General features: G+C 48.5%; 1 protein-coding gene across 2 annotated transcripts; it reads right to left on the reverse strand.

Moving 5' to 3' along the window:
- Window positions 1-20,692: 20,692 nt before the first annotated feature.
- On the reverse strand, window positions 20,693-46,717 carry TRIM29 (tripartite motif containing 29). 2 transcript variants are annotated; one of them, XM_044997381.1, is made up of 9 exons: window positions 45,528-46,717; window positions 37,948-38,043; window positions 36,063-36,296; window positions 35,441-35,639; window positions 31,912-31,995; window positions 28,944-29,009; window positions 27,549-27,650; window positions 26,267-26,343; window positions 20,693-22,439 (listed from the first exon to the last, which is right to left on the reverse strand). In XM_044997381.1, the coding sequence occupies exons 1-9, from the start codon at window positions 46,383-46,385 to the stop codon at window positions 22,377-22,379; spliced, it is 1,779 nt and encodes a 592-aa protein (XP_044853316.1). In that variant the 5' UTR covers window positions 46,386-46,717; the 3' UTR covers window positions 20,693-22,376. The 2 variants fall into 2 exon arrangements, with proteins under 2 accessions (XP_044853316.1, XP_044853315.1); XM_044997380.1 differs by having other exon boundaries at window positions 28,920-29,009.
- Window positions 46,718-71,279: the final 24,562 nt, after the last annotated feature.

A 71,279-nucleotide genomic window follows, 5' to 3' on the forward strand; every position in this document is an offset into this window, starting at 1 on the left:
ATGATCCATTGGCTGCATCAGCAGCACAGGAATGATGGAGCCTTGTGCCGCGGCTGTTCCTTAATGCCACTCAGAACTATGGTGGCTGATTGACACATATAAAGTGCTACCAACCTGTTGATCCCTCCCCATCCTCAAGCAAATCCACAGACTCCCACCTCACTGTCAAAGCCCCCCTTGCCTTTTCTCTAGTGTGCTCTCCCTTTCTGCGTACCTCTCCTCATCTAGCAGGAGTCTCTTTTCTGCCTTTTCCCATGTTCTTGCTTCTGTGGGCAAAAGGGCCTTATTTTCTGCAGCTCCTGCTATCTGGAAAAGAAGTCTTCATCTCTCCATTTTCCCCAAAATGTCCTTGAGTTGCTGGCACTATAGAGCTTATGACACACAGTAAGGCACTTGTGATTCCATCCAGCAGAAGGCAGCGATACAGTGGCCAACTTATTACAGTTTATCAAAGAGAAGGTCAAGAGGTGACTTGATCACGGTTCACAGATACCTACCAGAAAGAAAACTTCTGATGATAGAGGGCTATTAACCTAACAGACAAAGGAAGAACAAGATACAATGGCTAGAAGCTGAAGCTAGAGAAATTCAGGCTTGATATAAGGTACAAATATTGAATAATGAGTAACCATTGCAATAACTGACCGAGGGACAGGGTGGATTCTCCATCACTTGAAGTCAAGATTGGATGTCTTTCTAAAGCCTGGTCTACACGTATAATTTAGTTCAACATAGTTACATCCTTTGGATATGAAAAATTCACATCCCAAGCATTGTAGCTATGCCAACCCAACCTTCAGCGTAAACATGGCTAGGTTGATGGAAGAATGCTTCTGTCGATCTAGATATTGCCACTTGGGGACGTAGATAACTTACCGTGATGGAAAACCCCCTTCCATTGCTGTAGGAAGTATCTGCACTACAGTGCTACAGTAGCATAGCTGGGCCACTGTAGTGCCTGCCCATGGTGTAGCCATGGCCTTAAAAAGAGCTCTAGCTCTACCACAAGATATGGGCTTAATGCAGGTATTATTGGGTGAAATTCTTTGGAACGTGTTATTCAGGAGGTCAGACAAGATGGTCATAATGGTCCCTTCCGGTCTTAAAATCTATGAATTATAGCGTGAGAATGCACAGTCTGTTCTGCAAATCTTTCTTGCCTCAGTACCACTCGGAGCACCAGGGTCTTCATGCTGCTCAGATTCTGGGCAGCACCACTGAGAATCTCGTGGCTCTAGTCAGCATGCCAATTAGCACAGCTGAAAGAGTTTGACATGAACTCCACAAATCCCAGGATTACCATAGGTAGCTAAATGTTTGTATAGTGCTTCGGAAAACAGAGAACACTGTCTTTAAGTACTTAGGTATTATTATTGTCATCAGCTCTCAAAGGCCTCTTTGGTTGGAATTCAAGCTGTGTTCATGCACAAGGACGTCTTTTGAACCATCAGGAAACCAACTGTCAAAGCTTTACGTGACCTTTTCTGGGCCTTCTCTGGATGCCGAGGAACATTCTGAGGTCTCCGTGCTTTAGGGGACGTGAGATTCAACCTTTGTTTGCTAAGAACATTCACATGAGGCAAACAAGCAATCGTTACTTAGAGGACTCCTAGTCCCGGTTCCAGTGAGGCTGATACGAGTGTGCATGGCCCCATCCCACTTGATTACTCACTTGGCAAGTTCTGAACGAGATTTGACCCACCGAGAAAGCTCAACCTGAACCCATTCCAACCCCCACAAACTGGCCAACTTGGAAGTGCTAATACCTGTCCTCTTGGTATCATTTAGAATACACTTGGCCATGCTCTGGAGCTTCTAGCAGTGGTCTGGTGAAGATGGGCTCTCTCCTTACTTCTGTCGCTGTGTGAGCCGAGGCAAGTCACTCCCCCTTCCCAGGCCTCAGATCTGTGGATGGGAGGTGAAGTCAAGTGCTTAGCAGGATTCGAAAAAGGATGGGACATTTGCACGGAGAATGAGACCATCTGGAGTTACGCTAAATGGGATTATTCTTTTTAAAGATAGTTTGGAAGGGCTATATAACCCCACCTGCTTTTGAGAGTATATGCCGACCTCTGTGGGAGGAATAGGAGTATCTTCTTCCTGTCTACATGCATGTTCCTCATTGCCATAGCATCTGAGCCCCTCACAATCATTAGTGGATGGGCCCTCATGATACCACTGTATGAGAGGGAAGGATTAATCTCTCATTTTTACTGGGGGGAACTGAGCACAGTGTAGATCAAGTGACTTGGCCAAGATCACAGAGGCAGTCTGTGGCAGAGTGAGGAATCAAAGCCTGGTCTCCCCAGTTACAGGCTTAACCACTAAAATCATTCTTTCTCCTTGTGGGCAGGTTATTCAATGTATTGCCCATTTTGAGGGGTGTGGGGGTTGCACCTTCCTCTGATGCATCTGGCGTGAGACATTGTCAGAGACAGGAAACCTGTCACTCCAGAGGTCAGCCTGCTGTCTTTCTTCCTCTGCTCCTCATCAGTGCCATCCTCAGACCTACTTAGCATGGTCATCTCCTCCTTCCACCGCTCTTGCAAGTTGGCCACCTGGGTTGGAAGCGGCTTTGAAGGCGGAGTTCACCCATGTGTTGCCAGCAGCCCGCGCCGCTTGAAGCGGGTGCCTGCTGCCAGGCTGGAGGAGGAATCCTCCTCCTATTTCACTTGCCATGGCTGCAGCAGCAGCGTGAGAGGCAGGGGATGAACCGGGAGCCATGGAGACGTTTCACCATTAAGTGGTGTAATTTAGTCTCGGCTTGGTGTTTTGATTTTGCCCAGCTGAGTCTATGTGCATTTAGATTAATCCTGTTAGCTGGCAGGAGCAGGGCTGCCTGCCGTTTATCAAGTGTGCTTGTGTGATTTCTTATTTGATATGCAGCTGCCACGGAGAAGGACTTTGCTGCCTCGCTTCTGTCTCTAGCTAGGCCTTCTAGACAGACCATGCTTGGAACCTGGGGGAGGGAGGGGATCCCTGGCTTTTTGTTGCATTCCTTGAGATTGTCTGAAATGCGAAGAAGGGGCCGGCTCCTCAGAGATTTCTAGGTCTCTCTGGGTATAATGTCTTGTCTTGTGACCATTGCCGTCTACCATACTATTAATATAACTCACTGGTGTGTGTGTGTGTGTGTGTGTGTGTGTGTGTGTACGTGTACTACTACACTCTACTGGCTGGAATTGGAACATATCAGCTATATGTAATAGACCCCATACCGCTAACAGTAAATGAAGATTCTCCTTTAGCACAAGTGGTAGGGGTGCTTTTAAAACAGGAAGTTTTGAGTTCTATCCCATCTGCCACCATTAATGTCTGAGTGGCCACGCTACACAGCAGAATCATGAAGTCCTAAGTGGCCAAAGATTGGTTACGGGATCGAATAGATCTCTCTTTTCAGGTGTGTCACAGGTTCCTTCTCAGGAACTTTATCCTAGATTTATGGGGGGTAAGGTCTGAGATTCTAAATCCAGGGGTGGTGAGGAGGGAAACAAGGTTGTGTTTTGACTGTAGGAAATGATGTAAAAGTGGTCAGTCTGATTCAATCAATGTGAGTTTTGCCTGAGTCAGGACTGAAAATCAAAGCTGCATCCTCTATCTTTTTTAACTAATGCACAATGAGCCAGTGAGACTTCTTGCCACTAGATGTCATTGAGCAAGGAGCCTAGCAGGGCTGTAGTTAAGGAGGGCAGAAAACCCTGGTAGAGTCTGATCCTGGGACAGAACTCACGGTAATAGCTGGTTTTCAGGATTATTCACCGAGTCCTCTGAGGCTGGTCCAATCTTAGCAGGAGCTGGCAGATCAGGAACATTCAGTCCCAGTGCTGCTGCCATTAGAACTGGCTGAATATATTTTTTTCAAAAAAAAAGTTTGTCAGAAAATGGCCCTTTTTTTCCAAATGAATCTTTTTGCAGAAAATTTATATTTTTGTTGAAATTTTTCTTCCTCCCATCCCAATATTGGGGCTTTCAAAATACAAAGCACTTTTGGTTTTTGATAAAACTGCCAAACTTCCACAAAATAAATGGATGCATGGAAAATACTTCCTATATCCCAACCAGCTTTACTTACCACAAGCCTCACTGGCATTATACCTGCGGGTTAATGGATCCTGCCTTTATAACTGAGAATTCATACTGTATCCTGAAAGAAACACCCCAGAGTCCTCACCCCTAACACCACCATCTCAGTCCTGCCAGAGTTCTCATTCTGATCAACAGCTGGTCTTTTAGCCAGTATGATTTTGCTAATGTAAATCCGCTGCTCATGACAAGTGAGGATGGATGAAGTCGATTCATCAACACATGCTCCTTGGCTTCTGTTGTATGCATCATTGTGAAAATCAGGCCCGTCGTCTCATGGGAGAGGAAACTGCAGTCTATCTATATCCTGGCATTCACTATGCCCATTGTGCTCACCAACTGACTGGCAAACACACTGAGACCTTGGTGGAAGGGACATTCTAACACATGGAGCAATCAATGTGAGGACTTCCTGAATCAGGACTGCAGGCGAGGGCCATGTCTTCTACTTTTCACATCATACATATCTAGCCAGTGGAACTCCTTGCAACTACATATTGTTGAGGCCAAAATTCTAGTGCTTTTCAAAATAGGATTAGACATTTATATAAAGAATGAGAACACTCACAGTTATGTTAGGAAGCATGATCCGATGGTTAGGGCACTAGTTGACGACTTTGGTTCAAATCCCTGCTCTGCCACAATCTTTCTGTGTGACCAGGAGCAAATCACTTAGCTTCTCTGTGCTTTTCTTGCCATCTATAAAATGTGGACAATAGCACTGCCCTGCCTCGGGGTAGGCTGCCTCCCAAGCACCCCTTGTGGCCAGAGGTTATTCTGCAGCTCCCACCTCTGCAGTGCTTCTCAAACAAACTCGCCACTGTCCCGACCCAGAGGAAACCAAAACATCCCTCCTGCCTTCCTGGAGTCCAATTTATTCACGCTTCAAGTACACAGTAGCCCTCCAGGCCCCGACCCCAGTTCAGTGTCTCTCTCCCCTTACTTGGGGGGTTCCCAGCCCTTTCCCCTAAATCTGGACCCACTTCAAAGTCTCAGAAAGAGCTAATGTTGCTTGCTGCAACCTCTGTTTCATGCAGATCACCCACCTGTCTGCAGCCACCTGCTGCTGTTTATAGAGAATCGGCTCCTCCCACAGGGGTGCCCCCTTTAGAAATCAGGGTTGGCTAGCCCCAGACCCTCCACCCAGGAAGGGGAAAGCCCCTCAGGTACAGTACCTTAGATATCTAGTTGTTAGGATTTTAAAAAAGAGGAGGGGTATAACATAAGAACGGCCACATCTAGCCCAGTATCCTGTCTTCCAACAGTGGCCAATGCCAGATTCTTTGGAGGGAATGAACAGAACAGGGCCATTGTTGAGTGATATATCCCCTGTCGTCCAATCCCAGCAGTCAAAGGCTTAGGAACACCTAGAGCATGAGGACGCACCCCTGACCATCTTGACTGAAATAGCCATTTGATGACCCTGTCCTCCATGAGCTTAGCTAATTCTTTCTGGAACCCAGATTTGGCCTTCACAACATCCCCCGGCAACGAGTTCCACAGGCTGGGCATTGTGTGAAGAAGTGCTTCCTTATGCTTGTGTTAAACCTGCTGCCTATCTATGTCATCGGGTGACCCCTAGTTCTTGTGTTATGTGAAGGTGTACATAACACGTCGCTATTCACTTTCTCCACACCAGTCATGATTTTATAGACCTCTATCCTCTATCCCTCCTCAGTCATCTCTTTTCTAAACTGAACAGTCCCAGTCTTTTTAATCTCTTCTCATGGGGAAGCTGTTCCACACCCTTAATCAATCCTCATAAATCCTCATCTTTCATGGCATAAGCCAACCACTAACTGATGGGTGTCAGGAAGACGCTCCCATTATGGACAGGTTATTCCATAATTGTCCACTGTGTTTCTTGCATCTTCCTTTTAAATATCTGTTACTATTCACTGTGAGACGAGAGACTGGCCTGGAGGGATCCATTGGCCTCATCCAGTCTGGCATCTCCTTTGTCCTTGTATCCCCTGATTCCCCATTCAAATTTGGCATTTTCCCTTTGTTAATGGGGACTGATTATTGTGGAACAGAATCCATCTCATATCTATTTGGAAAATCTGATACATGCAAAGGCTTGGCTGATGGCTTTTTTGATTTTTTTTTAAATTATTTTTAATAAAATTGGAAGTCATCAAAGAAAATGAACCTTGCTCAGTGGTATTCAGGCCTCAGTGACTAGGCTGAGATGGCATCTGATAAATGAGAGGTAAGAAGAGTTACAGGAAATTTGCTTCTGTTTCTTGGAAGCACATGACTGAGCGAGGTTAATAATCTGATTCATTAGTTTATATCTTGTGAACTAAATGTGAATCTTGAGTCAGCACTGTATATCCTCCCACCTGGAGGTTACCACTTCCAGCCCAGACAGTTTGCCAGTTGGCCAACGAGTGCCATCCTATGGCTGATCAGTGATCGATCTGAAATTAATTTGATTAGATTTTGCCCCATTCCCAGTATCTGTATTAAAAAAAAAATCTCACGACAGTTGTCGGTAGCTAGCCTCCTTGTTGGCCACCAGCGGAGAGGTCATGCATTGAAGAGGCAGGGAGGGGGCCAATGTACCACCTCTCTTCTAGAGATGGAGGCATCCTGGCAGGAGTGAAATTTGCCGTGTTCTGTAGCTAACGCATCACCATTTAAGGCTACCAGTTGCCAGCACTAAATGGAGATGGATTTCACTGTATGTTACCATAATGGGTAGAGCCTTGTTATTCTGACTCTTACTGTGTTACTCTTAGGGTGTGTCCATCCTGTCCAGAGATGGGCAGGGAAAGAGCTTAACCCTCTGTCTCTGGCTAAAGGAAGGACCCAAAGCTGCCTTCCCTGAGAACAGGGATCTGCCGGGTAGCAGAGCTGGGCCAGCCATGAGGAACTGATTGGGATTGTCAGAGGAGTCTAAGGGAGTTAGATACATACCCCTGAAACCAATGAGTCAGGCACTTAACTCCCTTAGGCACCTCTGAAGACCCCGGTCTGCATCCCTCCTAGCATATGCAAAGGCGAGTTTGCAGAGGGGAGCTGGGATGGACTCCGGGCAGGGAGAGTTGTGTGGGAGGGGAGTGGACAGCTTCCTCTTCAGAACTTGGCTGGAGGAGGCCATCGTTGGACCCCTGCCCTGGACACTGTCTGGGAGGCCCTGTTGCATTGAGGCCCTGAATGAGGCAGGCCATTCTTACATGTGCTCTCCTGGCTTACAATGAAGCTCATCACAAAAATTAAAGTCCCCCTTGGTACTTGTTCAGACTAGTGCAACTCTGCACCAGTGCACCATAGCACTGGGGAAAAGCCCTAATGCACTGCTGTCAAACCATGCTTGCACCAGCCCTGCTTATCCCCCAGTAACTGGAGTCATTAGTGCATCTCCTCTGGGGATTTCCACAATGCAGCTTAAAGCTGGTGTAGGCGAGACTTTAGAGGGGTTAAAGCCTCTGCTGCTTCCTTGTGGGAGTGGGGGGTTGAACAGTAATAAAAATCAGAGATTTTGTAACAGCAGTGACGTGGATAGACCCCTCCATGTTAGATCACTGGAGCTTGCCATGCCGGACTTCACTCATGCAAGTAACACAGATCTCATCTCTCCTGCTCAGAGCCCCAGGAAAACGGATGCTAAACAAGCTCCTCTTGCCGGTGCATGCAGCAATACAACGGCAGCCCGTCCTTCACTGCGCAGGAGCCCAGCTGCAGGCCTTTGAGCTGGGAAACCTTCACACTGCCACCCCCGCAGCCAGTTCCATGCAGGTAGTGACATGCCTCCAGCACCCACAACGTTAGCCAGTTGCGTATCTCAGCAGGGATGGCCGCTGATGTATTTTAATTAGAGAGAGAGTGAATTACATCAGGCTACAAGAGCCCCTGACTCCTACTTGACGGCCTGGGAAAATGGAAAGACTAGCATTTTCAATTTAAGGTTTAGTTAGATAATGCTATTGGTGCCAGTAGATTACAGAGTGGATATTAAATCCTGCCGGATTTGCAAGAGCAGAATACCAGTGGAATCTATAAGTAGGTGGGAAAATCCAGAGCCAGGGAGCGATCGTCCTCTGGAGGTCCTGAGAGGCAAGAAAGAATCAGAAGTGAAGCTTTTCTGTGAAGGATGCTCCAGGTCAGGGCACACACACACAGGCCTGTGGCCTTTAAAGGTTCCCTCTGGAGACACCTTGGGGCCTCAGACAGTAGCTGGCTCAACATGCCTGAAAGAAGCAGTGTCAGAGAAGATGGGGGCATGCCTAGATGTTGGAAGGGGGACTCAGGAGTCAGGACTCTACAGTGCTATCTCCCAGCTCAGGGAGGGGAATTTGAGCTAGATGTTAAAACAGAAGGCTAGGAAGGAGGATTCCTGGGTTCTTTGCCCAGGTGGGAGGAGATTGTGATTTTGTGGTTAAAACCAGGGGAAATGGGAGCCCAGGCTCTTGGGTTCTATCTCCCAGCTCTGGGAGGGGAGTGTGATTTAGTGGTTGCAGCAAGAGAACAGGACTCAGGCTAATAGGACCCAACTGATTTTTTTTGTGCACCTCTTTTTGGTTTTGCTTTCCATTAATGTTCTAACAAGCCAGTGAACTGGCAGGAATTTTTGCTGTAAACGTGATAAAATAGTCAGAGCCAAATTTCATACTTGTGTTATTGTATTGGGCCCAGAAAGGTGATTTTAAGAGTTTGGCTTATCCAGGCAGGGTACAGAGACATACGGCATGACTTCTGTCTGTACAGCACCCAATAATAGCATCCCAGCACCTGTTCACCCAATCCACATGGCTTTAATCACGGATATCCAGTCCTTGCAGAGACAGATGCTAACAGCCCAGGACAGTAGGTGGGAAATGTTATGCGCAGGGCCGGATCTAGGCATCAGCACTCCAAGCATGTACTTGGGGCGGCACTTTCCAAGGGGAGGCACTCTGGCTCCATTTTCTTTTCTTTTTTTTTTTTTTGCTTGGGGCGCAAAAAGCCAGGAGCTGGCTCTGAGCGGAGATGAGCTGCAGCGGTGGAGGGCCACAGGAAGTAACCCTGGGGGTGGGGGGGACATAGGAACCGCTTCCCCCGCCAGCTCACCTCCGCCTCCTCCCCCGAGCGTGCCACCACTCTGCTTCTCCCCTCCGGGGGTAGGACGGGAAATGCGATGTGCCCGGGGAAGGAGGCGGGGCTGGGGATTTGGGGAAGGGGTTGGAATGGGGTGGGGAAGGGGCAGAGTTGGGGTGGGGCCGGGGGGAAATTTTTTTGCTTGGGGTGCAAAATTTTTTTGCTTGCCAGCCCTGGTTGTGCAAATCATTTAAGATAACAATTGGATAACAAGAACATGCAGAGTTGTAACCGTGAATGCAAACAAAGAGTTTTGGAAGGGATAAACCTCCTCCCGTTTCAGGATTTAAACCAATCTCTAGCTATCAGGGATTAGAAAGAGACCTTCATGGAGGGGGTGCGGGGGAGAGAGAGAGAGATGATCCCACATCTGTCTTGTCTTGTGCCTTCCTCTGAAGCATCTGATGATGGGCAATTTTGGAGACAGGATGCTGGACTAGATGGACCACAAGTGACCCAGTCTGACAGTTCCGAACTTTCTGGGACTAGTGAAAATTCTCTCTCCATAGGAAACTGGCAAATGGAGAGAGGTGCAACAACCTGAATAAATTATGCATTGTGCATTGTACATCTAGTCCATTTTTGGTCTGGCCTCAGTAGGGTGACCAGATGTCCCATTTTTAAAGGGACAGTCCCATTTTTGGGGACTTTTTCTTATTTAGACACCTATTACCCCCCACCCCCTGTCCCGTTTTTTCACAGTTGCTATCAATGCCCAGATGCTTCAGGACAAGGGCAGCTTTAGTGCAAGGTCATGGGTGCAATTGCACACACAGGGTCACCGCGCCCAGCCAGTTTGCTCAGGCTTGGCCCAGCCGCCCCTCCTTTGTGACATCATGGCAGAGGGGCAGCCAGGCCTAAGCTGAGTTTGCACTGAGACCCTGTGCATCACATTGCAATGACCTGAGCAGGAAGCCAGGCCCAGCTCCGCAGGACAGGAGCTGTGGCTGCAGGTGAGCACAAGGCAGGCTTGCCCAAACCCCAGGGCCTCCTGTCTGCACTCATTGAATCGGGAGGCTACATCTTCCCCTGTTTCCGGGGAAAATGCAGGAAACCCTTATGGGATAACCTAACTTCAAGGAAAGTTTGTGCCTGACCCCTGCATTAGAGGTTGGTTGCTACTCTGAAAAAACAGGGTTTCTATCACTTCCAGAATTCTTGGTGTGAAATCCTGGCCCTGTTGATGTCAATGGCAAAATATCCATTGACCAGTGGAGCCAGGATTTCACCCTTGGTTGTTTTTAATCCTTACTATTATAACTCTGGATATGTTTGCTAGCAATATCCAATCCTGCTTTGAATCCTGCTGAGCTCTTCACCTCAGTAATATTTCACAGCGACGAGTTCCATGCTAGAAATTCCATGCCTTGGTTTCCCCTTAGTAAATGCAGATAATATTTGCCTACCTCCCAGGATGGAAGTGGTGAAAATTAATATTTGCAAAGCACTTTAAGATCACTCTGACGACAGGTGCTGGAGAAAGGCAAAAGGTTGTCACTTATTATTCTAATGTACTGGTTGGTTGGTTTGACAGTTCATGGAGACTATTTATGGACTATATACATGATTGATGAGGTTATATAGGATTATTAGTTTTAAGTAGGATAAAACGTGCAAATTAATTACCACAATTATCCCCGAATATTTTATATGGTTCAAACTTTCACTCATGGGTTAGGAGAAATATTAACCTTTAAGCTCTTTTCCAGCAGTGCTTCCTTCTATTTGGAAACTAAGGTTAATTGAGAGCTGTTTAAAACATCCTGTTAAAGGAAGGAGTTGGAGTGGTAAAGGAATGTTTATTTCTAGTACTCACTTGTTCTACAGTAGCACAGAGAGGCCCCATCTGAGATGAGGGGCCCATTATGCTAGGCACCATAATACATGGGATGCTCAGAAAATTCAGAGTAAAAACTAAATGTTCATTCTCTGACCAGGATGGGAGAGAAGGAGAGAGAGAGAGAGAGAGAGAGAAGATGGCCAAGCCTTCTGAGTCTTAAGGAAAAGTCAATTTGCATGTGGATGTCACCTGGGGACTGGTGAATTTCCATAGGTTTGAACCCCAAGAGGGTGCTGTGCTGGGGAAGGAAACAGGGGTTTTCTGGCCACTGAGAATTAGCAGATATCTCCCAACTCAACTTGCATCCCTCTGCGGATGATTCCAGGTCAAGGACTCCACGGGGCAGGGAGGTGGGTCTCCTGAAAAGCTGTGGCACGGGAGCTGCTTCATAGAGTGAGGTTGACAGCACTGTGGAGTGTGAGACTTCTAGCCTTGGGAGGGCGTCTGAGAGGGGCAGGGGATGGCTGAGCAGTGGGAGAGAGCTCGTTATGTTCAGGTGAGGGAGGAGGAGCTAGGCCTGGGAGAGAAAACAAATCCAAGCTCTGTCTTTCCCGAAGTCTGGCCCAAGAAGGTGAGGTCGCACGGGACTAATTTCCAGCAAGGTCTGATGATAGGCCTTGAAAATCAGTGTGTTTTGATGCATGGGTGAAGGACAAAGAATGGAATTAACAGACTCCTGGGATGCAGAGTAGGTGGCGACGTCCTACAGGGAGTCCAAGAGCTATTGCATGGACTCATAAACCAAAGGGATCCCAGTCAAATCACAGGAGAGCTGAGCACCTCCAGCTTCCATTGTGGGTGCTCAGCATCTGGCCCTGCTAGCAATGACATCTCCACAGATGTGGATGCAATACACAGGCTGTCCTGTCTTCCAGGCCTGGATTTCTACCTCCTGCCTATGTTTGTTCTTCCTGTGCTTAGAGAACATTAAGCACATGACTATTCACAGCTGTTTCCTGGGAAATTTTGCAAATGGCTGAAAAAAAGCCAATGTCTCACTGTCAAAGGTATCACCATTATCAATCTCCTCAACCTAGTGAGGTGACCGAAGCACTAGAATGGTCATCAAGTATCAGAGGGGTAGCTGTGTTAGTCTGGATCTGTAAAAAACAACAAAGAGTCCTGTGGCACCTTATAGAGTAACAGACGTATTGGAGCATAAGCTTTCGTGGGTGAATACCCACTTCGTCAGACACATGTAGTGGAAATTTCCAGAGGCAGGTATAAATATGCAGGCAAGAATCAGTCTAGAGATAACGAGGTTAGTTCAATCAGGGAGGATGAGGCCCTCTTCTAGCAGTTGAGATGTGAACACCAAGGGAGGAGAAATGGCTTTTGTAGTTGGCAAGCCATTCACAGTCTTTGTTTAATCCTGAGCTGATGGTGTCAAATTCGCAAACAAACTGAAGTTCAGCAGTTTCTCTTTGGAGTCTGGTCCTGAAGGTTTTTTTTGCTGCAGGGTGGCTACCTTTAAATCTGCTATTGTGTGTCCAGAGAGGCTGAAGTGTTCTCCTACAGGTTTTTGTATATTGCCATTCCTAATATCTGACTTGTGTCCATTTATCCTTTTACGTAGGGACTGTCCAGTTTGGCCGATGTACATAGCAGAGGGGCATTGCTGGCACATGATGGTGTATAGAATGGTCATGTGATCAGAATTATTTCAGTAGCACCCGGAGCCACAGTCATGCGCCATTGTGCTGGGCATTGTACAAACACAGATCGAAAAGACAGTCTCTGCCCCCAAGAGCTTACAATCTAAGTATAAGACAAGAGGGAGAAGATGGATACAGGCAGGCACCTGGGGGACCACAAAGAAACAAGGAGAAGTAGCTCAGTATGATCTCTTAGGACAGGTCCATACTCACCGCGCGGGTCGACACGGTGAGTTTGACTTCACGGAGTTCGAACTATCGAGTCTGATCTAGACGCGATAGTTCGAACTCCGGAAGCGCCGTGGTCGACTCCGGTACTCCACCACTGCAAACGGCGGTGGTGGAGTCGACGGGGGAGCCGCGGAGTTCAACCCCGCCGCATCTGGACGGGTGAGTAGTTCGAATTAGGGTACTTCAAATTCAGCTACGCTATTCCTGTAGCTGAATTTACGTACCCTAATTCGAACCCCCTTTTTAGTGTGGACCAGGCCTTAGTGAGAGTACTAAACCAAGAGCCAGGAAACCTGAGTTCCGTTCTCAGCCTTTCCACACACTTGAGGTAAGTCGCTGCTACAGCATTTCTACCCTGTACAATAGGGCTAATATTTCCCCTTATCTCCTGCCATGTTATGTGGATGAAGTTCTAAATGTCTGTGAGGTACTCAAACACTTGGGTAAAAGGGTGTGTCATATCACTAGCTACCTAGTGTACTGACTTCCTATGTGTCTAACTTGCCACCAAATAACCTCAGGCCCCAGTACTGAAAGCACTTACGGACGTGCTTAGTTTTTTCTCATGCACTTGGCTTCAATGGGATCACTTGCTATGAGTAAAGCTAAGCAAGTGCATAAATGTTTGCAGGCTCAAGGCCCTAGACTGTAAACTCGGTCAGGGCAGTGATGTCTTGCTAATGGCCTGATTCAGCTCCTGCTGAAGTTAATGGACCCCCTTCCATCAACTTCGACACCTGTGTTATCAGTAATGTGGTTTTAGGTTCTGTGTTAATGATCGGTGGGGGTGGAGGTTATTTTTCAGCATCCTAAACCCAGGAGTTTCCAATGATTTGAATAAGCTCTTGCTGAGGATTTAAAGGTTGAGGTGCATATTGAAACAGCACCTCTGGGTCTTCCGAAGGTCTCCAGTCACTATTTGTAACCCTCAAGTAGTTTTACCAGGAGGCTGTATTTCACTCTTGCTAATTTGCAAATTCAACTTCTACTTTCATCTGTTATTTCTTTTATGCAAAAAGTGGTAAATTTATGTGGCAAAAAATACTGCAAGAACAGAAAGGTTCACATGCAATTAGATTTTATTAGCCTTGTTTATGTCTCTCAAGAATTGTTCATTTTAAAACTTTATAGTCAGTATGTAAGAAAGATAAAATGGTGGCCTGACTTGCTCTGGTAAGAGGTGCCAAGGATTTAAATGGACTGAAAGGGATTAATAAAAAGCCCATCCTTTGGGGGAGTGTAGGGGACATTGAGTCACATCCAGCTAGTGTAAACTGGCCTCAAGGGAGCAATGCTGATTTACGCTAGCAGAGGATCAGGCCCAACATTATCCTGATCTCCTACCCAGTGGTGCACATCGAGAATAGTTCCGTTTCAGTCACGGGAATGACAACAACACACAACCAAGCATAAGTATGAATAAACTCAAGCCCATTATGATGCAAACATATGTTAGTGTGGATTGAGGGTCAAATCCTGCATTGCTGAGTACCCTCAAATGCCATGAAAGTCCATTCACAAGACAAACATTTCAGTGCTGCTCTGGGGTCATCCTGACCTTCCTGAACAGGGCTGTAAAAGCCCAAATTTAGCCACTGGAGAGGTGAGGTATTGTCCAAATGTCCCCTACAAGAACACTAGGCTACGTCTGTGCTAGGAACGCTTCACCTGTCTAGGAAGTTTGGAATACTGTGCTGGCAAAGCGCTTCTAGCGCATATCAACATTGCAATCCGAGGTGTGATGGCAGCATAGCCGGGCATACCTGCCTTAGCCCAGCTAAAAATAGCAGTGCAATCATGGGGACGCAGGCTTCAGCACAGGCTAGCAGGGTGTGTATGTACCTAGAACCCCCAGTGTGCTTGTACAGCCCATGCTGCCCTATACAAGAACTAGGGGCTACCAAATGAAATTAATAGGCAGCAGATTTAAAACAAACAAAAGGCAGTACCTCTCCACACAATGCAGTCAACCTGTGGAACTCCTTGACAGAGGATGTTGTGAAGGCCAAGACTATAACAGGGTTCAAAAAAGAACTAGATAAGTTCATGAAGGATAAGTCCATCGATAGCTATTAGCCAGGATGGGCAGGGATGGTGTCACTAGCCTCTGTTTGCCAGAAGCTGGGAATGGGCCACAGGGGATGGATCACTTTGTGATTACCAGCTCTGTTCATTCCCTCTGAAGCACCTGGCATTGGCCACTGTCAGTAGACAGGATACTGGGCTAGATGGATATTTGGTCTGACCCAGTATGGCCGTTCTTATGTTCTTATCTACACGGCTGGTTTTAGCCCAGCTAGTGTGGGTAAAGCTAGCCAGCTATGCCTACCCAAACTGCAACCCTACTATGGATTGCAGAGTAGACGTACTCCTCGTATAGACACAGCTGTGCCAGCTAAGATGCATGTTGTAGCAGGATAGTAAAACTACCACCCAGGCACTAAACAAGCTGTGCCAGTAAAAGCACAGCTTTGCCGGTATAACTGTGTCTACACTAGGGACTTCTGCCAGCACAGCCATCTTGGGCAGGGGTTTCACCCCCTTATCTGACAGAGCTAAGTCAGCAGAAGCCTTAGCTTTACATAGTATTGCAGTGTTCAAAAACCATGAGTCCAGCCCCAGGAAACTGTGGCTTAAAACCCATGCGATTTAATCATAATAATTAATAGGTTCTTTTTATTTCTTTCAGCACTTTCAGTGGGCACAGGTCACATTTTCCAGCTCCCCTTGGCAAGGAAGAGGGCTAGAAATTATTTTTAAAGGAAGCTCAACTTCTCATTTGAACATGTTTCCAGGACCTGGTGCTTCAGGTAAAGCATCAAATAGTGCAAGAGATGACAAAGCTGATTACAGGGAAAAAAGACAAAGAGCAAAGGTTAGACACCCAGGGAGTGCCCACTTCAGCCCACTCTGTCCACTCCACCCCACCTCAGCAATGCCCCTTCTGGAATAATAGCAGTTGGCTGTACTGCCATGTCTGGGAGTGGGGGATTGTGCGTCTGGCTCCAATGAGGCATCTCATCCTGTCCAGTGTGATCTCTCAGCCAGTGACACTTGTGCTGCGACACAGGCCAGATGGAGAGTCCCATTCAGTTGTATGAACGGTAGTCATGCCTTGCAGCGGGGGGGCATGGGGAGATGGCAAGGAGGGGATAGGCTGCAGCGGGGTGGCAGGCTTTTCCTGGCATCCCAAGGGGCATGCAGAGGAGCCTTAACTCCACCTGATCTGGTTTTCCAATGGCTGGATTCAGGCTCTGACACTTGCATTCAGGAAGGATACAAAGGCCAGCGTGTGGGCTGCAGCCTTCACTCCACCTGAGCTCCCTTGGACTGTGAGAGAGGAGGAGTCTGCCTTCAGGTCTCAGCTTCACCGTTCAGACCCGGTGAGGCTCATACGTTGTTTGTATTGCAGTAGCGCCCAGGAGCCCCCGTCATGGCCCGGGCCCCATTGTGCTGGGTGCTATACAAACAAGACAGTCCCTGTCCCAAAGAACAGAGTATAAGACAAAAGACAAGCGATGGATACAGATGGACAGGGGAGCACAAGGAAACAATGGCACGGCAGTGGTCCGCATGATAGGCAGCTCATCCACCCCTTTCTGAAGAGCGGCTGCCACCTTTGACTCTCAAGTGCCACTTTCCTAGGTCTAGTCCGGTTCCCCTCTTTGGGCAACAGGCTTTTGCCGTGTAATTCCTGGGTATCGTGTGGCGAAACGCGTGCAACGTGCTTGAACATACAACCCTGCCTATGTCCGTTCAGCCCTGCAACACCGGAGCTGTAGCCTCCTTTGAGGAGAAGATGACCCACAGTACCACACTGCCATCTAGATCTCAGCCTGAGCAGGTAAAAGAGACGACTGAGGCATGAAGCTCTTCGTCTGCGCTCCCTGCCAGCAGCAGTCGTGCGGCTAATTCACCAAGCGCCGTGTCGAAATGAACTATCTCGAAGGGTTAATGCTGATCCATCGTGGGAAGATAATCCCCAGAAGGGCCCAGCACCAGGGATGTGCAGCACAGAAGGTGCTATAACTGAACGGCAGTTTAATGCTGACACCTATTGGACGCTCGTGTCTTACAAACCTGGAATTCCCCCAGTGCTACGGGAATTGATGTGTGGGAAAGGCAGCAATGTCTGTTCCCCTTAGAGGTGGAGGTGTCTGAAAGTTCCTCCCTGCTGCTCCGGGACATTCCCCTTCCCTGGCATTGGCACATCGGGGAGCAGTGACAAGAGGGCCCGGTGCTCTGTCATCTTGCCCCTTTTGTTGTCCCTCGGGCCAGCGCTAAGTGCTGGTGCCGCAAACCAGAATGGTAGCGGTTCACACTGAGGTGGCAGGGATGTAAATCGACTGCTCATGGTGCAGGGCAAGGGAGAGCCAGAGCTATTGTCCGCAGATGAGTCTTTACTGCTAAGCTGCTGAGGAGAACCCCCCCCCCCACTCTTGCCAAGACTCTAGCTCCGGAGTCTCCTGGGTTTCGTAGGGAGCTCAGCAGAATAATTCCCAGGCGGGAAGAGCTGGCGCTGAGTTGTGAATAATAACTGGGTCTGCCTTGAAAGTCTCAACCAATGGGACCTTTTGGCAGAGCTGGAAAGAGCCCTCTCGGCTTGTCCTCCTCCACGCAACCCTTATTCTGAATCTTTCCATCTATTCCTTCCTCCAACAGCCAAGCTGCAGGGCCCTCAGCACCAGCTCCATCGCCCTCCCGCTGCTGGCTGGCCATGAGATGCTCATCACCATGGCTATATTCTCCTTGTAGTTTGTTTCCTTTCTCTCCCTTAGAATCCAAACCAAGGAAAAGCTACATGAGGGGAGCCCCTGGGCAGTGGTGATCTGGCTTTAAAATAGTCTGGAGTTAATCAGCCAATGTCTGGAAGCACCCAAAAGCATGCTGGCCTGCCACCCCAGCGGCTACTGCCGTCCTGCACCCTCTGACATCAAGTGTCCTTGACCTGAGCAGCTGCTTTCACTATATATTAGGTGTGGAAGAGGGATGTGATTTGGGGCCTGCACGTCTTATGTTGCACAGGGTCTGGCAAAATTTAAGGCCAGGCCTGCACCTGTTCTCGCTGGGACTGGAAGCACTGAAAATCTTTGTACTTGTCCGATTTCCAACCTGGTTCTGCAGCTCCTAGAGGGGCCAGGTGGTGAACTGGCCCTCAAACTTTTTGAGGGGGTCTCATAATGCTTGGGAGCAAACATCGAAGCATGAATCCAGGTCTGAACTTCCCCAAAGCTCAGGGCTGTGCAGATCCAGCTTTGGTTGGAGCTTGTCTCTTTCTATGAGGCTCTGTCCCAGTGTCACAGAGCTGGGTGTCAGGCAGGGCTGTGAGCATGGAGCATACACCCGGGTGGGAGGTTCATTATTTTGTCTCTCAGGGCTGGCTCTGACTATACTCTCTAAGCCGGGAGTACATAGTCCAGCAGCTGTAAGGTTGATTATTTGATCCCCATGCTACTGCGCTAGCTCTGTGGCTGGCCTGGCATTGAGGTTCATTCCCAGGAGCCGAGGTTCATTATTTTCTCCCGGAGTCACAGAGAGGGGAGTGCGGGCTGAGGCTGTAACTTCCTTGCCTCGTGCTTAGGAGCTGGAACGGAGAGGTTTTCAGGAATTTCAGGACCGGAAGAAGATTCCCTGTGGTTGCTTTTTAATCACAGTAATAACAGTAATGGATGCAGCGAGTGGAATTGATGGGGAAGAGCTGAGATGTGTGTGCTCACAAACACACGTGGGATAAATGAGCAGGATTTATTGGCTTCTTCACTTAAGTGGTGCTGGCTTCATTCTGCTGGAGAGCAAAAGAGACCCTCAGTGTGGAAAAGGTACCCATCAGGTATCCTATGGCATGAAATGAGCCAGCCACCCTCTGGAAAGAGATGCATCTTAGGAGGTTATTATGGCGGCAGTCACCACAGTACCTGGGCACCTCACAATAACCTTCTGAGATAGGGCAGGGCTGTTATCCCCATTGTACAGGCACGGAGACTAGATGACTTGACCAAGCTCACACAGGAAGCCTGTGGCTGAGCATGGTATTGAATCTAGGTCTTCTGATGTCTAGGCAAGTACCCTAAACACTGGACCATCTTTCCTCTTGAGCACAATGAGAGCTTCACCCTGTTCTGACCAGCCTTTGGCCCTGAAGACATAACGTTCTCATTCTAGTGCCATTACTTTGTTTTCCCACTACATTTAACTTAGGATCAAGCCCCTTTCACTTGTTCTGGTGATGTTCGATCCTTCCTATCGGACGAGAGCTGCTTCCAGGGAAGAAGGTTTTGTAAAGCTACGTTAGTGTGGGGGACCTGTCGGTAGATAGAACCGGCTTATAATGTACCAGCCTGTTACAGAGACCTGGGCCCAGGCCATGGGTGAAATAACATCCTCAGCTCAGCCCCCTTATATCATAAAACTGCTACACTCTGGTCTTTTTTGTTTGTTTGTTTCATTGGCAGCTTTTGCCAAATCTTTCCTTCAGTGGGAATTGCACGTGCTCAGGATTTGGCCCGAGGTGCAAGCTGTGAAGGACACTAGCAGAGTTTTGTGGGGCCCTAGGAATGGGTATTAGAGGGAAGGAGCTGTGTGAGTGGGATGTGACTGGGCTAGCTGGGAGGGGCTAGCTTCAGACCCAGGGCGAGGTGCATTAGCGGAGCTGTGTGTGAGAGGGCCTGGGCCAGCTAGGAATTCTGCACATCTGGATTTCTATGCACTGGCAGAGGGCGCGGAGTTAGAAGAATGGGATTTGTTATACGTCAGGGGATGTTACGGGGCCGGGAGGAGGGGCACATGGCAGGTGTACACTCAGCTCTTCCCCTGCCCTAAAAGCCATCCAGAATAATGGAAACACACAATCCCCAGAGAGCGAAATCTTGAGCCCAGCCGTTCCTCAGACAGAGGTTTCTCTTCTATTTCTGCAGTGCAGGTTGCACACTCCAAGAACCTCCTTTACATCGGCACAGTGTCAGCCTGCCCGATAAGACAGACTTCTTAGTGGCGTTTCTGCTTTGCTGATCAAGACAAACAAAATAATAAAACAGTTCATGCAAAATTCACCTCTAAGCCCCAGTGCTAATCCACGAGGTACAGTGAGGACAAGAGCCCTGCCTGATACATGATCGCTTTCCATTGGCTGAGACGGTCTCAAGCAAACTAAGGGTGCTCGGTGGAGAAAATGGGGGCCTGATTCTTCTCTCACACTGGGGTAAATCAGGAGCAATTCCACTGAAGTCAATGGTGTTACACCAATGTAAAAAATGATGTGGGCAAGATCGGAATCAGGCCTATCAGAGTACAAGTCTAAAGTAGGGAATATTATCGAGATGGGAATGAGACATATATATATATACACTGGGGCAGGTCTCGGAGGCAGAAAGCGGTCAGTTTCCCTTATTATAGACATAAGAGCCTGCAATGAAATTCAGATTCAGATCTGAGCTCACCCCAAAGTTTGTGGGTTATTTAGATCTGGGGTTCTGGGGATCATTCCTGTCTCCTAACAAATACGCATGAAGGAAGTGGGAGCATTTATCAGACGAAAACAATCAGAGTGCCTTTCAGGAGCCCAGATCAGGGACACTTTTTGGAAAAAAGCAATCATTGTTGTATTTGGAGGAGAAGCCAGGGAAATCCTCTTCCTAAGTTACCCCATCCCTCGTATCTAGACAATGCATCACTGCCCCTTTCCCCTGTGCTTGCTAAACATACTATATTACTGTGCGCTGTTCCCCTAGGTCCGTGACTTTGGGACCTGTGTCCCCCCCCACACATACACACACATGCTCCTGACTTGAAACAGCAGCATGGGTTTATTTTAGTTTAGTTTATTTGAATATCACACACATGCACACATACTACTCTAGCTTTTTTTCCAAAGCAAACAGATACACAAACCCAACCCCACTCCCACTCAACCCCAGCCTCCTTTTCCCTCCCCCGTCCTTTCATTTAAAACATGGATATAAAAGAGGAAGTTTTGTCTGCAGAGTCAGATTAAAAAAACAGCACATAGCTTTGCCATGGGGATTAACCATAAAGTAATTTTCAGCAAGCAATAGGTGTGACCTCATTCAACCAGGTGCTGCATGCGTGTGTGAGCGGGCCCGGGTGGGGAGAAGGGGTGGGCTGGCTGTGAACCTGAGGAAGGCTTGAACTGAACAAGTCATGAAAAGTAGCTGCAAATACTCGCTTCTCGGCTCTGCAGCAACTTATGATTGTCAGAGAGCCAGGCCATGATCCTGCAATGTGCCTTTAGTTCCCATTGATAGTTATGGGGAGCTGAGGGTGCTCAGCAGCCAGCAGCAGCAAGCTCTGATGCTCTTGGAGATTTTGCATAGTTACAATGACCCCTCCCTGTTGCCCAGAGGAAAAAGCTAAGTTGGATCATTGGAACACTAATCGCTTCTGCCCTGCTTTCTGGCTGGCAACAGTCATGCGACCGCTCTGTCCAGAGCATAGTCAGAAAAAAAAACCAACCCTGAAATATTACCCTGAGCAACAACAACAAAAAATTCCTGGTCCAGAAAAAAATAATGGAACCAAAATATATAAGCCAATTTTGTTTGCGGGGAGATGCGGGGGAGCCTACCTAAGACATCTAATCAATCTTCCATTAGTGGGATGGATTTTCCTTTTCTTTTTTAATTTGAAGCGGTGGCTGGGGGGGCCCGTTAATGGGCTGTCGAGCCTTTTTGCCATCGATTGGCAGCCAGCCCAGGGGAGGAGTGACTGGAAGTGGTTACAGTCTGAGGCATCTTTGGTGGCCACTGTGAGAGGAGTGGGTGGGACTCCGAGCTCTCCTTAGTGCAGAGGCGGTGTCCACCATGTGGTACCCACTGGACATTGGCAAGGGGGAGCCCAAGAGTGTCTCCATCGAGAGGCCAAGGACTGAGTGGCTCACAGAGACAGCGCTGCCCTTCCCGCTGGGGGAGGGGGGGAATGTCTGCAGATTAGGTGTGAGGCAGGTGGATGGAGGAGACAAAGCTTGGCCTGCCAGTTCCCAGGATGGCCCTGCCTTGTAGATAGAAAGAGCACTTCAGACTCCAACTTGGCACCTTTCACCAGCTCTACAAATTCATTCAGTGATGACTATGTGGTTGGGAGAGCAGGAAGCACATGCTATGATATGATGGAGGGGAAGGGCTCAGTGCACACCATAGCCAAGATCCCACCTTCCCCCAAGCACCTAGGAGAAGTAGAGCAATCTGTTCTGCAGGCAGAGGAGGGTGTTGCGAGACAGGGAATAAGAAATCTACAAGGGTTGTGCTTGTTACAGTTCTCCGGGGCGGCAGAGCTTTCAAGAGAAATATAAAACGGTCCTGGGACTGATTATGAGTTGGGAAAAGTCCTCATTTCCTCTAGCACCGACCACCCTATCCAGCCCCTCCAGAGATTAGAGCAGGAAGTTTAATATAGTAGCAGGTTCATATGTGAAAATTCTTGGTTGGTTCTCCACTCCCGGCACATCTGGCTTTTCCCATGGACAGCGGGATTCAAGGTGCCTCATTTGAAGTTACTCCGTTGCCTTTGTTGACGTAAAAGGGGCGGTGGTGTGACTGCAATGGAGAATTTGGGGCATGTGAATTAAGAGCAGGACTGTAGCTTGTAGTCTGTCCTTGACCTGCACAAAATTTGCACTGCCTCTACCATCTACGGTAATTAACCCTCCCGCATACCCCTTCCACTCAAACCATTACATATTAACAGTTCCAGCCATTCTTTTAGCAGACCGATACCACCCATTCCCCCTTTTTGGAAACTGGAGCCACTTGACATATTCATTGCAAACGTAGCCCTTATTCTCCAGCTGCACACAGACTTCGGGTGAGTTTTGTTCTGAGGCAGAGGGTCTACACCAAGTATCTGCATTAATTAAATCCCGCGTGAGCCCTCAAAATAGGACTTAGGGGGTGCATGTGTCTGCTGCCAGCCCTCTGGGCAGGGCTGAATTTCACCCTTTGATTTTTGTACGTAGCTACTCATTGTTCGGAACTAAAATTGTTGATGAACTAAAATTTGAATCTATAGGATGCTCACAAACGTTGACCTATGCACGATGTGTGATGGGTCAGCTAAACTGCATGGTGTGTTTCTACTCTCTGGCTGGATGATGCAAAGCCCTTAAACGTGACTGTAAGGAATAACCATTGTTAAATAACCAGTGCTGTTGTCTGTCCTTAAGTCCACATGTGAATATAGGTTTCTGTGTGAAAAACAGCCCAGCCCTTAAAAGTCCATGTAAACAAAACTCAGTTTGTGCAAATCTTCATGAATGATAAAGGGACAGGAACAAAGCTGAACTTGAGCATCTATTTTACAAACTTTCCCCCACTCTATTCATTGCTGCTTTCAGTTGTGCCACTTCCCATCAGCATCTAACCTAGTCATCCTGCTGTTACCGCCCGGATGATCTGGCCATGTTTATTCTTGGGGAGGGTGTGTTGCAAAAAACAACATTGACTGGAATGAGGGAGCTTGCAGTTCTTGAAAAACACAACAGCCATGTTATGGGTTAGTTGTGCTAGTTGGTTGCAACCTCTCAGACAAGATCTTCAACTCAGAGCCACCTGTACTGGTAAAATCTACCATGACTTCTCTGCTGTGCGTAGCTGCACCAGCTCAACAGGTCCTCTTAATTACCTCCTAGAATGCAGTGCATTGCTTATGGAAATTACCCAAATGCCTCTGCTCCCAACAATGTTGCTGGGCCCTGTGAGAGCCACTCCAAAAAATATGCTGATCCGGCCAGAGTTCTAAGGAGTCCCAAAGTGTCAAAACTAGTGCAGCCATGAATAGGCGATAAGCCAGCACAAGGGAAAAATGAGCGAATCAGCCTTTTCATGATTTAGATATCTCTGCTTAGCATTGGCCCAATGGGATAAAAGCAAAGAGAGCCTTGGTTTTGCTTCATCATGATATACTGACCTAGATCCAGATCGTATCTTGGGAAGGGTTGGGTAGATCTCTAAAAGGACTGGTTTGGGCTTATCTCTATTAATCATACCAATTAACATCACATACACTATGCAGTGATGAGCATGAGATGGATGGATGGACGTAACATGTCCATCCAGTCCCGCTGTTCAGCCCACACTTCTAATACCTGCTGTTCAATGCCCTCTCGTGTGTGAATTCCATTTGCTTTACAGCTCCAATTTCCAGCGTAATTAAAGAAAGAAGAAAAGCTCCCCTTTAAATAACTCTCTGCGGGCCGGCAGTTCTGGCCTCCTAGAGCATTGCAGTCTGTTGTATGAATTAATATTTACAGGCCTTTTAGAAGGTGGATTACTTAAATACATATTTAAGGCTATTTTAAAAGCCAGATTATTGGCCCAATAGACTGTAACAGCTCCTACAGAGCCACTGCAGTCCAGAGCGCATGTATCTATTTTGCAACTTTTTAGTGCTCATATATATTATCTGGATTGTTTGGTTCAGGTCTAGCTGGTGAATATAAGCTATAAAAATAAAATAGCCCCAACTACTATACGCATGAGAAAGAGATTCAAGTGTTTACAGGGGGGGAATCTACCCAGACTGTGGGATTAATAACAGGGCACTAGTAAGGGTGTGATTTGTGTTAATGGAACTGGACTGTCACAACAGGTCCATGCCCACTGTGGGGCTCACTCCTAGTAGATAGTAGATCTACCCTCAATCTTATCACTCCCAGATGGAACTGGAAACCCACTTCTCTAGCCTTGCTTCCCCCATTATTATAATGTGCTACAGCAGCAACTTCCTGGTCTCTCCTAACCTCCCCTACTGCAGGGATATCTCTTATGGGAACATTTTTCCCAGCATGCCTTTCTGGGTCTAGTCCTTTAAATTTTGCAGAGCCAAACAGCTGTCACCCTAAAGCAGGCATTTTCCAAGTGGCTGCTGCTTGCTGTATTCTTCTCCTCTAGCTGGTAAGTGCTCCTAACTCCTGGGATTTTTCCCTTTCTTATTCTTAAGGCAATGGCATGTTCTTACAAATGCATAACAATCATTAAAAGATAAACTTTCTTTTGGGAGGGGGAGAAAGAGTTCTTCATGCATTTAATTTAGATCTTGCAAGATGCTAAGGTATTTCAGTGCTAAGGGAGATAAAGGAACCAGGAGAGATAGGTTCAAGTAGGTTTTTATGTGATCACTTGTTTTGCTAAGGGCTTGTTAATCCAGTTTTTATTTTGGAATTAAATAAAATGGCCTTGCACCTTCTGTAGTCCAGTGTTTCTGATTCCTGTGAGTTGAGATATTTGGTGAGATATTTTTGTGAAGCCCTAGCTCCTGGAGTCAGGCAATTACTTAAGAATCTCTGCTTTTGTTTTGTTTTGTTTTTTAAGAAAAGTAAGCCTCTAGCCATCATGGTTGCAAGGAAATCTTGAAAACATGAAATATAAAGGCTCAAAAAGCAGAAGGCAAGTAAAAAGAACCAGCCCCAAAATGGACTATTTTTTAAATCTCTTGAGTTTTGGATGGCCTGGCTTGTGAGATTTGAACACATGGGATTGGTAATATTGGTAGTTGTTTAGACCAGGGGGAAATGGGTGCAAAACATGACCACATGGATCTAGGAGTGTTTTATGACCACTATGGAGTGGTATAAATGATTACATAAGGTAGGAAGTAGCAATGAATTGGGCCCACTTTCCATAAAGACTGATCCTTGATCAGTGCTACACCCCATCAGCCTTCAAGGCTCTGTGATCAGTATGTGAGGTGGTCTTACACTATGGTCTGTGGTGTGCAGACTCCACAGTATGTGTTTTCTAGGCACCATAGACCACCCTTATAATAGGTGACTCCCATGCAGTGAACAGTAATATTGCTGAGTCTAAGCCAGGGGTTCTCAAACTTTCGTACTGGTGACCCCTTTCACACAGTAATCCTCTGCGTGTGACCCCCCCCCTATACATTTAAAACACTTTTTAGTATATTTAACACCATTATAAATGCTGGAGGCAAAGAGGGGTTTGGGGTGGAGGCTGGCAGCTCGCGACCCCCCCACGTAATAACCTCACGACCACCTGAGGGGTCCCGATCCCCAGTTTGAGAAGCCCTGGTCTAAGCGACTGTGACAAAGTCTAGACTGGAGCAAATTTCTATGTAAAGCCCCCAAATTAAGATTTGAAATGGGGTTGGCCCAAAACCCTGCATCCAAACGTTTCTGAGCCATGGGCAGGTTTGGAATCTGATCTGAACCGTGCAACTCTGCCCATCTCTCAGTGACACAGAGTTGACTGAAAAATAAGAAATACGATCACTGGTGAAGCTTAGTTGCTGGACCTTCTCCAGATTCAAAACACCCCTATAACTCCCAAAGTCCAGGGTGCTCCCATAGCAGTTCCTTCTCTTGCCGGAGCCCCATAAGTGCACAAGTCCAGGTCTTATGACTCACCAGCATGGACTGCTTGGAGGATTTCCATGTCTGCGGCTGCACCTTTGTAGCTTGGTGTCTCACTATTGCAGGGTAAGCTGCGACAATACAAAATAGCTAGTTAGAAGCAGTGATGGGGTTATGATCTGGTCTGTGTAATACCCCTTCTTGCAAGCACCATCGCAAATTACAGAATTAGAAAATAGACATAGGTAGGAACCATATAGTCTACGACTGAAACGCGGCCACTTCTGGGGTGGATTGCAGCCCCTGTTAGAATGGTGGCACCACCATTCAACAGTTCAGGGGAAAGGAATGAAAAAATAACCTATCCAGTTAAAATGTCAGGGGAATTTATGGAGGCAGAATGTCATTAGCCAAATTAAAGTTAGGCCAAGATGCCAGGCTAATTACTCTAACTTTTACAAAGAATGCAAAGGGATCTTTAATTACTGCAAAAAATCAAGACCTTGGGTTTACAGCTTAGCTGAAAGATGGCATTCCAGCAACCCAAACCATAGCTTTTATCCTGAGCTCTCCCATTCATATATTGGCCAGGACTGACCCTGTTTAGCAGGAATTGATGCAATCGCAACTCTTGGCAGTAGCCAGTGAGGAGGAGAGGGTGAAACCCTGGGTCCAGTGAAGGCTGAAGCTAGGATTTCACCCTGAAAGTGCATGCGCCTCTGTTTTAATTGATGGGGATAACACTTTCTGTCAGTAGATCTCAAAGTATATCAGTACCACCGTTTTACAGATGGGGAAACTGAGGCACAGAGCATGGAAGTGACTTGCCCAAATTCACCCAGCAGGCCAGTGGCAAAGCCAGGAATTAGAAACCAGGTCTTTTGGGTCCCAGTCCAGTGCTTTATCTACTAAGCCACACTGCCTCCCACATTATTAAGTTAGTAAAGGTGTCTCCATTAGGATATTACAAGGAGGGGTCAATGAATGTCATTCACTAGACTCCCTCCCTCCCCCACACCACTGCCCAAATAACTTTTTTGCTTTCCATTCTCTCCCCACCCCCCAACAAATCACCGTAAACTGTTCATTAGATCTGACAACCCCAAAGTTTAGCAAAATCCTGCATTGCATTAAGCTACTCCCATAACCAAGCCAGAATGAGTGTTCGGGGGGTCACATGTGCCATTACTCCCGGCTGCCTTTCACAGGGGGAGCAACAGAGAATGGGATTAAACACCCCCCTCAGGTCAGTCACTACAGACTGACCCCTGAACGGTGGGGTGGAAGGGGCAGATAGGGAGAAGTATAAAGCTGCTAAATCCCCAAAGCCCCGTACCAGTCTTAGTGAAGAGGCTCCCGTCGGACTGTTTGCTGAAGTCACCAGGTGAACTTTGCCCTATCTGGGAGAACTGATATGGCATCTTAGTTCCATTGCCCACTGGAAAAGAGAAGAGCTTATGTTACTTCCTGATGTTGCCTTCCAGGGGCAAAAGTCCTTGTCTGTGTAATCATCAACCTGTAGAATGGCCTGGCACTTGCTGGGCGGAGGGACCTGAGCTCCCTGGGAATGCAAACAAAGGACTGATAATTACCCAACAGCTATCTTGTTTAGTTTTAACGGATTCTTAACGGCCAGAAACGAGAGGAGAAGGTGGTGCTCTGGGTTTTAAAAAGCTGCCTAGGGATCTGGCATCCCGACCTTCTTGGACTTTGAAAACCTCGGCAGGACCCAACAGAGGAAGGGGTAGGCCAGGGCTGCAAATGCGGGAGTAGGTATGAGGTAGCCAGGCCCAGTGAGAGAAGGTAGGCGTTAGCAGGGTGTTTGTATGGTCTCAAAGTTCTGCATAGGGAGGGAAGAGCCTTTTTGCCGAGAAACTGCCACGCACGTGTGATGCGGAATGGATGGTGCTGGCACCAGCCCCTAATAAACCAGTGTGCCACAAACTAGAATCATTAGGCAGACTCCAAGTTTACCAAAGCTCCTTCACCATCAGCCTTTGGGACCCTGGGCAATGCTCAGTGAAGTCATCAGGAGTCCTCACCAGGCCTTTGGATCAGGCCCTTCCTGCTGAGGGGAGTCTAATGGCAGAGCATGTGGTAAAAAGGAGACAATCCTGCTAGCCATGCGGGTCATACAGGAAGGGCTATGAGAGAATGTTACAGAGAAATGAAGAGAGACCTAAGGGGAAGGGCAAGTGTTTAGTCTGGTAGTGCCAAGGGACCAACCAAGAACAGGGCCCAATTGTGCTAGGTGCTGTACAAACATAGTCTGTGCCCCAAGCTTTCAATCTACACAAAACAGAGATGAGAGGAGAAGCATGGTCGTACGTAAGCCACAGGCCTGAGATTCAGGAGATCTGCATTCCGTTCCTGTGTCTGCCACAGACTGCCTGCATGACTTTGGTCAAGTCACTTCATCTCTTTATGCCTCGGTTCCCTATCTGTAAAATGGGAATAACAATATTTCCTACCTCCCTTTGTCTCTATTTGGATTATAAGGGGCAGGGACTCTCCCTAACTATGTTGAGCACAATGGGGCCCTGAACCTGATTGCAATGTAGATGATGATGATATAAACCAAATAGAAAAGGTTCAAATAGTGAGCTAGGGCTGCCCCAAAAGTGGCTAAAAGGGCAAGGGTGGAGAAACAAAGGAGGTGGAGGAGGTAGAAAATGGCGAGAAGCCCTGGCCCAGGTGGTAGGAATACCTTTCATTGAGAAAGCAGAGTTACCCATGCCAAGTGTCTCCTCTGTGTTTTGGAAGGAGGAATATTCCCACGCTCGGTTGTTGAAAGTGGCTGCAAGACAAGAGAATCCAGTTCAGCAATCCGCTCCTGATGACCCACACCTAGGCCTGTGCCCTGGTGTTGCTCCACTAACAGTCCTCCTGACAGACTTAGAATCAGAACCAGCACAGTACAGGTGAGGTTAAAGCAAGCCAGAGGGCTCGGTCTAAGTCGCACAAGAATTGTCCATCTGTTCTTTTCACAATGCCCTGGGTGGGAGAGGAAGGGCTGCTTCTCTCTCCCTCTTTCTAAGCGGTGTGAACAAAGCTCTGTCAGTGTAACAAAAAGTCATCATTAGTTACATTAAACTGCCCACTCATGCTTTTTCAGCATGATTATCTTGCAGAGATACCTGAAGAGCTGGGACTCCAAACATGAGACACGTGTAATAGGGAAAAGTTTCTTGCTTACACACACACACACACTCTCTTTCTCTCTCTCCCCACCTCCACCTCCACCTCCACCTCCACCGCCATAGACGGTTTCCCCAGCACTTGCTGCAGAGGTGTGGGTTTCCGTGGCGTACCTCTTCTCCAAGCTACCAGGCACCAAAGCCATATGCAAAGAGGAAAGGAGCCAGATCTCTGAAGTGCATCTGCTGCCACCCTGTGGGCTGCTCTCATTTTAGCACTTCCATTCATGTTCCTTTCACATGCTGTAGCCGCAGCGTCTGCACTGCTCCCTTGCAAAGCTCACCAGATACAGGGACAAGTAACCTCCCTGTTACAGCTTTTCAGTTGTGAGCAGGTGGTTTAAACAGAGAGCGAGCTGCCCCTTGCTAGATGAGCGGTTGAGATGGCCACAAATGACTGATTTGCAAATGAATCTGACTCCAATAACCTTTGACCACATCACACTCTAGTGTCCACTAGGATTACTTTGCAGTAGCTGGTATGGCAGCCTGTCGTGTATGGTACTGTGGGGCCATCAGATTAAGCACTGCACGCTTGCTTCCTTGTAGTACATCCTCTAGATAGACCTCTCACTGCTAATCTGCACATGCACTAAATCGTTTGCTTTACAGAGTGGTGTGTGTGGAACAGGCTGAGAGCCAGGAATTCCTGACTTCCAATTCTAGTGCTGACACTGACTTTGCTGTGTGACCTTGGGCAAGTCATTTCACCTTGCTTGGTTTCCGCACGTGGAGCATAACACCCATGCCACAGGGATCGTTGTGAGGATTTTTGAGTTAGTTACTGCTGCTAGAGCAGGGTTCTCAGACTGGGGGTTGGGGCCCTTCAGGGTGTTGCGAGGTTATTACAAGGGAGGTTGCGAGCTGTCAGCCTCCACCCCAAACCCCGCTTTGCATCCAGCATTTATCATGGTGTTAAATATATAAAACAGTGTTTTTAATGTATAAGGGGGCTCGCACTCAGAGGCTTGCTGTGTGAAAGGGGTCACCAGTACGAAAGTTTGAGAACTACCATACTAGAGGGCTCTGAAGCAGATGACTGTCTCTGTATATAGCAAGTGCTAAGGGGTTCCCTGTGGTTCCCAGTCACAAAAACCCTATTGGTAAAAACCTCCCTCTGAAAACTAATTGAGGAGAGTGCAAGGGCCCCAGCACTGCCACAAGAGGGGGTGTCTGTTCAAACCCAGGGGGAGATGCATTGAGATGGGTATTAAAGGAATGTACAGGTTTGATAACTTGCTGTGAAGTTATTCATTATTAGAAATAGTTGTTTGGGATCCAGCTCTCTTTCCTGTTTGTGAATCTTTTACGAACCAGTCTTGCTGTCTGCAAACAGCTTTACCATGTGTAACTCTTTGCTGAGATCTTTGGGCAAACAGTTTTCAACCCCCCGTGTCTTTTGGGAACTACTCACTTTCTGACTCTGTGCTGTTTGTTATTCTTCATAGTAGGTGATTTGTTGCCTAAATTACATGGTCTTGATTTTGTTCCCTCATTGGCTGATTAAAACAGCAAATGATTGAGAGCAAATACCAACTAAGGAGTAGCCTCGTTAGGGAACGAATCCCCTGTTCTCATGCCAATCGGGGCACTGTTAGGGCAGCAGCTGCTTCTCCTACAGTGTGTACATGCAAATAACAAACCAACAAGGGGTGGCTGAGGGCGTTGGTGTGAATTCCAACCATGGCTCTGTAGCATTCAGCCAGCTCTGTGCACTACTAACCTGTGCACTCCCATCTGGTTTATTAACGTGAATGACCCATTGACGTCAATGGGGCAGCTCTGAGTAGTCAACACTGCTCCCTGTAGCGTTTGTAGAATCCAGTCCATAATGTCTATTGCACTGTAATATGTCCACCTACTAATGCAGGGGATGGATAACATTGTGACCAATGGTATTCAGTGCAGTTCTCCATACGAGAGGCTCAGTCTATTCAGTGAGTGGAGCCGTGATATGCCCAATGTTCCCCAGGAATCCCTTGACACAGCTGGGAGTAGATCATCTCCTGAGCTTTCATACATGTTAGCAGGTTGAGGTAAAGAGCTCAATCTGCTAACTCATGTTAAATCTTCAGACTGCCCTGTCTTCACTAGGGTTTTGCCTCATGTTGGCTAAGACAAGGTCAGAGCACACATTTGTCTGAGGGAGACAAGCCCTGAGCCCTTCTGTGCTCTTCCGGGCTTTGCACTGAATGCTGTTAGCATTCAAAGCAAGTTACCCTGGGCAGCGTTTTGTCTGTTGCCCTGTTTCAGAGAGCGCAAAAATGTCTCAGTGTTTTTAGGCTAGACAGAGAACACGGGGTCAGATCCAGACCTGGCATGAACAGTATGAAGGGGCTGAATTTGCCCGATTCCAGGATGGTGATGTGAAAAGTAAGCGGTCAGAGGAAGCAAATTACAAGCCATACGTTGCACCTCTGAGTCATGTGCGCCCTGCTTTGTTTAGAGGCAGCCCGGCCGTGGACGGACAGAGAGCTTGAGAGAGAAGGGTCAGTCCGGTACCTTTTGGAGTCAGGAACATGGAGAATCTCTTCACGTTGTCAGGCTGGTTCCACTCGTAGTTATTGAGCATGTAGCGGTGATCACCTGGAGGAGCAGAGCAAAGTCTGGGTCAGCAGGAGGTAGGATTGGAAGCAGCAGAGGCGAGGGGTGGGTGGGATGGGGCAGGTCAGGTCAGGGCTTTCCCCTTTGGCCTTCCTCAGACCTTTAGGGAAAAACCATTTGGCCCTTGCAAGATGGATCCTTTGAAAACAGACTCCCTTAGTTGTGCAATTCCTGTCTAGGGCTCCTTGGAATGCCCTAGGAATGGGGTGAAGCGAGGGTGGCTGTACAGCACAAAGGTATCTAAGTGGACTTGACTCCAGGGTCACCGAGGCAGTCTCATCCCTTTTTGAAGTTAGTGGCAAAACTCCCATTAACTTCATTAGGCTCAGGATTGGAGCCGCTGTCGCAACAGGATCCCGCTGGAAAAGTTGTCTAATAAAGACCTGTCCCTGGCAGAATTTACATTAGCCCTTCCTCCCTGTCCTCTTTCCCTCTCCTCTTTCCTCCTGCCCCTCTGTTCAGAGTTGGCATCATTAATGCATCAAGGCTCGGTGCAGAAGGGTCTGTTGGTGAAAATGGGGTCTTAGACAATGCGCTCGTTTGCTATATCCGAGCCTCTCGGACTGCGTAGCAGCCTCCCCCTCCATCTCCACACGGACTGCGCTCCCAAGATCACTAGTGAGAAGATAGAGTAACCAATGTTTTGGGAAGCAGCAGTTCCTCATAGAAGAGGTAGAGGACTGAAAGGGGGGACTCAGCCACTCGATGAACCAGCACTAGAGATCCCCATGAATGTGTGACAAGAAGCATGGGGCTCGGTGTGACAAAATAAGAAAGTTCCCTACTAGCAGCTTCGTGGATGATTCCCAAAGAGCTGAGGGATGGACAGCAAGTGCCTCTCACTATTGCACAATTCTCCTTGGCATTACACGGATTGGACAGATAACGCTCGTTTGCTATATCCGAGCCTCTCTGACTGCATAGCAGCCTCCCCCTCCATCTCCTTCTGTCCTCTTTCCACACGGACTGCGCTCCCAAGATCACTAGTGAGAAGATAGAGTAACCATGGCTCAGGGGAATGGAACTGGAATCAAATCCTTTCACTGGTAGGTCAAAGTCTCCAACTCGGCTGCTACTGGTGACAGCTGAGAGTTGTTATCCACTAGCAGGCATCCAGGGAATGACATGCTAGTTTTGGGGTGCATTGGGACATGCCCATCAAATGTTCTCCAGATACTGCCTATCCATTTACAAACAAAGGGTCTGATCTGAAGTTCTTGGACGCCAACAGGAAGACTTCCCCTGAGTCAGGAGGGCTGTGGCTCTCACTCAGCGTGTCCACCATGATCACAGGGCAGCCTACTTGGGGATGAGTTGGGTCAGCTTATCTAGTCACGATGCCCCCATCTGCCGAGTATCCCGAGCATTGGAATAGGAGAGACCTCCTCTCCGCCCGCAGGCAAAACGCCTGAGAAAAAGCAGAGGAGCCTATGAGGGGGCTGCCCTAAAGCTGAACAGATTGTGTGAAACGAGTCAGTGGGTTCTAAGGCCCTGGCCCTTGCCCATGATAGCTGGCACTCTCTGAAGAGGGGAGTCAAAATCTGCTTGGGCCATGGAAACTGAATTCCAGCCCCATCTCTAGAGGCGGAAGCCTCAGATCATATTGGGTGGGTGAGGATGTTAGACATTTGGGTCAAGGCGTATTGACAGGGTGAGGAATTAAAATGCTCAGCTGGCTACTGAACCTGGGTAAATAAAGGACTTTGTTCTCCTGAGCTGTCAATCTGGCACCTTTTGCCAGCAAAGTATTAAGTTTATTGCTTGGATCTAACTGCACATGAGAAATGTACCGTCTGCGTTGAATTAATGAGTCCCCATACAGAAACCCCACTGATCAAGAAGGAGCAACACTTTACAGTAGCTGACATTTTATAACCCAACCTAAATTTATGTCCACCTGCTATCCATGAGCTATCATCAGCTGGCAGTCTCCGTCCTTGTGAGATTTCCCATCACCTCCAGTTTAACTCTCCCTATAGTAGTCAACCCCTTACCTAAGGGGATTCTAGCTACCAAGAGATCTGAACAGCTGAGTAAAATGCATTGCAGTCAGTTAGAAAGAGGCCCCCTACTAAACCCCTTGTTTAAAACAGCCACATCACAACTTTGGGGCTTGGGCATTTCCGTTGAGTGATCTGCTGCACTGGCCAGAAATGGAAACCACTTAAAGATTATGGATGTTTTCTCTTGGGTGCGTAGATGTGGGCTCAAGCGACTGAAATTCAGACCTGGATGTGGAATTGCAAACACCCCATTCTGTGAGGATTTTCAGATCAAGGGGTTTTAGTGTGGCTCATAACATGCAAAAAGTTGCCCTGGATTGCAAACAGCTCCGAGTTCTGGAACTGGTTTGGATGAGAAGTGTTGGGTCAGGCTTAGTTCTAAATGCACAAAATTGACCCTGTGCAAAGAGCCAACGCAAGGCTTACGTGCCGCTTACATCTGACTTCAGCCGTGTTGTGAGGCCTTGAGTGGCGTATGAGCCTTCTGCTAGCTCTCTGCAAAGAGGTGAATTTCACCCAATGTTTAGTTTGCTAATTGCATTGGTTTGACTCTTACGTTAGGGAATAGAGATGTGGTTTATTTGCTCTGATTTATTTTTGCCGTATTAAAACTCTCAGGATGCTGTTTGAATGTTCTGCCTCTTTGCAAGACTATTAAGCAGGCACCTGTTGTTATAACAACAAGCAGAGTCTCTTTGGAGACTGATATTAAACAGGTTTCACTCCACTAATATATTATTTCTCCCGGTGAAGTTTTTAAAGAATGAAAGATCAAATGGGTTGCAGGTGAGCTTGTTGGGTTGACTCAGGAAGTCTGTTAATTAAGGCCAATAAGTAATTGTAGAGTTATTTCCTTGCAGTCACTAGATAAAAACTCTGCCTTCTTTCAGTGTAACCGTGGCTTGCAGATATGAACGCTGGGAAGAGTTTTTTTGGATTACCTGAAATAACTTTTCCCAGCAGTCTGAACACCCTTGGACTTGTTAGCCAGATTCTAAGCAGTGTCCACTAAACTATTGGTAAAATGTTCTAAAGTGCCTGAGATTTGTGAAGGTATTTAAGCATTGCTACAAGCAGTGTTTCAAGGCCTAAGTCACAGATGGCGAAGTCCCATTCTGTGTTACACAGGAGGGCAGACTAGCTGATCACAGCGTTCCCTTCTGGCCTTAGAATTTAGGCTCTATGAATCTTCAGAAGTGACTCAGAAGCTTACGTCTGTTGACCTTTGAGCTCTGACCTGATCGCTGACTTTGTCTCACCTCCTTTGCTGGAGTTTGGGGAATGGGCTGGAAAATTTCAATGGGGAAAAAAAATAAGGTTAAAGTGTTTTTACAGGGAAATGCTGTGACCTGGAGATGGGGTTGACTCTGGATATGAATAGAAAGCAGAAAGGGGGAGGGCGGAGCAGCTCAGGGAAACACTACCGTTCTCCATGTGATTCCGCTCTATGAAGTTCCGGCTGAGGTCTGCCTTGCAGATCTTCTCCACGTGTCTCATGCAGACGTTCAGCAGATCATCCCGGAGGAGCCCCATCGACGGGCTCATGGTGTCCCCGTCCAGCAAGACGCTGTAAGTCGGGAGAGACGGTGGGGCGATATAGTTCCTCATCATTGCGCCAAATTCCTGCCAACCGGAAGGTGTGGAGGTTAAAGTACCGAGAGGCTAGGATGCAGGGGAGGCTAAGGAGAGATTGGGGTACAGGAGAGGTTAAATACAATGGAGATTAGGGCCTGAGGAGGTTGGGGGATGTTAAGTTTCATGAAAGGTATCAGGGTCAATCAGCTAAGATTGTGCATCGCTCCTAGGCAATACAGTATCATGTGAACTCCCTCTGATCATTGAAAGCCTTGGATAACCTGCTCAGTTAGTTGATTCCTGCTTATGTCAGGGGTATGTCTCCCAAAAACAGTCTCTAACATTTCACAGCAAGATTGTCAGCCAGTGTAAATTGACCCCGTTCTGTTATGCCTGTGGATCATCTGCCCATCAGAGGTATCCCTTTCTTAGTAGAAACAGGAGTGGAGGAAAGATGCAGCCTCAATTTACCTGCAGGAAAAGCACCGAGTCGCTGATCTGATGTATCTGCTCCCTGGTCTCCTTGTCCTCCTGCAGCAGCTTTGCCCTCTCTTCTAGCTCCTCCACGATTTCTTTTATGTTCTCCACTGCGGTCTCTTCCCTCTGGTCCAGGGCAGCCTTCACCTCATCCCGCTGCTTCTCCAGGTCGCGGACCAGCTCTTTGTAATGCTGATCCACGGTAGCTTTCTCGTTGGTGGTGAAGTTCTAGTGGGGGGATATAGAAGGCATGTGGCATGTGGCACTCGGACCAGGGACTCCAGCAATCCAACACAATCACAATGTATATTCAGGAGGCAGACACCCCTCCCCAGCACCTCCAGCTATTCCACACATGGGCAGGCCCCTTCATCCCATTAGGCAGCGTTTGTGCATGCAGATCCCCTAGCCTATCAAAATGCAAGCTGGAGAGGCTGAAATCCTAGGCTGTGTCTGGAGAAGTGTAGCAGGGAGACTTCTTAGATGGTAAGTTCTCTGGGCTAGGGACCCTGCCTGTGTTTGTGAAGCACCCAGCAGGGGCCCTGACCCTGGGTGGGATTTCTGGGTGCTACTGCAAAATAAAGATTCATCATTGTCACTTAAAGGGAGTCACTTACTTGGGACTGAGGCTTGGGGGGTGGCGGAGCATTCTCAGCAGCCAGCCCATGGGAGCAGAGATCCCTACTCGAAGGTCTGGCCACACTAGAAAAGTTACACTGGTATAACTCTGTTTGCTAGGGTCGTGTTCTACCAGCATGGCTATAGCAGTATTACTTCTAGTGTGTATGCTGTTATACTGAGATAGCTTATATACACTGCACTAAGATGCACCCGTATAAACACGTTTGTACTGGCATGAATATGTCCACACTTGGAGGGTTTTTGCCATGTTAACTATGCCAGTGTAGTGACGGTAGCAAACATTTCTAGTGTAGACAAACCTATGTCCCTTGGACCTTCAAGAGAGTCCTAGGTTCTGAAGTGACACTTGAAAATAGGACCTGGGCTCCTAAGTCACTTAGGCCCAGGTCCTCAATAGTATTTTGGTGCCTAATTCCTACTGAAACCAATGGAATTACCTAAATACCTTTGAGGATTGGTCCTTTGGCCCTTTTGAAATTATGTCCCAGAATGACCAAGGATGGTCAGGCCTAGGCTTTCTAGCTTGGCTTCCCAAAATAATATTAAAGGAAGAAAGAAAACCAAGGTACATCTGTGGAAGGATTGAGAGAAGGCAGGATTTCTCGTTGACTGTATGTACTTTGTTGGGCCTGCTGTCCAGGTAGGGTGTGAATTATGTTGACCGATATTTACGTTGGTCCCCTCCTATGAATGTAGATTTACCAGTATAAAGGTGCCTATACCAGTATAGCTTATTCCCTTTCCCATACAGAAATAAGCTTTAGTAGTGTAAGGCACCTTTCTATTGGTGTAACTTGATCCGTATTGCGGGGGCTGAATCATTTTAATTATGCCAGTATGGCTGAGGCAACCCAACCTTCGTGTACAGATGAGCCTTTGGTGATGATTTCTGGATAGCTGGATGGAGAGAGAGCACCAGTAACCCCAGGCAAGGAGGTAACAAGGATAGTCATCTAGCAAGTCCATCTTGTGCATGTTTGGTCTCCTGCAGGGTGTGTCATGTGAGAACTGCAGCGGACACCATTCTCCCAGACTTAGAATGAGTGTGGCTGATCAGGTGATAAGAGAGGAGTGGAGGGAGGGAGAAATGAGTGTGATGTGAGAATATGAACGGGAGAATCGGAGCATGGGAAAAGGGGGGGAGGTGAAAGGGGCAGGAAAGTGTGAAAAACAAGGGAAAGCATGTGGGTGAGAAGGGGAAAGTTGGGGATAGCCAAAGAGTATGTCCCATCCTCACCTTGATGCGATCCTTCTCCTTTTGCCACTTATCCACTTCATCTTCTACCTCTATGATCTTCAGCTGCAGCTGCTCTTTCTGCAGTGAGAGCTCGGCCTGTGGGAGGGAGGAGAGGGGGAGACCTGTGAAATCGAGCAGCGTATGGCCTACTTCAAAGAGAATTTCTGCTTTTACTTATGCATTTGGCCCTGAACCATAATGGCTGGGAGCTACAGGCTCCTGGCACCACTTCAATGGATATCATACGCTGGCAGCTGGAAAAGAGCCCAATGTCTTCAGTTGGGTCAAGAGATGTGGCTCCCTAAGCAAAGGAAGCAGCAGAATCTCCTGCTTGGGAAGGGTGGGATTGCAAATGGTACTGCTTTTAATCATGCTGGAGTCACTAGCTGGAGGGCAAAGAGGCTTGTTTCAAAATTCAGCTGGGTATGAAATGAAGGGCCCAACCCAGGGCGTGTTTGTGCAGCAGTAGCAGTTTCCATGTAATTATGGAATGACGTTTGATTAGTGTTGCAACCGGGGATGACGCCCCCAGCAGGAATTCTGTTTAGACAGGACTGTGGATTAATGTGCTCTGAGTCTTGGGTTTTAATGTTCTGATAGAGCTGGGTGAAGGCAGCAAAAAAAAAAGGGTGGGGGATGACTGGAAACATTTGCTTGGTCTAAATCAGCAACTTTGCTTTGATACCTTCATGAGCCCTTTTTATTGGCTTCCCACGAACATTTGTAAAACTGATTTATTTGTCAATGAGGATGTTCATATCAAGAGAGAGAGCCCGAATACCTATGCAATTGCGGGTTGTGTAACTCATCTCTCAGTGTTTGCCGTGTTTCCCTACACATTCTGCCCTCAAAGGGTGAGGATGGCCTGGTTCCCACCTCGAGAGCCTAGCTCAGGTTGTAGCGATACATATCTTTAGCTCTGGCGGTCCCTGGTCCAATCGCTGGGCTCAGCCAAGACGGGTGGCTATCATCTTTGCACAGCACAGTGAATTGTGTCAGGAGAATTTGCGTGACTATTTCAAGGTCTTCCACTTCGGGGTAATAAGGCTGGGTTTACACTGTAATTGTAACTAGGTCAGGGAATCTGGATATAATGCTGGTTTGCGTACAATATGATTCAGTTGTGCCGTATCCCATATTTAAGCTAAAGCTAGTTTCAAAGATCCAAAGTACCTTTAACTCTCGCTGGCTCCACTGGCAGCTGGGGTCACTCACTGTGTGTGTAACCCACTCTGTCCCTGTTTATGGGGTACTTGGGCCACACCGAGGCGATTGAGCTGCTACAGCTGTGGCTAACAGAAGTAGGTCATCTAGCTCCTTTTAGCAATTTCAGCCACATTGTAAGTAGGTTCCCTATCTTAATTATAGCTGGAGTGTAAGTAGGGTCTAAAGGTTTCAGTCATCCAGTCGGGTAGTGGAAAGAGTACCATGCGACTTAAGAGATTAGCTGCACAACATGAATAATGCACACAGCAGAAAGTCAGCCAAACAAGCGCAACCAAGCTCAAGCCAAGGAAATCTATCTACTAGGTTCTTATACTTGTGCCCATCACCATGGTATCAGAGTGCCAGCTTGAGCAAACTGCAGCAGCTTTTGAGACCCATTGGTTCAAATTGTCCCTCTTTAATAAGTCCCTATTTATCAGGGAAAACATAATTTGCCAGGTTTTTTCCTATTGCCCCATCAAAAAAAAAAAAATCCAGCCACTCCAATATAACTCAGTGAAGTTAAAAGTTGCATCCCCGTTTCTCCCACCAAATCTCGCTCGGAACAATCTTTGCATGTTGGTATCTGTGATCCTCTAAACCATTTTACGGTTCCTAGGTCCGGGAAGGCCCCTTTGGGCTGTTGGACTTTGACTACCCACATAGAGCCATATCCCAGAGTTCCAGGTGTACAGAGGTGGCTGGGGAAAGGATGCATCTGGGGCTTGTTCACCGACTAGCTCCAGCTAACGTACAATGAGAGGAAGAAGGAAGGTGGATTGGCCTCAGGAAAAGATATTATGACAATGGGGTGGGGGGAATATTGATGTATCTAAGATAGAGGAGATTTTGCTGGACCTCAGAGCTGGAAGGTGAAGGGATGAGACTTAATTCCTTGATTTGTGTTTAGGGAATAGGTTACCTGGAGCAGCCTATGCTGGAACAGCTCCTGACCACGTAGCAGTCTTCCTGAAGGCTTTCTTTCTCTCCTTCATGCTGTGCAATGTCATATAGAGGGCACAGTCAACCATTAGTGCAGAGGTGGAACGCCATGGGATGCGAACCCTTTGGATCCAAGCCCCCATTATCCTCTAATAGCCAGCCCAAATTCAGAAATGAAACTGAACAGCAAGGGGTTTTCACAGACAACCAGGCCTGTGGGGTTACCTTCTGGTGGCACTGAATGGTTAGTCAAGGAAAGAGTTGGATTACGAAGGTGGTTTTCTCGTAAGGGTTACTGGTATCATTTTCAGGAACAAGATCTTGGTGGTGTGGCTGGAAAGCAAGTGACAGTGCGGAGGGGTTTAGGTCTGCAGAGCATTGGGGCTTTCTTTGGAATGGATCGACTCTTTCTGGAGGGAAGGGGACTGAACAGAGAGCACTGTCAGGAGAACTGAAGCTGATGGATGGATGGTGGTGGTGATGATCCTGAATTTTGATGGTACTTTTTGTGAAAATGGATCCCTATAGGATTCCCCCAATTATTACTAGCTCACTGTATAAGTTATAATTATCCCTGCCTCCAGCACTGAAATGCAGCTGCCTCTGGGGTGGAATGAGGCAGCTGTTTTAACAAGAAACACTTCTCTGGAGGGTGACCAGATGTCCCGATTTTATAGGGACAGTCCTGATTTTTGGGTCTTTTTCTTATATAGGCTCCTATTACCCCCCTCCACCCTCACCCTGATCTTTCACACTTGCCGTCTGGTCACCCTACTCCTCTATGATTTAGAGCAAGAATACCATTTTTGGTGTAAATCACAGAGGCAATTTAGGTAGCCAGAATCTAAATATTTTAGTTATCCACACCAGATATGGCACCAGGGCCAAGGGCAGATGGGAAAGCTTACGAAGACGCCAGCAAAAGACAAGGAAGGTGCAGATTAAATCAAGTGGATTGGTAGCAGGGGGAGGAGGGTGGTAACTGAAGCAAATTAGAGTACTTTGTGGAGAGGTAATTTATAAAAAGGATGGAAGATGCAAAACCTTTTTTCACAGAAAAGAACAGGGAAAATAATCTAAATGTAAGCTTGGAGGTAGAAGGGGAAAAGAAGGAAATTTGAATACAGCATAACTAGTGACAAGAGAATTAAAAGATCTGAAGACAAAGGTCCCAATTCATTAGTGGGTAAGAACATCAGAACGGCCATACTGGGTCACACAATTGTCCGTCTAGCCCAGTGTCCTGTCTTCTGACAGTGACAGATGCTTCAGAGGGAATGGACCAGAACTGGACAATTTATCGAGTGATCCATCCTCTGTCGTGCACTCCCAGCTTCTGGCAAGCAGAGATGTAGGGACACCCAGAGCATGGGGTTGAGTCCCTCGCTATCTTGGCTAATGCCATTGATGAACCTATTCCCCATGAGCTCATCCAATTCTTTTTCGAACCCAGTTATGGGTCTGAACATATCCAGAGGGTTTGGGCAAAGGTGCCTCTTGGCTGCCTTTTTTTCTGGGGCTACCTGGGAGGCCGGTTGAGCATCCAGTGCAGATTAAAGCACTCAGGGCTGGCCTAAATTCCACTCAGCTGCTTGTGGCCCAAAGAGGCTATTTTGGCAGCTGGGAATAGCCAGAACACAGTGATGCTCCAGCCACCCCCACACCAATGCATAGGAACAGCCTTACAGGAGGGATTTTTAGGGTCTCATAGAGACATTGTGCCAGCTCCACACTACTTAGGGAAAATTTCCCTGTGATGGGAGGCTTCCCCAAGGTCCAGCTCTATTGACTTTGCTCTCAGACTGCTCAACTTTTTCCAATAGTTTAAGAACCAAACAGTGGGGGGATTGGGTCAAGCTTTCCCTCTCATAATGGTCTGTGGAATGCAAAGGTTGGAGAACCCCTGCTCAGGTTACTCCAGGTCTCATCTACAGTGGTGGATTTGGCCCTGTGACTATAACTGCACCAGCACAAAATCTTAATGGAGAAGCAAAGTTGCTGTAAGCAATGATTTGCAGCAGTGCAGCTTACCCAGCCTTCAGGTTGGCAATAACACCAGTGCAAGATGTGCTGCCCTCGAATAGAGTGTCTGCATTAGGATCACATCTAGGATAGCAGCAAAACTTCTTCAGTGGCTGAAACCTCCAGTGTACACCAGGTCTCATAGACAAGCCAAACCAAAACCTCCCCTTACATCAATGGGGGAGTGGGGGGGGGGAAACGCCTCCATTGTGTATATCAGTGACTGTTTGCTCTATAGCAGACAGCCTGTAACAATACAGAAAGGGCACTGAGTGGAAGCACCCCAGACCATCGGAATAAACAGTCAACTTCAAAGCCTTGTTCGCTCCATTTAAAGCCACTTTGTTGAAATGAGCAACGCCCAGTTCCAGTCACTTGAATGTCAGTTTTCAACCACTTCATTAAACCTGCTGTACAATGTAAACTTTTCCTTAAAGGGAAAAGAGAGAAAAAAATCAAAGCACTCTCCACTAGATCTGATCTGACATGCAGAGTATTAAGGCTAGGGATGGACGGTAATGCAGTGTTATTTACAGATCGGTGGTGGTTGGGTATTTCCGATACTTCCTCGTTTGAAAACAGGCCTGCAAAACTGGTTGTGAACCGAGTGTCTCTTTTTAAAATGCCGGGTGTCATCTGTGCTGCAGAATTCTCTTGGCGAATCAGTTTTGTGTGTGTGCATTTGCTATCAGCAGCCACCATTTGCCGACATTTTGTACTGCTTTCTTAGCTTTATGATTTGTTGCTTTTTCAACAGCCTGGCCCTGAGGATGTGTTACTGTCTGTTTAAATCTGTAGCAGGAAACTAACCAGGAAGGGTGCCTTGGGAAGGATTTAAGTGGATACTCTGCAGTGTAGCAGAGGGAAAGACAAGGAGAGGCAGGATGGTTCGGTGGGTGGAATGCTATCCAGGAGACCAGCGTTCAATTCCCTGCTCCACCCCAGACTTGCCTGTGTGATTTTTGGGCAAGTCACTTTGTCTGTCTGGCTGCCGCAGTTTCCCATCTGTAAAATGGGGATAATAACATTGCCCTACCTCGCAGGGGCGGTGTGAGGGTAAATGTATTAAAAAGATTGTGAGGTGCTCAGACCCTATGGTCAGGGGATTGTATAAGTACCTACGATAGGGAGAACACAGTTTGGTATGTGACAGGTTGGTGCATCTTACCGTGTTCTCAGGCATTCAAAGCAATCAATAGGATCAAGTATAACAAGAAAGAAAAATAATGTTGCTGCAAGAGTCCCATATATTTGGGCTAAATCTCAATGGATTCCAAGGAAGGAGAATCCCTACAGATTTCCTTTGTTGTCAGATGATGAGCAGCAGAAGGACCTGATTGTATGTGGGAAGTTTCTGACTCCAGTTTGTGGTGGCCTTTTAATTCAAGTTAATTAGCTTCCACCACTCACAAGCCATTATAAATGCTAATGTAGATACTCTCCCATGTTCCTTCCTCATTATGGTTCAGCCTAGAGTGAATTAACCAGCACCAGAAACAAATGAACAACTACAGTTAAACTAATTGATTTCCAATTAATTCAAGTTACAACATGGCCAAAACCTGTAGTCTAGAAAACCCTTGTGCACATGTGTGATTCATATGGATAAACCCCTAAATCCTTTAGGCTTAGCAGCAGTGGAAATAACACAGTTCAGGGATGTATTTGAAGCCCTGCTTGAGTTCCCCGGGGGCTCAGCCGTGGCACTAATGAGAGCCAAATAAATAGACAAAGACAGATATGAGAAATCAAATAACATCACTTAAGTCCTGGGGGCGGGAGGAGGCTATCTTTGTGCTGCCCAGTTGTGGTCATTTGCTTACAATCAGGATATACTAGGTTCATCAAGCAACAGGGAGGATTCAGGGCTGCTGGGAGACCTGAGTTGATCAGAAGAACTAGAGAGAACACGGCGGACAGTGTTTTAAGGCAGAGAACAGAGATTAAGCGGGGACCTCCCTGAGATTAGACATGATGTTAAAGGGAACAGAGGCGATGCAGATGCTACAAGGCATCAAATGTAACAACGAGGCATGAAATTAACCTGCAGACTGTGAAAGACCTTCAGGGATTTAGATGGGATTTCTTTATATAGAGAGTTGCTGAGATATGAGCAAACCATCATTTAGGCTGGTTTTAAAAAGCAGCTAGATGAGGACAATGTTACAAGCAAGACTGCAAACTGTGTAGGAGAGGATGGAGATTAGACAGACTTCCCTGCTGCCCTTCTTCACTATTAACATATCAGATCATTCTAGATTCCCTGGAAATCCCTCTTGCATGCACTTAACTGAAAAGGGTAGGCCGTTTCCTTCTGCTCGGCCTTGGGAAGAGTTAAACCAGTTCTCTGTATTTAGTGTCACTGAAGAATTCTCAGCCGCTCTGTCCATATTGGCATTTGTATTTTCCTGTTCACCATGGTATCTGAGTAGCTTCCCAATCCTCAAAGGAAGGATGGGTTTGCACTTAAGGCACAGGAATGAGATCTGGGTTCATTTCCTGACACTTTCCTTTGTGACCTTGGGCAAGTCACTTGATCTTTCTGTGCCTCAAGTCCCCATGTGTAAAATGGGGATAATCGGCCTTTTTCTGTCATATCTATTTCAATTGGAAGGTCTCTGGGCAGGGACTAGCCCATACAGCACCTAGCACAATGGGGCCCTGACCTCAGTCCCATACCTCTGTAGTAACCGTACCGCATCCACTCAGCAAACAGACTGAACAAAGGGGGGAAGAATTGAACTCACAACCCTGGGTTTAGCAGGCAAGTGCTCAATCTTTAGCCCTTATTTTAGTGAGGCTACTACACTCTCTTGCAGACTCCCTCTCAAATAGGATTCCAGCCATGCAAGCTTCTGTACACGTGAACAGCTCAGTGATAACACTTTGCATTTACTAGGCAGTTTTTGTCCCAACAAAGGGCGGGCCAGCATTATTGTCATCTCCACGGGGGAAAAAACAGCCCCAGGGAGGTTCAGACCAACCTTTTCAAAAGTGACCACTGATTTTTGTGTTTTTGAGGACCACCACTTTTGGGTCCCCAACTGGAGATACCTTGAACCTGAACTAGGTTTGTGTACCGAAAAATTGAGGCATTCAAAATTTGAGGTTGCTCTTAAAAAAAATTGGGTCCTAAATGATTTGCTCAAGGTCACACGGTGAGCTAGGGGCACAGCAGGGACTAGAACCCAGGTTGCCCCACACCCATCCCCAAGATCAGTGTGTTAAATTATATCAGCGCCTTACTAATGTAATCCAACGTCCGTTCCAGTGCTTCACCCCCAGAGTAAGTAGCATTATACCTAGACATTCTTTGGGGTGGGGGGAGTTGCAGGGCGGAACAGAATGGGAGCTATCCACTATTTAGAGGAGTGGAAAGAATGATGGGAACAGGCAGTGGGGAGCGTTACCTCTTTCCCCGATTTCTCAACATCCACCGTCACTGTGGTGTGGTTCTTGTGCTCCTGGAACATGCAGAGGTAGCAGATGCACATCTGGTCTGTCTGGCAGAACAGCTCCATGGTCTTGCCATGCAGCGGGCACTTCCTGGCTTCAAAGTCCTTGATGGGGGCCAGCAGCTGGTGATCCCGGAAAGCAGCCCCCTCCAGATGGGGCTTGAGGTGCAGCTCACAGAAGGAAGCCTGGCACACCAGGCAGGACTTCACCGCCTTCTGCTTGTTATCGATGCAGGAGTCGCACAGGACCTCCTCCAGCTTCACCGGGGGTCTCAACCCGGGCACTCTGTTGGCCGTGTTGTAGCTAGGTCTCTTCAGGTCCCCTGTCTCCACCAGAGGGAGTGAGGGCTTCTTCAGGTCCCCTATCTGCCCACCTGAGTACAATGACCTCCTTCCCTCTCCTTCACTGGAGAAGAAGGTCTTTTTTGACTCTGCAAAGAAGAGCGGTTTCCTCAAGTCCCCTTTGTCTACAAAGGAGATGGGGGGCCGACTCACATCCCCAAGCTGCACCCCAGGGTATGATGGCTTCTTCCCGTCCCCTGAATCCATGCTGAAGTAGGTTGACTTCTTCTCGTCCGACTCCACAAACTGGATGATCGGCCTCTTCCAGTCAGTCCCCGAGTAGATGGAGCTCTTCAGTTTCCCCGTCTCCAGAGAAGGACTGCCGGTGCTTTGGGCACCTTCCTTCTCACCCCCACTGGGACTGCTGGACTTCTTCAGCTCCTCTCCATCTTTCTTAGGGGGGGAAGGACAAGTCACATCATCTTGGTTCCCAGCCACGCCATTGGTCCTTGCGGCACACCCTGTTTCCATTGTGCAGAGGGACGATTTGGCCTTTCTGTACCCTTGCTCCTTTCTCAACCCTCTTGGCAGGGAGTAGATCTTCTGTCCAACTGCTCTTCTCTGCAGAGCAGGCAACCTTGCTGGTGGTTGGGTCAGCAAGGAGTGGAGGCGGAATGCAGGAAAGCCTCTGCCTAAATGACACACCTTGAACTGCTGGGAGGTGGAGAACACCAGAACTATGCTGGGTAGAGCCAGAGAGAGAGAGATGTTACAAAGGGATCAGAAGCCACAGCTGTGCGATTAATTATACAAGGCAGCCCACACCCAGAACATTCTTGCCTAACCAGGTTTTGGGAGGAAGGGTTGTTTATATCCTTTTTTTAAAAAAAAAATAATAATAATTTTGATTAAGATGCAGCAACCGGTTCTGCAGCTTGTTTCGAAAATAATGACTTTCTTGCCATCAGGAGCTGAGCTTTACCTCCTTTCAGATGTAGGCAGGGCTAGAGAGTGTGAGGTCAATGACATCGGTTTCACTGAGTTTCTCTCACGTACTTGCATGAAATATTTGCACACAAAATACGGTTGAAATTAAAATGAATACGGTGAATAAAATGTGTTGTATATAAGATGGCATCTCCCTAGGATTTAAGGTGACGAGTACAGGTAGGGGAGAAAATTAATGGCTCATACTAGGTATAAATGATCCCTGTATCTTTATCTATTTAGATTTTGATCTCATATAAACTCCATGCCATGGGGCATGCATCAAGAGCTTTAGGCAGCTCTGCCATGCATTTAAAAAAGAGAACAACGTGGGAGATACAAAGGAAAAATCAATCAGAAGCTCAAAAAAGCTGACTTTTTCTCAGCTTACCACATATCATGTGATCACCAGTCATGTGACCAGTACAACTTTAACCCCCTTTATACCCCAACATACTTTCACACTGGACAGGAATCAAACTCTCATCTGCCTAGGCCTCTACCAGCAGCGGGCCTCAAAGCTGAATAAGTGACTATTTCAGCGCTTGCTTGGCAGAGCTAGGGGAGGCCAAACATAGTGTTTTCTGTGAACGTTTTTTGAAAAAGATAAGAAAAAAAAATTCTGAGTTTTTCCCGTAGAACCTTTGACCTTTTTGTCCAAATGAAATGAAAGAATCTGGGAGGTTGGGGTTTTGTTTTCTTCTCTTTATCTCCTTTTTTCCCCTTGGAAAAGGGCGGGGGTGGGGGGCAGGGAAGGAGAAGAATCCGGGGAGACTCTACAACTTTTCATTTTGATTCAGATCACATTGAATGTTTTCATTTCGTTTGGATGAAATATTTTGAGAAATACCAAAATTTTCCATGAAAGGGTCGTACTATTCGACATGCCCATTTCATCTTCCCACCACACACACACACACACACACACACACACACACACACATATCTCTTCCAGCTTTTTGATGATAAAAGGTCGACAAACTGTAGACGTGGAACAATCCCAAGGCAAAGGCCACTGTGCTTTGTATCATAGACAAGTAGGGCTGGGAGGGACCTTCAGAGTCAGCCAGTCCATCCCCCTGCACCAAGGCAGGATGAGGTATACCTTCAGGGAATTCCAGAGATGGAGCCGATTCTCCTCTCGCATTGATTTAATACTGATTTCACTCTACTAACATCAGTGGCGTTACTCCGGATTTACACCTAGTAAGGGCATTCAGCGGGCCTGTGGTCTGTGCGTAGTTTCAGTTTCAATACTAAAATGGGGTTATTACTTTGGGATGGGAGTGTCATTTTCCCCCATAATATTTTTTATTAGAGAGGCTTCACACCAGAACCCCAAATCTAAGTACCCCACACTCTGAAGGAAGTTAAGTCAAGGTCCATGCTTTGCAGCTGGTCCATAGTGAGTAGAACCAAAGCCCTGAATCTGAACAGCTTACACTTTGGATCTGGATTCCAAAAAGAGCTCAGTACTCAATTATTTTTTTTAATTAAGGATTTTGTCAATGCAGAGAGAGACAAAGATAAAAAGCTTAAAAGCAACATACTGGTAGCCTACGAGCTGAAAGGATTGCAGCAACAGCCCTGTGGAACTGAAAGTGATTAAGGAACCTTCCAGGGTGGTGAAGTCTGTTCTCACATGTACTGAGAAAAATATGCAGAGCTTTTCAAACTGGCACGAAAGCTGAAGAACGAAGACAATAGTGTGCAGTAACCCAGCTCAGAGAGAGGCAATTTGGTTTCTACCACTCTGGGTCTGGTTACGGAGAGTTAAGGGCTAGATTCTGATCTCAGTTCCGCTGATGTAAATTCGAAGTAACTCTGTGTCATCTTATAAAACTGCCATGATTTTAAAGCCAGTCTTCTATTTTGAGGGGGCCTGGCTCCTGATTTTTTAATGTTGGGGGTTGGCAGCACCGGGCGATGAGGAGGGAGTGTTGAATGCCATGATCTTGTACATGCTAATTCCACCACAATTGGAGCTGCACCAGTAGTAGCAAAGTTGGGGAGGTTTTAGGGGTGGAAAAACCTGCTGTGGCTAAGGGGGTGTGTCTGATGAGCACAGGAGAGATGAGTTTGTTACAGCCCCAGCCAGGGAGCAATTGCTCTTTAGCTCAAGCGACAGCAACTCATACTCTTCATCTCTGAGGTCCCCAGTTGACACCCTGACGTATCAGGCAAGATAGTGACTGTCATGCACTTGCGCACACACTCCGTGTTCCTGCAGAATCATGCCGTGCCTGTAACTGCTATCCATGCAAAGAGGGGGAACGATTCTGATCATAGCACATGGACAGTAGTCAAAATGCAGGTCTGTCTGCTTTTATCTGCTTGCCAGCTTCCTGCATGCTGGGTTGTGCTTGCCTTGAGTCAGCAGAGTGGGTAGTGCCCTCTTTGTTTTGAGCCAAAAGCATCACAAGCTTTGCCTGGCTGTTGTACATTAGCTCTGGGTAGTGTCAGTTTTGCCTACCCCCTTTCAGTCTCCACTGCTTGTTGCAGAATCCCATTCTGTCCTTGTCAGCCCTTAGGGTGTTCCTGGCTTAGTAACCATAGCTGTATGGTGCCCAGTGAGTGAGGGCTAAATTCACCTCCCGTGCTGCCCTGCTTCCCGGCCACGCTGCTTCTGGAGGGCTGCCGTTTCACAGTGGACATGGCTGAAAGGGTTAAAGGAAAAAGCCGCCTTCTTTGCTTTTCCATTTGTGCACCTCACTTTCATTGAATGACGGTCAGAAAATTCCTCGCCGACACGTGACCCGCCTCCCATTTGTTACCTTTGGCCTCTGCTGTGGATCAATCCTGTTCTCACCTGTCTGAAACATGAGCCCGGCACAGTCTTTCTGACCTTGTTAAGTGCCGCTGTAGCGGCTTGATGGCAAGTGGTGGCCATGCCGGTGGGGGGGGGGGAATTCTGGGGATAAATAGCAGTCCCTGGCTGGTAGCTTTTGGGGTGGGCTGTGTCTCGACTCCCAGTTGGGGGGCTATAGCTCCCATCAGTAGTTCAGTCAAGTCAGGCCAGTGCACCGATACTGCTCCACGGGAGCACAGCTGCCTTTTTCATAGGATAGAGTTATGGTTACTACAGGTTGTATCTGTGTCTTGGGGTCATCCCAGCCCGAGGAGACAGACCCCCACTAGCTCTGCCCCAGCTAGCCTGCTAAAAGTAGCTGTGTGGTCATTGCAGCGTGCGTGGCAGCTCAGGCTAGCCACCCAAGCTCAGACCTGAGCGGTCAGATGGACTTGGACTGGGGCGGATAGCCCACCCTGCCACCCGTGCTACAGCATCCACTCTGCTATTTTTAGCACACTAGCTCCTCACTGCAAATATGTAAATTCTTAACCCAGATTAGCCAACTCTGATTAAGGTAGAAGTGAAGACGGCAAACCGTTTTGCAACTCAAGTTAATAGCTTGAGTTTAATCCCTGGCTTCCCTACAGTCTTTCATTTGAGCTGCTAACCTGAGTTTAAAACTGAGCTGCCATGTCCTCACTGCTATTTTAGCCTGAGTTAGCTAATGTGGATTAGTTAACCTGAGTTAGCACACCTTTTTTTACATAAAGACATGCCCATTTCTGTAGGATGTGTTAATATTTATCTAGGGTGCATGTGTGTTTTGCCCAAGGCACCCTGATATTTGCTGCAGGGTGCATCTATGTTTCATGCATTAGAGACAGTGTATATCCATTTCTCCCACATATAAGGCAGGGCACAATCCCTGACTCACAGGCTACACCCATGTTTAGAGCTTTTAAATCAGCCTTCAGCACCTTTCATCTGAGGAACTCCGGGCCCTTTACGTACATGAATACGCTCCGCTTCACAACACCCTTGCGAAGTAGGTCAGTGTTACTAACCGGGTGTAAAATTGAAGGAAACTGAGGCACAGGCAACAGAGGTGTTTAAAAATTTTCAATTGAAAAAATGGCATCAAAGCTGCTTATTTTTAAAACAGTTTTGTGAAAACCATTTGGAATTTTTTTTAAAAATTGTTTTAAATGTTTTGATGGACATGACTGCCAAGAAATGGAGCCTCTTGGGGTTTTTCAGCGTATTTTTTGTTAGGATTTTTATTCATCAGTTTCTTTCACCCCGTTTCTTTATGTTTGATTTTCAGTTTTGGTTTTACTCCCTTGCGCTGACTTTCACAGCGGCTCAATGCTGGGAACAGAACACTGCTTGCCTGCCTGCCTGCCCTGTGTTTTAACCACTGGACGATGTGCCCTCCCTTTACACACCTGTCTCTTACCTAGGATACACCAATGCGCTTTGGTAAGAGAAGCCCCCATCTCAGTGGTGAACAAATAGATAAATAATCCATATTGCAAAGAGGGACTGTATAAATCAATCCAACAAAAAACATCGATAGTAATGATCCATGACCTTGAGTGCTTTTCCTAGAACCATTGTACAGTCGCTCATTTCAAACTACAGCAAGTAAAACCAGTTCAGAGGCCTCGTTCCGCTCTAGTTCACATCAGTGTAAATCAGGAATAAAGCCACTGACGCCGGTGGAGTTACACTAGCAGAAAACTTGCATGAGAGAAGACTCAAGTGCTAGGCTTGTTTAAAATGTGAGCTGTGATGGGGGGGGTGGGTAATCATAAACCTGACCTCAGAAATCTGTAACAAGCAATGGACCAAATATATCCCCATTAAAGTCAACTGTGCCTTCTTGGGAGAGGCAGCTAAGCCAAAGGGACGCAGGACCAAAGTAGTTATGTGAGTTACATGGTTGGTGTCAATGGTGAACTAGTGCAACTTGGGTGATCTGTGGGTGTGCAAAACAAGTGTGACCTTGAGTGGATGGGGTGCGGGTGGTAGGAAGAGTCACTAAAAGGAGGATGAGAGTGTTTAAATTAGTTACACCCGATTTTCACACTCACTGAAGGCCAAGCACCCGATTCTGAGCTCAGTTATACCAGAGTAAACTCTACTGGACACAGACTAATTTACGCTGATGAAGCTGAGGGCCAAACCTGGGCTCCATTAAAGTCATTGGGAATCTTTTCGTTGATTTTGACGGGGCCAAGAGGTCCCTGAGAACAGAATTCGGTTCCGGTCCAGTGTAAGTGACAGTTGCTGGCCTTCATTCCCATTAGTCCTTTGCAGCTTACAGCAACTTAAACGCCTTTTCTGTGCAGTTTACACCCATGTAATTCATGCTGTTGCCAGCCCCAAGCATTCAAAAATCATGGGTTAGCCCCTGCCCCGAATCATGAAACTGGCTTAAAAAAAATAATCAACGTTGCACGTTGATAATGTGCCTTCTGGGGCTCTGAGCCTGGAGGGTGCAGTCTGGTGAGGTTTTGAAGCTTTTCTCTGCAGCTGTGTTTGTGTTTGTGTGGCCTAGCGGCAAGAGCACAGGACTGGGAGTCAGGAGACCTCATTCTATTCCTGCCTCTGCTGTTGACCTGCTGGGTAGCCACGGGGTAAAATGGAGATAATGATACTGACCACCTTGCTAAAGTGCTTTGAGATCTATGGATTATGAGCTAGGTGGTGGTGATATTATTTATTAAAATGCCAGATGAGATTTTCCTATAATCATATGACTCCAGGAGCTGGGACTGTAAGAAAAACAATAAATGTCCCGACACTTGGTGCAAGAAATGGCTACGCTGAATTTACAGTATGGAAACAAAGGAAGCTGCAGCATTTAGACCAACTAATCATCTGGCTCCCTGTTTATATCATCTCTGAGCTGAACTCAGGATCGATAACAGTATCCCTTGGGTCGAACTCTGTGCTCAGTTGTGTGGCGACTCCTCTCTCTGTAGTGTGTGGAATTTGTAGCATGTAACCAAGAGCAGAAATTGCCCCTCAAGGTCTCATTCTGCAACAGTTTGCAGGATGTGAGCCTGGCATCCAGGATGTGAGCGTAGGCAGAGTTTGCTCCCTAGCATTTATAGAGTGGTTCACATCTTCAAAGCACTTCAGGAACATTAGTTAATTAAATAAACCTCATGACAACCCTGCAAGGCAGGGAAATATTTTCCCAGTTTACAGATGGGGAAACTGAATTGCTCTGAGGTGAAGTGACTTGCCCGGGGTCACAGAGCCAGGAACAGAACTCTGGACATCCCTGGTCCCCCGGGTCCTTTTTCTTGGGATGCATCATCCCGTCTGATAGAAGAAGGATCCATCTAGCACAACACAAACTGTCCCTCTCTTTCAAATGGAGCTGGAGGAAGGAGCTTCTGAGTTTGATAATAGAACATGCAGTAAGGGAGGTAACAGCAAAGAACAAGTCCCCCTTACGCCCTGCCCTCCCTAGGCTCATGTGAGGGGATCTCCATTCTCTACAGCCTCCTGCTCATTGCTTGGCACCTGCAGGCTCTAGCTAAGTCGGGGAGTGAAGACAAGCGAAGCTGGTGACACGGGACGTGATTCATGCTTCAGGGAGTCGGGGATGGGAAGGCGAAGTGGGGATGGCGTGAGTCAGACCAGGAGAGGCGGGCTGTAAAGAGGGGGAATGAGGGAGCAGGAGGAGTAAAGGTAGAGAGAAAGGGGAGGACAAAAGCAGGACAGAGGGAGGAGAAGGGCAAGAGAGAGATTGGAGAGGAGAGAGAGTCTCTAGTGCACTGAGGCCACCTGTATCTTTCTGTGTCCATCTAGCAGCTGGCTGGTTTCCTTCCCGGTGATATTGGGTGCTTGGTGACAGGGCCGGATTACCTCTCCTGTGGGTCCGGGGCTATTGGATTTTGTGGGGCCCCTGGGGGTTTGGAGTGCGGGAGTGGGCTCAGGGCTGGGGCAGGAGATTGGGGTGTGGGAGGCGACCCAGGGCTGGGACTTGGTATTAGGGTGCAGGTGGAGGTGTGGGGTCTGGGAGGGAGTTTGGGCACAGGAGGGGGATCTGGGCTGGGGCAGGGGATTGGGGTGCAGGGTGCAGGTTCCGGGCGAGAGGCCATTACCTCTGGCAGCCCCTGGTCAGCAGCGCAGTGGAGCTAAGGCAGGATCCTGCCTGCCCTGGCTCTGTGCTGCTCTGCTCCCCGAGGTGGCTGACATGTCCAGCCCCCAGGCGGAGGGGCCAGGCTGTCTGCACGGTGCACGCCACCCATGCCCCTGTGGAGCCAGTGCTGGGGGCAGGGGCAGCGTGCAGAGATTCCCTGAACACCCTTGCCTAGGGGCCGCGGTGAGCCAGCGCTTGCGGTTCCAGCCCTGGAAGCGGGCCGAGGCTCGGGGACCAGTGTCCAGCCCTCAGCGGAGATTTGCCGCAGGCCGGATGAAAAGAAGCAGCGGGCCGCATCCAGCTCATGGGCTTGCAGGACCCCCCTTAGCCCGAGGCCCTGGGCTGCAGCCCCTGAAGCCCCAGCGTTCATCTGGCCCTACTTAGTGAGGGCAGTGCTGAGTTGCAGAGGCAGCCAAGCACTTGGCAACCATTCCCTTGGCAGCTCTGGTTTTGGTGTTACCAGAGCGTGGCTGTCTCCTCCCTGAGCTGTCTGGGCCTGAGCAGAACAGCACGGGGTGGGGGAGGCAGTCAGTCCTGGGAGAGGCACCGCTGGCAAGTCTCCAGTTGCATGGCAGGCGGTAGGGCTGTGGCGCTCCATCCCCGCCCCTTTGGGAAGAGGGGGAAATCCTAGCGAGGCATCTGCTGTTTGTGCGCCAGGGCCACGTGCAGTGGGGTGGCAAGTGCTTAGCACTGATCCAGAGCTCGGTGTGTGTGTGCGGGGGGGGAGGGAAGTGACCAGCGTCTCCTGCTTGTGGAGTCAGGTTCCTTCCCCCGGCCCCATCATTACGCCTATGGCTGGCACCCCCTGGTGGTCCACCATCCCTTCTCCTCTAGGAGCCTCCATCTGCCATCCTCCTAACTTCCTCTGCTGTTCTGCACACCCTGCTCGCCCTCCTTCAGCCTCTTGGGACTGGACCCAGCTTGTCAGTAAGGCAGAGCAGCATGGGGCAGGTAGCTGGATGGCCCGTGGGCCCTGTAGGTTGATAGAGATCAAACTCCAGGCTTTGTCTGAGCGAGGGCTGCTGTCCTGTGATGCCATCGTAAATCCACAGTGCAATACCACAACCACATCCTGGACTTAATATGCTGCCCCGCTCTGAGGCTGCTGCAAGGGGTGTCAGTGAGGCCGGGGGGGGATCTTGATTTCTGTATGGTTGGGTTACTGGAAATCTGTGTGCAACGCCCTTGGCGAGAGGAGCCGTGAGGAATGAGTCCAACGCAAACAGTAAAGGGCTGTGAGCTCAGTTATTGCGTCTCATTGTTCAGAGGAGTTTTCAGGCTGAAAAGCCCCCGGGAAGTTAAATGGGGAAAACGTGTTGAAACAGGGATGCGTATTCGCTCTGTGGCTGGGCAAGACAAACATTCAGAGCCTATTCTGCCTTCCCCCTCGGTTGCCTACAAAAATTGTAAATGCAGGAAAAATTAGGACAGCTGGGGAGAGGGGTGAAGGGAGAGAGAGAGACCAAGGGAGAGGAAAAGAAAAGAAGGAGAAACAGAGGAAAAACGAAGGGAAGATGGGGAGGGGGAGAAAAGCAAAAAGAAGATGAAACCAAGGAATAGAGCTTGGGGGCCTGATCCTTCTCTCATTTACCAGGTGTAAATCAGGAGTAACTTAACTAAAGTCAGTGATGTTACACCAAAGTAAAACCAAGATCAAAATCCCGCCTTGTGCATGTCTGGGAGCGAGCGAGACCCTGCTTGGCCTCTAGATGCCTTGCCCAGGCTTGCTTGGTGGCTTGCCTTTGATCAGCATTTTTCCTCCATGGCCCAGTTTCACCCTAGGTTTTTATGAGTGTTTAGCTGGTGGTGACAAGTGCCTGTGAAATGTCTCTGGGGATCCAGTTTGTCTCCAGTGTGCAGCAGCAGGCTGGGGGGGAAACGAAGCGGAAGTTGGTCTTCCCCAGGCTGCAGGACAATGAAGCTCAACTTTTCTTCAGTCTCATAGGTCAAATTTCAAATGGCGCTTCAGGGGTCCCTAACACGGCTGTCTGTATGGATCTCCTGCCCTTCTTGGGGTGGCCCCTTATTGTGGTGGCCATGAACAGGGGACCGGCTTTGTGGGGGAATCTGGCAGAACCCAGTAACAGGTTTCCCTGGCGTTTGGGCTGGAATGGAGTAGGCACAGCTTGCCAGGGGCAGCCGGGATGTGGCACCTCTCACAGCATGGCTGCATCTAAAAGAGGAGAAGCGTGCTGTGCTCCCAGACCTTGAGCAGCCATTTATTTCAAGGGCCTAGAGGCATGATCACTTTCTCCTAACTGGAGAGGTTGGCTCCAATGTCAGGCCACCAGGTGGCTAGTACAATTGTCTCTCTCGTCTCTACATACCTATTGAGTCATTATAGGGAAGAATCAATCTTTCTGCTCTCAGAATCACTGGCTTAAATTTTCTGGTCTGTGTTATACAGGAGGCAGGACTAGGTGATCATAAAGATTCCTCCTCTTCTGAAAATCTGTGAATCTGGACTCTGGGGTTCTATTTCCTGCTCTGACACAGATGCACTGGCTGACTGTCAAACCCCTTTCCCGCTCTGTGCCTTGATTTCCCCACCTCCACCATGAAGTGGGCAGGATGAGAATTCCTTCCTATCTTTGAGAGGATTTATTCCTGAATGTTTCTATTGAGATTCCAAGCCCTCAAATGGAAGGCACTCTAAAAGGAAGCAAAGCATTCTTAATATGTTGCTTGGAATGCTTGTGAGAGGAAAGGCCTGGCTGAAAAATGCACCTTGTACAAGGCTCAGAAAGCTAATCAACGTAGGCTGAGATTTCTGAAAGCTGCCTATGGGACTTGGACGTCCAGTTCCCGTTAAAAGGAATGGGAAAGGGGTGTCCAAATCTGCTTTGGAAATCTGTCCCCTCCCACTCCCGTGGTGCAGGCAACGTAGCCTAGGGCAGTGGCTCTCAACCCTTCCAGACGACTGTACCCCTTTCAGGGGTCTGATTTGTCTTGTGTACCCCAAGTTTCACCTCACTTTAGAACTACTTGCCTACAAAATCAGACAATAGAGCACTGGACTGAGACTCAGGAGACACTGGGATCTATTCTTGCCTCTTCCACTGGTGCTGGGTGACTTTGGTCAAGTCAGTTCACCTCTCTGTGCCTTAGTTTCCCCATCAGGATACTGGTACTTAACCTCCTTTTGTAAAGTGCTTTGAGATCTATCGGTGAAAAGTGCTATATAAGTGCTAGGTATTATCACTTATTATTATTTATTATGTTTGACGGCCTGGAGCACTTATCCAGGAATCAACAGTAAAAATGTCTCCGCATATCCCAGTCAATGCAATAGTGCACAGAAAGAGGTGGGGTTGTCTGAGCTAGCCAGGTCCCAAACCCCGTAGAACCTGAGATTAATAGCAACACCTTGAATTGCTTGTCCAGAGAAGCCGATGGGAAACTTGAGCACAGGGGTAAGTATGTTCCTGTCAAGCTGCTGCATTCTATGCCAGCTCATCTATCCCTGGGTCTGCAAGAGTAACTGCATCCCAGAATGGAGGTTTCAAAGGCGTAGAGGATTTTGGCAAGGTCCACACCAGAAGAGGTCGCAGCTAGAGGTGCTCAGAAATGTTCTGCTAGAACAGTTTTCCACTGGAAAATACTGAAAAGTTTTGCAGGAACGTATTGAAATTTTTTATGGGAAATTATCTCAGTGTTTCATTTCTCCTTTATTGTTTTGACTTCTATGTTTTGTCATTATTGAAACATTTAGACTAGTATTATAATATATATTCCATTAATTATATGTCAAAAGGATACAGTCAAAACCAAATATTTCAGAATATTTCATTTTGTGGAAAACTTGAGATTTCCACTATTTGTCCCAATTCAGGCAACACAAAATTTTGAAATCTCGGTATTTCCTGCGGGCTGGACCTTTGTTTATTTAACCAGCTCTGGCCAAAACCTCTTAGCTCACTGCGGATAAGAAAAGCACTGCTGCTGCTGCCTGGGAGCGGAGTGTGACTGCCACAGGGATCTCATGCATGCTGGCAGGCACTGCAGCTCCAGGGGAATGTGAGCTTTAAGGGGAGGGGAAAGCATCACTGGGTGCCATGTAGGTGCAAAGAACACCTGGCTGGATGAGCATCGCAATGCTTGACAGTGTCATCTCCGTTGCCCCAGCGGGGATCTCACGGCTGGCTGTGAGTGCGCACTAGCTGAGTCGTTTATTAAATTAATTGCAATTAACTTAGAGGCTTTGTCAAGTCTGAACTCAGCCCAGCATAGCATCATGGGACTGGCTGACGCCCAGGAGGGAGCACAAGCAGGATTGGCCGCAGGTGTGTTGATTCCTTAGATGAAAACAAGGTTGGGCATGCATTCCCCCACCCACTGCTTGCTGCTGCCAACCTGCCAAGCAAGTCCCCTTGTTTCCTCCCAGTGCCCATTCCTGCACAGTGAAGAGGGTGCCACCCAGGTGGGGCAGAAGCTGTGGGCAGAGAAGAGAGGTTTGGGGTTGAACTGTTGGTGGATGACCCTGTCAGCCACAGGATGATGTTCCCACCTGGACGTAACCTCTGCCACCAGGGGAAAGACACATGGATGGGCAACATGGGGACGCATCCCCACCCCCAATTTACTACCCCTCCTGTGAGACCAGTATCCCAGCTCCCCTCTTCCTACTTCTTGCATGGGGTTGGGGTGCTGTCAAGCGACAGGAGAGAGGCAGTGTGTGTGTGTGTGTGTGTGTGTGAAGAGGAGTGCTTGCACAGTCTTGTCGAGGTAGAGAACATCCCAGGTGTAGCTCCTGGGCAGCGAGTGAGGAGGGGGGTCAGATGGCGGAGCAGCAAGTTTAAGAAGCAGATGGGGATGGGGATGGGATGGGGATTCCTGTGGCTCTTGCCTGAAGGGCTTTGGCCACTGATTCTCATTTCAAGTCATGTTCATTGCTCCCTCTGCCAGCTGTGGGTGAGAATGCTGCAGGAAATGCAGAGCTACCCCCCCGATGCACCCACCTGTGCAATGGTTTGTTTATAAAGCAGGGCCCATTGTGCTCCCAGAAGCAACTGTGCTAAATGTACAAACAAATAGCCCACCTCAACCTCCCGCCCCACTCCACCCACTAGGGGAAAAGCCTGAAGGCCAGGCCCTCTCCCCAGGCCCAGCCTGCCTTCCGTGCTCTTCACACACTCTTCACCCAAGGGCACTGTAGCTAACACCACACCCTCAGGACTGCAGGAGCCTTCTCAGGAGCGATGCTCTGGCTTGGCCAGTGGATCCATGGAGCTGCCAAGGCACTGGCTGCACCCACACTCTTCCCTGCAGCCCTAGGAGACCCCCATCGTGCTGTGGAAACTGAAGGGACCATGTGCCCTGCGTGGATTCCCTGCACGCTCGTCCCCCACCCTGCAGTGGAACCACATGGGTTCTGCTCTCTACCTGACCTGAGTAAACAAATGGAACATATCGTACTGCCCTGAATGTCCCCAAGCTCAAGCAGTGACCAATGGGGGAAACGAATTCCAGGGATGAGGCCCCTTCCACACTGAGACCTCCAGCCCCCAGATCTAGGGACCAGCAGCCAAAGGGTCCCAGCTGATCTCAATGAGACATAAGGCTGCAGGGTGTCTCCCAGCTGGTAAGATCTGAGTCATCTTGGTCTTTATAGTCCAAAACCAAGGCCTTGAATTGCAGTCAACTGCAAACAAGGAATGAGTGCAGCCTTTGGAGAATGGGTTTAATACGCTGTCTGCAAAGCAAGTAGGGACATTGGCCATGTTCTGCATTAGCTGCAGCTTCTGGGGGAATGCTTGAAGGGGCTGCATGGGGTGGGTCTTGTTCTGTGAAGTGAAGTGAGTGTGACCCACAACAGGGCTGTGGGATGTCTCTCTATATCCCTAGTGTGCGCAAGTGCCTGGGAAACCATGAACGCTGGCTAACCTTACTAAGATGAAATGTAATGTGGGGGGGTGAACACTGCACCACCTTGGTTTGGGAGGGGGGCAACCTTAAGGAGCACGGGAGAGTCCAGTGTTCCCAGATCTCTGAGAAAGCAGAAGGAACTGACAAATTCCCATCAAGTCCATCCCCAGAACCCTACGGCAGAGTCTCTGCTTTTACTACACAGGGCTAGTGCGCCATCCCTTGGGCTCAACTCTTCACCCACTCAACCCCAGGAATGGCCTGAGACATATGCCTAGGGCTAGCTCCAAGGAGCACAGTCCTGGGATTAGCCTAACCAACCACTGTACTTCATTGTCCTTTCAACAGAGCACTGAGCCTGGGCCATCCCTAGGGAATAAGAACAGGAGGACTTGTGGCACCTTGGAGACTAACTACATTTGTTAGTCTCTAAGGTGCCACAAGTACTCCTGTTCTTTTAGCGGATACAGACTAACACGGCTGCTACTCTGAACCCTAGGGAATATACACACTGGGATTCACCTGATCAGCCACTAGGTGTCGCCAGCAGCCCACAGAAAGAGCGACAGGGCTGTTAATAAAATAGGAGAGTTCTGCAAACTGCTGGATTGGTGGGGGGATGTGTTTGGAGAGTCGGGGTGCAGATTGCTGGTTTAGCCTGTTGTTTGGGGAGACTTCCTCCATGATGCCAGCAAAGAGGAAATCCTGGAGGAGTCAGGGCTGGTCTAAAAGCACAGCACAAAGGGCATTAGATAATTTCAGGCTTGTTGTGGCACGGCTCATGGGGTATTACTGGGTTTCATGGTCTCGGTGGTGAATGCTGGGCAGGCTGTGCACAGTGCCACCTAGGGTGACCAAATGTCCTGATTTTATAGGGACAGTCCCAATTTTGGGGTCTTTTTCTTATATAGGCTCCTATTACCCCCCACCCCGTCCTGATTTTTCACATTTGCTGTCTGGTCACCCAAGTGCCACCTCCAGAGAGATTTGCTGACTTTCTGTGAGGCGTTTGCCCTTCTCTAGTGCCTACCAACCGGGGCTCTTGCAGCAGGGTGCAGATGTAAATGAGTTCAGCCTTGCACCACACCTCCTGCTCTGATAAGTGGAGAACCCTAAAATATACAGAGGGGACATGGCTTGCCCCAGGTCATAAGGCAACTCAGAGGCAGTGTTGGAGACAGACCCTGGGTCTGTGCTTCAGCCACTAGAACATCATCTGGGTCTTCAATGGCCAGGGCCCTGTTCGAAGGTGAAAGCCCTATCTGGGGAGTGCTCCCAACAGGACTTGGAGACAGGGCTCTTTGTCCATCTGTGCTGGCAGGGGATCCATCCATAGACTCTTTGGCTATTTGCAAAAGCCAGATGCTTTAATGCTGTGGTCTGGTCAATTTCCCCACCCACCAGATCTAGCACATACAGAAACCAACAAGTGGTCCCATCTGGTAGGTCTGACAGGCAGACTCCCTCTGAGGGCCTCTCAGCCTCTGCTCAGGAACCAACCCAGCACGGGAAAGATGAATTAAATCTAACCACAGGGGCCCCAGAGACTCATGGGTAGGTCAGCGGGTTAGTTTGCTGATAAAATGTTGTGGCTCTTTACATTGGCTTTTATCATGTAAACAATAGCTGAGAGCTAGGATCAAATCCCAGCAGAGATTCGTTATACACTGCCCTAGTCCCATGTGCACTGTGATTCTCACACACACATAGAGGGTTCAGTATATATAATGCATTTCTACTTTACTGCTACTAGCCATATAGTGCCTTTAGATTTCTATACCACCTTCCATCCTGAAGGATCTCAGAGCACTTGACAGGTGTAAGTAAATTTGTGTATGTACGTTTATAAAATATATACACCTCCATTGATGTTGCAGCCAGCTCCAGGGTGGAACACCAATGCTGTTTAATGGTGCCCATCAGAGGCAGCTTAGGGCAGGAAGTGAAGACAAGTCTGGTATCTTGCTGAAGTTACCGTGCAAACATAGTGACAGGATTCAGAGTGGTAGCCATGTTAGTCTGTATCCGCAAAAAGAACAGGAGTACTTGTGGCACCTTAGAAACTAACAAATTTATTTGAGCATAAGCTTTCGTGGGCTAGAACCCACTTCATCAGATGCATGCAGTGGAAAATACAGTAGGAAGATTACATATACAGAGAGAGAGAGAGAGAACATGAAAAATTGGGCATATATATATATATATACCTTGCTACTGTATTTTCCACTGCATTCATCTAATGAGGTGGGCTTTAGCCCACGAAAGCTTATGCTCAAATAAATTTGTTTGTCTCTAAGGTGCCACAAGTACTCCTCGTTCTTTTAGTGCAAACATAAGTAGTCAAAACTGGAGTGGGGTATTTTTTCCCTGGGCCATATTGTCAGGGACCTGGAGATGTTTTTTGTGGGGATGGGGTCCCTTCCTCTGGAGCTCTGAGCAGAGGTCCTTTCGTAGATCCCCCATGATTAAGTACCTATGATTGCATGGGGTTCCTCCGATGTTTGAGGCCTTCATTCCATCTCCAACACAGTGATGGGCCTGAGGGAGCACCCAGTAGCCCATTGTCAGGGGAGGTGGGGATGTTTACCCTGCTGCTGATAGCAGAAGTTCAACCCGCCTCTTGATCCTGTTAAACCATCTCTGCCAAAGAAACTTTCTCCCTGCAGCTCAAAAAAAAAAATGCAGCGGAAGAGCAAATCTTGCCTATGCAACATACCAAATTCCATCAGGCGTTGGGTATTTCCAAAATTCCTTGGAAGAGATTACTGCCAGCCTCCCTACCCACCCACTCATTCACTCTCTCGCTGCACAGTGACACCAGCTGGATACTGTGATGTCTTATCAATACAGTACTCTCATATTTTTCAGGAACACAATGTAAACATTTCCAACGAACTGCTCCCAGTAGCAGTGTGTTTGCCAAGTCGAGTCACCTGCTTTCGGAGTTCTGGTTAAGAGAGAGTATTTTTTGTTGCTGTTTGCAGAGCAAAACGAGTCAATACCATCCCCTTTTTGTGAGAGCACATGCACACACCACTACCTACCTACCATGTACTTAGTCTTACCACAGGCTGAGGTGGAAGGATGTTTGTGGGACTCTCTCCTTGAAACCATGGGAGCACATGGCAGCTGGTTTGTTCACATTCTTCACTTGAATCTGGCTGAGACCCCAGGGTTAACCCTCCTGCCCTTGCGGAAAGTTCCAGGGGAACTTTTATAGCCCAGCTTATCAGACAGTGGATTTGCCTTAATCAGAAGATGGCACTTCCAGTAGTGCAGCACCCCCCCACCCGGGCACCATGCGGGGGCGCTGGCTGAGAGGGAAAAGCACATACAGTGTTGCAGTGGTGTCTAGGGGCACCAGTCAAGGAGCATGACTCCATAGTGTTAGGTGCTGTACAGACAAACAATAACCCAAAAAACTCACCACCTAGGTTCTCAATAGCACTGACCCCTGGCTGCCATATCCACTTATTGGGATTGCTGGTGTAATTTACAGCAGTCTTCAGACTGCTGGGGGACCTGATCAGGACATGAATAGCCCATGATCTGGGAATCATAAAGGGAGCTTCAGGTGGTGGTAGTACTCTTCCCAACCATTGTGCCAGGGGCTTCTCAGTCACAGCGTAAGAGAGGGCCCTCTGTTTTCTTTGGTCTTTCCTCATCCACATAGTGACCCAGCCTGACCCTTCTTCGCCTGTGCAATCTGGCAGGATCAGAGTCCTAGGTAGCTTGTCTGCTTTGCCAAAGGCGGGAGTGAAGGGGAGGAGGATAAAAACCCATAACTTAAATTAGCCTCCCAGCTGGTGGCTAAGCTTCCATGCACCAATTCCAAAAGCCGGTCCAATTTCTTCTCTGGTTACAAGCTTTGCTGAGAGCCTTTGCAGTCTGGTTGAAGAATGGCGTCCATCTAACTTGGTGCTGCGATAATTTATTTCACAGCCCTCGCTAGATTGCTTTCTCAGATGGGTTTGTTACCACCCATCTCTGGCTGTGCGTCTCTCTTGCTCTTGACTTGTATTTTACATATATTTTTCCAAGTCGGTAGAAATAATGCCACATATGGCCACAAGTGGTGCATTCTGCCAGCAGAACGCCTCCTGCTGCGAGCCAAAGCTAAACTAAGCAAACAGTATCACTCAGGAATCTGGCGCTGCGCCCACTTCAGCAAGCTGAAGGAATAATGCTTTAAAGATGCGGGGAGGAGGGGTGTTAAAAGGGGGCCTCAAATTCAGTGAGGCGGGGGGGAAATGTCCACTTTAGACTGTGCACTGGGGGAGTTTTGCCTTGAGGAAGCTATGCTGATGCAATGGTGTAAGAAGGTGCTTGCACCAGTATGATTTACCCTGATAAATTACTACCGCAAGCCCCATTTTGTACAGGTAATTGCATCTACATTTGCGCCACTATAACTTTCCCCAGTCTAGACAAACCCTTACCAACAGCGGCGAAATGCAATGCCAAATAGTAAGATCCTTTACAGTTAAACATTGAGCCTTCATTTTCTGCTGGTACCCACACGCCACAGAGGCTGGGTTCTAGATGAATAGACTAAATAGACATCAGGTAAAGAGAGGAGTCAAGAGCAGAGACACAAAATACGACTTTATCTACACCGTGTATTTGCCCTGATTCCAGTCATCCAGTGCAAGCCCCTACCATACAAGTTTCACTCATCTATGCTAGGGGTTTGCAGTGGTGCAGATGGACCTGGGGATGGACCATTGGTGGCTGGGAATCTCCAGCCTAGACAAGACCTAAGACAAAGGGGAACTCCCTCAGGCATACAGGGAAGACACCACCCCAAGTATCACAACATCATCTTAAAATGCTTGACGCATCATTCTAGTCCTTTCCTCTGAGCATTTGGGACCAATCAGCGCTAATCAGAATGCACCGTTCCCTTGCTCCTATGCAAAAGGGAAGAGAGCATGTTCTAGGGGACTGAACAACGGATGGGGGGCTATGACTCATGGATTCTGATCTTGGCTCTGCCACCAAGCTGCTATTTCATAGCATGTTAGTGATGACAAGGCTTACAGAAATGAGTGCGGACCCTGCTGATCCTATCCTGTAGCTTACCAAGTTCTCAGCTGTGGCCAAGTAGGTTCATCTCCTCAATCTTTAACTGCACTCATTCCCAGCTCTCACTGCTTGTTGATTCTTCCATGCATTGGTTACACCACTGGCTCACTTCATTGGAGCCAGTGGGTTTGTGCCAGTTGTAAATCAGGGCAGGAAGTGGAGGGTGCATTTTATTCACAGTGATGCATTGGGTAGGAGGGTCTGGAGGGGTACTCTCACCTTTTTGGCCAGGAGTGTGGCTGATTGATTGGAGACGTACAGACGTAATTACTACAATTGTGGAGTTAAATGAAGAGGGAGGAAGTGTTGTTTAGTGAATAGAGAATAGGACTGGGAGTTACAAACTTAGAGGGGTAGCTTGTAATTTTAAGGGGTTTCCTGGTGCTGCTTGCAAGCTAGGGGGTTCTGTAGGGAAGCGTGTGATCTAGTTCATTGGCCATCAGTCTGCAAAGGACCAGCCTAGAACAAGATGGGGTAAACTGTGCCCCTTTGCCTTATGAAGCAGTCTGTTTCCTCTCTCTCTTTCGGATCTTGTACAGTAGGTTCTGGCTTTTAAGAAATAAAGTAGTGTTGTGCTGCAAACTTCCAGAACAATAAAATCATAAAATACTCTAACTTATCTGGGTGTAAGCTGAATTTAACCCTGGATTCTATTCCTGGCTCTGCCTCTGACTTCCTGAGTGATCAGCCTGGCTCTGTGCCTCAGTTTCCCCATTAGGACATTAACCAGCGGATTGTGAGGCATAATGGATCTGGGATGCTCAGGTGAGAGGTGCCAAGTATCATTAAGGTAGTAATCATTAGGCACTGCTTCTTTCCATCCTTAACAAACTGCCTTGGTCTTTCCCTTCCCCGACGCCTCCGCATTCTCAAGCATCCAGCTCACCACCTGTAGCCTATAGTAACCTAACTCTGTCCTTCTCCTGTGTCCTGAGTTCCCTCCCATCACTCAGGCATTTTACTCTGTGGGGCCATGATTTGGCATTTGCCCATTCTGACACATCCCTTCTTTCCAACCATGTGGAAGGCGTGGGGTGGAGTGAGAGGAGAAGGAGATAGAGAAGAGAGAGAGAACTTTCCCTTCCCTGAGTGGGTGGGATGGGAGTTCTCCTTTGATCGGTAGTTTTTCTGGCGGAGCCTAGGGGCCCACACCTGGAAGGAGCGGAAGATAAAAGGGAAGGGGAGCGGTGGGGAGAGAAGCTAACTCTCGCTAGGAAAGCGAGATGTGAAACCCACAGAATTGGCTGTCAGCGATTTCTCGTGCCCTCTGCCATTGCCCTGCAGCGGGTTAGAGTTTGGGGAAGCTGGGGAGGAGAGAGATAATGATGGAAGATGGGAAAGGGAGGTAGAGAGAGAGCTCTGTTCCCTGCAGATGTGGGAGGTGACATTAGCTGCCAGCAGTTTCTCAGGAGCTTTGTAGGAACCTTGGTGCCTAGAGGCTTGGAGAGGATTCCCTGAGAGCCCTTGTTTGCCCTAACAGAGTTATCTTGAAGCTTGGCTGATGGAGCCTTAGAACAATCCATCCTGAAGCATCTGGCCAGCGGAGAGGAGCTGGAGACTGGTGGCAGAGAAGCAGGGGGAGGAAAAGATTCTCGCTCAGATGGAGGGGTTGGCTGTCTTTACCCCCAATTAATGCTTGGCACTGCCAGAGAATTTGCCCAATGCTCTGACACAGCACACAGCCACTGCCACCATGCCTGACTAAGCGAGCGCAGTCCCGATCAGGATCGGGACAGGTGACTTCCAAGCACCCCTCTGGTGCAGGGAGGGGGGGTGGGTGATCTTATGGGAGGACGGGCCATTTCTCTTCATTTCAGGACATGGTTCAAAATTGCCCTCTCTGTTTATACAGCACTCTGGGGACTTTCTCCAGCCTGTCTCTCTTCCCCCCCCCACCCCCCACTGGTCCCTTCACCACTGCTGGGGTGAGACCCTTCTGCTGTGCAGCCTCCGGCATCAGGAACAACTTCCCGTGACTCATAGATTTTCCACCTCTTTCCAGCTAGCAGCTGTAGTCTCTCTTCCCCTACTAACCCTGAATGCTAATTCTGTGGGTACCACTGACTCCCCATGTGACCTTCACCCGTAGATCAGTCCCTAGGGGTGAAACCCTGGCCCTGTTCAGGTCAATGGGAGTTAAATTCCATGGAGTTAGGATTCTACCGGGTGTATTTGTATGGTGCCTGGCACAATGGGGTTGATCCTGGTGGAGGTCTGGAGATGCTACAAATGTAACAATAATAATCATCAGCCTCACAGTTCCCCTGTGTGGGGGGTCAAGTGTCATCATCCCCATTTTACAGGGGGAAACTGAGGCACAAAAGGGCAAAGCCATTAGACTAAGGACACTGAAGGAGTCCGGGGCAGAGCTGGAATTCGAGCCCAGCAGTCCTAACTCCCACTCTCTCTCACAATCACCAGGAGACCACACTGCCTCCCTCGCTGTTCCCGCGGCCGCTTTGCACGGAAGAGACGGTGCTTTGTGCGCTTGGCTGGCATGTTCTGGTGGCGTTGGAAGGGGGAAAGGGGAGGGTTTTGCTAGAAAGCGGGGGAAGAAGCCAGGCTCGTTTGGAACTTTCCGAGCAAGGCTGCGTGTGTGTTTAAAACAAGTCCCTTCTCTCCGACCCAGCCCCCCTTTCCCCTATTATGAGAGGCTGGCTTCTTTCATCTGACAGCGCCTCTTTCCTGCCAGGCAAGGCTTGTTAGCTTTAGCTGGAACAATTTCCTTTGAACTCGGCTTGAATTAACATCTCCATGGCAATGGGATCAGGGCTTTGTCTCTCCTGACCTGCCCTTCACCCTCAACTAGAGTTTTTGGGGGTGGAAAGGGAATAGATGCCACCCTGGCCAAATCCACCACCTCCTAGGGGAGAAAACCCAGAACTGCATCTCCCCGCTCTGGGGAGGGCGACCCATGTGAATGCTCTGCCCCCGTTCACTTCTCCAGGGGGCGAGGGGGGGTTGTGGTGTGTGAGGCCGCAGCTGGGTGAGGAGGGATGTCCAGGGTCGGGGAGCTCCTTCCCAGGTCTGGTCAATGTCACTGTGGAGGTTTGAGTGAAAGGGTTTTGTTTTACTAGACTGTGAATAATCATAGGAAACAAATGGCAAAGGTTTTCCTGGAGCAGGAGTCCCAGGCAGCAAGCCGGCTGAGCAGGAGGAAGGCAGCGCTCGCAGCTGCCCTATCCCATCTCCCACTTCAGCCATTTTCCTAAACTTCCATCTGTTTCCTTTGTCTCTCCTTCACTACCCGCCCCCCCACCCACACACACTCCACCTCTGTCTCTTTTCTCCTCCCTCCATCCCCCATCCCACCGACTCCATTCCAGTGCTCACGCCCATCACCGTGGTATCTGAGCGCCTCCCAGCGGTGCACTGAGTTGACATGACCAGAGTATTCCATCTGTCTCCCCAGTCTGTCACTTCCTTCCTTATCTCCACATTTCTTCCTCCATCTTTTATTTTCCTTTCTCTTTTAGCAAGACCTCCACATTTTAAAAAACACCATTTGTGATTTTGGTGCCAAGAACTGTGCTGTGTGTACAGCCCCTGGAGAGCAGAGCCCTCCATCTAGTCACCAACCACACTCAGCACGGGCAGCTTGCCCCCTTTCCCCCAAACCACACCTCCGCTCTGGGCTCTGATTTGCCTCTTCCAGCTGCGTAAATCAGGATTAACTTCACTCAAGTCAATGGAGTGACACTGGTGCAAAACTGGAGCAAGTGAGAGAAGAGCCCAAATTCTCTGCCCTGCCCTTCAGGGATAACATCTAGGAGATGAGAGAGGAGTCCACTCCCATGACCCATTTGTGGCCTCTCAGGTGGGGCCCCCATTCCAGTGGAAAAAGGACTGAGACTCACCAAATCCAATGTGTCTCCCACAATCCTCTCCTCTTCCTCTCCCTGCTCCCCAAAAAGAGCCCCCCACTTTCTGTTCATTATGCAACGTGACCTTTATAACTATGCTAACAATGTGCTGACCCCAGAGGAATCTGGGACACGGGATAAAGGGCTGCTTCATTCCCTCTCTGTTTCGCCTCCACTCCCTGCTCAGGCCCACGTGGGTCATCCACTTTGGGATTATTTCACTCTCAGAAACAACATGGGGTTTTCTTTCTGGCTGACGGAATAGGAGCTCTTTGTAGCCAAGCCCGTAGGTGGGGAAGAGGAGGCTTTTGCTTTGCATGATGGGTAATTTCTTTGAGAGCTATCTCGGGGGAATCAAAACTCAGTTTCTTTTTGGGATGCAGGTGTCCAGAGCAAGACGGGGGGCAGGAGCAGCTGGACGTTAGCTCATAGCCTGAGGGAATGTGGGGGGGGAGGACGAGGGGGATAGTAGAGGGGCTTTGGGAAGTTAGGAGAGCCCAACCTCAGGCCTGGACTTAGCTTTGCCCACGTGGGTGGTTGGTAGGGGAAGGAGATCCCTGGGTGCTCAGATTTCGAGGCAGTCCTGTCTGTTGGGTTTCCTCCTCAGCCTCCCACTGCAGCTAGATCAGGGCAGGCAGTTTTCATTCTCTGTTAATGAGAAACTCCTGCACTTTGTCCCTTGAAACGGAGCCATGTTCCCCATGTGACTGCGGGGAAGGGCTTCAGCTCGGGCTGCTCGCAGAGCGAGAGAGGGCAAAAGCTAGCTCTTCTCATGCATGTACATGGGCGCTGGGGAGAGAATCCATGCCAAGAACGGTGAGCCTTAGACACCAGCCTACGGCCAAGTGCTCAGGGATCCAGAGCTTACCCTGACCTGCCCCTACAGACCCGGCATTGACCCAGCAACTCAGTCTGGCCCCACCCTTCCCATCTTCTGTGGCTGTAGGATGCAGGGGTTGGATTTCCAAGTGTGCACACATGTGTAGATACATATCACGCATATACACTCTCTCTCCCCACCCCACCCACTCCCATCATTGACATAAACTGGCCAGATGGCATCCTGGTGCTTCAGATCTCAGGACAGTCCCTCAGGTATTGGTACAGATCCAGCCATCCCAACAGCTGGATCATAGCTATGGTTTAGGGCAGGGGTGCTAAGCCTGGGGGTCGCAAACAGGAGTCAGGGGCATGCGACCACCTGGCCTTTCTCATATCAGTAAATGGGACAGGGTCCCAGTATGGAAAAGGGAATTGTGTTGTGGAAAAGGCGGAGAACGCCTGCTTTTCAGGAGACTTTTGCAGACTGGACACATGGTCTGGAAGCATCATTGCATGAATCTTGGCCTCTCTTGCTGATCTGCTATGGCCAATCCCCTGGGACCAGTTACTGGGGCAGAAAGAGGGAATTTTTCTTGGCAAATAGGGCCTGATTTACAGAAGTACTGAGCCAGGAGTACCCACTCCGTCAATGGAGCTGGAGGTGCCCAGCTCCCCACCAGTCAGGCCTGTAGTGTTTGATTTTTTCAGGTGGGTTGTGAAAACCCATTTCCAGTGGGCCCAGAAATCCAGCCTCCAGGGACTGGAGCCCACAATTCATCCCAGCTGGGCTAAGAATCTATGCTGACATTCCCCTCCCCCAGGTGCAAGCTGATTTCACGCCTGGTGGGCAGAGTAATCCGGTCCATACTCCGCCTTGGCATCCCCAGCTCTAGGTGGGCACAAGAATCCATTCCAGCTCCTTCTTCCAAATGACCAAACTGAGAGGAGCCACTTTGGTCCTCCTGTGGATACGTGTTTCCTTAGCTAACAGTCAGCCAGGACCCCTGCCCCTCGTGTGGCCCTCTCTCCCTGTGCAATACAGAATCAGGGCCGTTGACCCACAACCCACACCCGCTGCACCCAGGGATGAACAAACACAGGACAGGACAAGGTGCTTATAGAAAACAATAAGTGCCAAGGACAGCCAAAAGGACTCTGGTGCTGTGAGCTTCCTCTCAGCAGCGTCCTGTGGCTGCCTGCAACGTGAGCTGCTCTGCCAGCGCCCTTGGAGTGCTAGTGGGGACAGTGGTTTCCTCCCAGCAGTAGCTCCTTCAGTCTCTCATTCCTGTTTTGTGCTCCACTCAGGCGCTCACCCTCCACAAGGGTCAGACACACGAAGAGTCGTGTTACGCATCACGGTCTGTGTAAAAGGTGTTGGTCCAACATAAAGGTAGGCCCCAAACCACACCGCTTCTTGATCTGAACCCCTTCGAACTGTGGGGTGTTTGACATCCGGATCTGGAGAATCCAGGTCTGAACGTTGAGTGGCTTCAGCCCAGTGTGGGAAGAGTGCCTCCCGCCCTAGCAGAGAGAGCCTTGGCCTGGAACCGGGGACAAGATCGCTGCTTAGCTAACTGTTCCATGGGGCCTCTTCTCTCCTCTGCAGTGAGGAGGCTGCAGGCAAAGCATTGCCTTTGGCGCTGTGAAGCATTGACCAGGCTGCGACAGAGTTTATAGAGGGCCCCTTCGTCTTTCCTTCCCTACACCCCTGTCCCTCGATAGAGATTTGTGGGGGAGGTGAAGGGAAAGCAACAGGGAGTTCTCAGCCAGCTGTGAGTTTTCACTGCAATCTGTGAAACTGACCCACACTCAACAGCTGCTCTTAATAAAGCAGGGCTGTGAGAGACACTGTG

Source organism: Mauremys mutica, chromosome 22, assembly GCF_020497125.1.
Source record: "Mauremys mutica isolate MM-2020 ecotype Southern chromosome 22, ASM2049712v1, whole genome shotgun sequence".
Lineage (NCBI taxonomy): Eukaryota > Metazoa > Chordata > Testudines > Geoemydidae > Mauremys > Mauremys mutica.

Bases quoted from the DNA above. Each gene is read 5' to 3' on its own strand.
- TRIM29 (XM_044997380.1), bottom strand. From the start codon at position 46,385: ATGGAAACAGGGTGTGCCGCAAGGACCAATGGCGTGGCTGGGAACCAA. The intron at 35,640-36,062 runs GTAAATTGAGGC...TCCGGTTGGCAG, and splicing joins ACTCGGTGCTTTTCCTGCAG to GAATTTGGCGCAATGATGAG. The intron at 29,010-31,911 runs GTACCGGACTGA...CTTGTCTTGCAG, and splicing joins CATGTTCCTGACTCCAAAAG to CCACTTTCAACAACCGAGCG.